Source organism: Pseudophryne corroboree, chromosome 6, assembly GCF_028390025.1.
Source record: "Pseudophryne corroboree isolate aPseCor3 chromosome 6, aPseCor3.hap2, whole genome shotgun sequence".
NCBI classification, from domain to species: Eukaryota; Metazoa; Chordata; class Amphibia; order Anura; family Myobatrachidae; genus Pseudophryne; species Pseudophryne corroboree.
The window spans coordinates 839,804,331-839,876,419 of NC_086449.1; the positions used below are offsets into that span (position 1 = coordinate 839,804,331).

The 72,089-nt window shown below is 52.5% G+C and overlaps 2 protein-coding genes across 2 annotated transcripts in view; both read right to left on the reverse strand.

The window, feature by feature from the left end:
- Positions 1 to 2,926: 2,926 nt before the first annotated feature.
- AEBP2 (AE binding protein 2) lies at positions 2,927 to 30,330 on the reverse strand. Its single transcript, XM_063929426.1, has 10 exons — positions 29,890 to 30,330; positions 16,857 to 17,064; positions 16,451 to 16,558; positions 15,463 to 15,649; positions 15,307 to 15,357; positions 8,234 to 8,358; positions 7,076 to 7,143; positions 6,277 to 6,390; positions 4,490 to 4,556; positions 2,927 to 4,058 (listed from the first exon to the last, which is right to left on the reverse strand). The coding sequence occupies exons 1-9, from the start codon at positions 30,285 to 30,287 to the stop codon at positions 4,502 to 4,504; spliced, it is 1,314 nt and encodes a 437-aa protein (XP_063785496.1). The 5' UTR covers positions 30,288 to 30,330; the 3' UTR covers positions 2,927 to 4,058; positions 4,490 to 4,501.
- Positions 30,331 to 53,348: 23,018 nt separating this feature from the next.
- PLEKHA5 (pleckstrin homology domain containing A5) overlaps positions 53,349 to 72,089 on the reverse strand; it is a 303,743-nt gene continuing 285,002 nt past the window's right edge. Inside the window, exons 22-27 of the mRNA XM_063930091.1 lie at positions 71,986 to 72,089; positions 61,123 to 61,299; positions 60,081 to 60,196; positions 59,700 to 59,839; positions 58,999 to 59,115; positions 53,349 to 53,981 (exon numbers count right to left, since the gene is read on the reverse strand). The exon at positions 71,986 to 72,089 is cut by the window's right edge and continues 106 nt beyond it. Coding sequence (XP_063786161.1) covers positions 59,024 to 59,115; positions 59,700 to 59,839; positions 60,081 to 60,196; positions 61,123 to 61,299; positions 71,986 to 72,089 — 629 coding nt within the window. The 3' untranslated portion in view covers positions 53,349 to 53,981; positions 58,999 to 59,023. The remainder of the gene's footprint in view (positions 53,982 to 58,998; positions 59,116 to 59,699; positions 59,840 to 60,080; positions 60,197 to 61,122; positions 61,300 to 71,985) is intronic.

Consider the following 72,089-nt stretch of genomic DNA (forward strand, 5'->3'; position numbering starts at 1 on the left):
AGTCCGCGGCTGGGCTGTGGTGCAGCGCTGGAAAGTGGGCGGCTAGGGATGCAGTAGTGAAATTAAATTTATAATACACTTAACAGACCCCACTTGGCGGGCGGCAGTGTGAGCTGACCGCCCATCACCCCTCATTACCTGAGAGTAGTGGAGGCTATGACGCAGTTTCTCTTCCAAGCTCTGTCCAGCTCCTTCTGCAGCCCCAGGCTGCAATCAGCTCATCTGAAGTTGGTCTATGGCGGTGCTCCTCTCGAGCGCTGACAAGCCAATAAGCTGCATGCTACCCCCTTCTCTACAGGACCCCTGGTACCAGAAGAATTGGCGATTCAGTGGGTTCTGTGAAAGCGCAGTCTCAGCGTGCAGCCTGCGTGGCGCCTTTGAGCTTCTGGTCCCGCTCTCCGGGAAGCCCCATCCCCTCAATGGCGCGGAGTCCCTAATGGATTATATTGGCTATAATGTCAGGTATGTGTAAAAAGGGAGATTAGAATCCCCCGTTTACTGTGTGCCAGTTTGGGTCTGCGGCAGGCAGCGCAGCTCGAGGACCGATCAACGCCATGCCCTAATGCCGCCTTTGTCACCAGGGACCCGCTAACCGGGACCCCAGTGTCCCAGTGTAGTACTCAGTGCATCGTATCTACTTCAGCATCTGTTAGGGGTGGTGCCATGCTGCAGATGTGGGCTCACACCCTGAGGGGTATGTGAAACATCACCTCAGGAGCTCAGGGTCCTGTCAGCGCAGATATGAACCGGTTTGGTGTCGTCCCCCCCCCCAAGTCCCATGACGCAGGCAGACTTACCAACCAGTGTGCCTGAAAATAATAAAATTCTGAAGAAAACTCTGGAGAGCAACAGAATGCTCCCGGCTCCTTGGGCACATTTTTCTAAGCTAAGTCTGCAGGAGGGGCATAGAGGGGAGGAGCCAGGACACACTGTTAATTTCTTAAAAGTGCCAGGCTCCAATGGACCCGATCTATACCCCTTGGTACTAATGACACCCCAGTATCCACTAGGACGTTAGAGAAATGGCCGCTGAGCTTCTCTGAGGAGCAGCAGCTCAGAGGCAGAAAACCACTGTGGAATTGCACCCTGAGCTGGGGGAGGGGCCGCTGGGACAGAGCTGTGCTGGTATTAACTTCTAGGGGCCACTGGCCTCAGTAAAGCCCAGCACCAGCATTGAAATGCCCTGGTGGACTAATGGATTCCTGGATTAACCGGTGCCCACATCAGCGTCTCCGGTCTCCTCTGCCTGAGCCAATCAGTTTGCTTGGAACCAGAGACATCACTCATACGCTGCTCATGGCTTAATGGGAAAGTTACAAGCTCATTAATATTAGTTCAGCCCCTAGAGTGGCTGCTCCCGCTGCTTGTAGGCGACACATTGTAAGTGCAGACAGCCTCAAACTGCATTAATTCTTCCGTTAACACACAAAGGTCATTGTGACCGGAGACTAACCAGCCACACGTGTAATGGCGGCAGCGGCACTGAAGGGGTTAATCCTCAGCTGCCCGGCACCATTTGGACAAAAGGCGCTTGGCGTCACTGTTAAACGTACTTACGGTGCTAGGTGCGGACTGTTTAAAACTGTGTTTAATTATGTGTTTTAACATGTCATATGTAGTGCTCTGTGCACAATTGTAGGATTACATGATTAACTGTATTTATTTTCAAGATATGGTCACCTGTATTTTAAAGGGGAAAATGCACTTACTATATCAGTCTCTCTGGAAGTAGGAAGTGGCATGCTAATGGCCCTGTCCTAGCAGACAGGTGTGAATGACAAAACCTTTTGATGTGTAAGTTCCTTAGAGAAAGATGCTAATCACGGGGGATCTTCTTATCCCATATATAAAGTCTATGGGCTTGGAACCTGTTTCATGTAGCTGATTTAATTGATGTACGAATCCTGAATGGTAGATGCAGGAAGGAAGAACATTTGTTTGGTAAATCAAATACAAACCATATTTGAAGCTGTGTGTTAAATGTATCAATGGTGAAGTGTAAACTCCCAGGTGGTAGGAATTGGAGTTTAAAGTATACAAAACTTTGTCCGTGTGTGGCAGGAAAAAGGAAATAGCTTTTTTGCACTTACTGACATCCTTGTAAAATGTAATTTATTTATATTTTGTGCGATAACCTGATTGGTTGGAGAAGACAGGGAGGGCTTACCCCCCTGTGGTACTGTGTGAAAAATTTACATAAAAAGGAGGCCTGTGAGCCTCCAGAGGGTATTATACCAACTACTTTCTGCTGGAACATCTTGCTGTATGCTGTTGCCCCTAGCAATAGGGAAGAGTCTTTTTTAAGACTATTATTGAGCAAATAAACATCATCTGCCTCAAGAAGATTGCTTCATCTTGTTACTTACAGGGTTATGCCAAACATAGCCCCGTCCCCCGGCTGTCCAGGTAAGCACCTAACGTCTCCAACTGCCGCCAGCTACCGGTAGAGGCCTAGCAAGTGGCTAGTGGGGATTCGTCAACACCCCACAGGTGTGGTAAGGCAGCATGTCGGCACATACAGAGCAGTACCGTGGTTCCAAACGTCACGGCAGGTTAGGAGTTTGGTGGTGGCAGCATAAACCCGCCCACAGCGCAGTGGGTGGAGTCAGTAACAGGCGGTTACTGGCGGTAAGCGGGAATCTCCTATGTGGTCAGGTCCCGTGTGACCTAACCTTCCATTCTGTGCACTGGGGACGGAACGTGAACGAAAGGCGTCCGGTCACAGTCATAGAGAAGAACAGCACGTACATGGCTACCCTGCAGATGATAATCATTCCCCCCTGGGGAAAACATTCTGCGCTGCACTCACTACTTCCTCTGAGATATGTGGCTTTCTGTGCTTTAGGTGCAATGTATGGGACCATTGTCACCCCTCAGTACAAACACTCTGCTGGATACATCACATTAATACAGCTGGACACCTTACGGAATTCTAATATTTTATTGGAAAAAACACAGAAAAAAAATAAAAAAACGAGAAAGTAAAATGAATATTCCATCAAGGTCTGTTCGTACCATGATAGAAGACCAAATACATAGTAAAAAAATAACTACAACATAATACATTTCATCCTGGTTGTTATTACAGGGTATAGCCAGTGGGGGGCAGAAGTGCTTTATTCTCTGGCTGCAGGCTGCCCCCTGCACCCGCAGTATTTAGAAACTATTCCGGGGATGGTACAGGCTCATCGTCAGCAGGCGGAGCACGAATCGGTATTTACTATAACTATCGGAACCATCCCGCACTGCCGAGGATAAAATGACGGAACAAGACAAGAGACCCATCAGAGTAACTGGCTCCTCCTCCGACGAGGCGTAGCGAGAGGAAATACTTCGGCACGGTGTCTCCGCTCGCAACGCTACGCAACTAGTCTGCGAATGCATTCTTGTAAGAAGGTGCTTCTTGTATAGATAAAAAACTGATAATGTCCTAGCTAATGAAATCCGCGTTTCTTCAACATGATCCCTAGATATTTACAGCAACGTTCATGTGTCTAGAGAAACCAGAGCTACAGTTACATTTCCCAATACAAAAATATATTACAAATCTGCGCTATTTACAGGGGGAGGCGCCGCGGCTCCGACATCAGGACCGGATCAGGAAAGGACAGCAATTATTTCATCTATTTTAGAATAAAGAAAAATATAGTCACTTTCAGCAGAGACTTTGGTGCATAATACATCTGCTTTCTATAGGTCATACAACAGGCGGTAACGGGAAGCTAGACATTTGATTTTCCAATGAATATTGGGGAGAAGGTTCGTCCTCCCCATGGACTGGGCCACGTTTAGAGGGGTGCGTTACTGGGCGGTTCCCTAGTGGCACGATCCAGGACAGGATAGGAGTTATACCTTCATGTGAAAGGTCATTGTCACACAAACGGCAGTCAGCGTGCACAGAGGTCTGTCTCACTAATTATATAGGCAAGAAGCGGACGTTATACCCCACGACACACGTTTACACAGCAAACACTGGCTGAACGAGGGTCACGTGACAGCAGACTTCCTGCTCTCTGGCGCCATCTGCTGCTACCTTCTCTGGCGACGCTTCCATGGCTCTGAAACAGAGGATAGGGGTACAGCACGCTATCACAGCCGCGTGTTACAGAGCACACCACAGACATCTCTCACTCCTGACTCTGGGATAAGAATACCAGTCCCAGAACGCTCTGCCCGTGGATACTTATGTTAATGGGGTCACTAGTCTCCTCCCTGCTCTGTGCACCCCCCACCCTGCTCCTCTTCCCCCACACTGTGCCATCTACGCCTCCCGCCAGATCACCCCTCACATATCCCCTCCACCTATGTCGTCTCTCCCTATTCCTTGGACTAGATTTCGTGGATTGGAATCTGCACATTACCGTCCACACTGAAAGAGCGGGAACGATTCGGGGAGCCCACGTACAGGGGAATCCCCTTATTACAGCCGCAGCCTATGGGGGACTAGTGACCTGTATCTATCAGGATGGTCTGAACAGGGCATACACACCAGACAGTGATCTTAGGAGAAATGATCCTTCAGGGATCCACTGTGTGCAATCCTTTTACTGGAATTCCTGTATAACAAGGTGGGAGGGGAGACAAAAAAAGAGAAAAGAAGGTCAAAGCACCGCCATAACCATATACACCCCAACCTCCTCTACCACATACCACACCCCACTATGGACACACCTCCAACAGACACGCCCCCACCACATACACCCCCACCCTCCTCACTATAAACACGCCCCCACCACATACACCCCCCCTCCTCTACCACATACCACACACCTCCAACAGACACGCCCCCACCACATACACCCCCACCCTCCTCACTATAAACACGCCCCCACCACATACACCCCCCCTCCTCTACCACATACCACACACCTCCAACAGACACGCCCCCACCACATACACCCCCACCCTCCTCACTATAAACACGCCCCCACCACATACACCCCCCCTCCTCTACCACATACCACACACCTCCAACAGACACGCCCCCACCACATACACCCCCACCCTCCTCACTATAAACACGCCCCCACCACATACATCCCCCCTCCTCTACCACATACCACCCCCACTATAAACACACCTCCATCTAACAGACACGCCCCCACCACATACACCCCACCCTCCACACTATAAACACGCCCCCACCACATACACCCCCCCTCTACCACATACCTCCAACAGACACGCCCCCACCATACACCCCCACCCTCCTCACTATACACACGCCCCCACCACATACATCCCCCCTCCTCTACCACATACCACCCCCACTATAAACACACCTCCATCTAACACACATACCCCCCCCACATACACCCCCACCCTCCTCTACCACACCCACTCCCCACTATAGACATGCCCCCACCACATACACCCCACCTCCTCTACCACATACCACACCCACTCCCCACTAGAGACAGACTTCCATCTAACAGACATGCCCCCACCACATACACCCCAACCCTCCTCTACCATACCCACTACCCAATATAGACACACTTCCATCTAACAGACATGCCCCCACCACATACACCCCCACCCTCCTCTACCATACCCACTACCCAATAGACACACTTCCATCTAACAGACACACCCCCACCACATACACCCCCACCCTCCTCTACCACACCCACTATAGACACGCCCCCACCACATAAACCCCCCTCCTCTACCACATCCACTCCCCACTATAGACACACCCCCATCTAACAGACACGGCCCCACCACATACACCCCCACCCTCCTCTACCATACCCACTACCCAATATAGACACACTTCCATCTAACATCCACGCCCCCACCCTCCTCTACCACACCCACTCCCCACTATAGACACGCCCCCACCACATACACCCCCTCCTCTACCACATCCACACCCCACTATAGACACACCTCCATATAACAGACACGCCCTCACCACATACATCCCCTCCTCTACTGCATACCATACCCACTCCCCACTATAGACACACCTCCATCTAACAGACAAGCCTCCACCATATACACCCCCACATACCACACCCACTATAGAGGTACGCGCTCGCCACACACCAACCAGCCCGCCACACAGACACACCTCCGCCACACATCCATCCACTATACAGCTCCCACACCATGCAGACACTTCTCCGTTATACAAACGGACACCACCCACACAGGTGTGACAAGCATGAACGTGTCCCCACACACAAACATAACTGCACCCCCTATACACACACTAACACGTACAAATGCATCGCAAACAGATGTCAGCTCTCAGGGCGAGGATACACCCACCTATAGATGTTGGGGTCCAAGAGCAGGGCTGTGTCTTTCGGGAGCTTGGATAAATGGACCACCTTGGTTTTTAGCTGGTGGCGGTCAGTCTCGTTCACCCATGCATCTGGGAGACTGCGGGAGGAGACGTCAGTCATACACTCATCTCCTATGTACAGTGCATGTAACGTGTATTAAGATGGCTGACACCGGGGGCGGGGCACAAGGTGAGTAGCAATGGGCGGAGACAGTCATACACTCATCTCCTATGTACAGTGCATGTAACGTGTGATAAGATGGCCGACACAGAGGGCGGGGCACAAGGTGAGTAGCAATGGGCGAAGACAGTCATACACTCATCTCCTATGTACAGTGCATGTAACGTGTGATAAGATGGCCGACACCGAGGGCGGGGCACAAGGTGAGAAGCAATGGGAGGAGACGTCAGTCATACACTCATCTCCTATGTACAGTGCATGTAACGTGTATTAAGATGGCTGACACCGGGGGCGGGGCACAAGGTGAGAAGCAATGGGCGGAGACAGTCATACACTCATTTCCTATGTACAGTGCATGTAACGTGCGATAAGATCGCAGACACCGGGGGCGGGGCACAAGGTGAGACGCAATGGGAGGAGACTTCGGCTATTTGTGCACTATAGCGTTCCCCAGCGTGTCCGACTGAAGTGCTAGCAGCAGAAACTCGCAGGCAAATGCTGACAAATGTCCTTCCATGTACAGGATATCGGGATGGCTGACTAGCGCCCCCAGCTGTCAGCATGAATGGAGCAGGGATGCCACACACGGCACACACACTTACATATCTTCCGGAGTCCAATGCAGCAGAAGCTTTATCTTCCCAGAATCCTCCTTTCTCTTTGCGATGACCTAAAGGAAGACCAGGTCAGCCAGGAATTAGCCCCTTCTCACCCCGGTGCTGAGGCCATTTTCTGACAACTTCCAACATCGAGATCACACAAAACTATACCTTGTTACTTACTTAGAAGACACCATGTCCCAAACTGAACACACAGGGGCCCAGCACAGGGCAGGAGGATGGAAACACACACACACACACACACACACACACACACACACACACACACACACACACACACACAGGGGGGCCCAGCACAGGGCAGGAGGAAGGACACACACACACACACACACACACACACACACAGGGGGGCCCAGCACAGGGCAGGAGGAAGGACACACACACACACACACACACACACACACACACACAGGGGGGCCCAGCACAGGGCAGGAGGAAGGACACACACACACACACACACACACACAAGGGGGGCCCAGCACAGAGCAGGAGGAAGGACACACACACACACGGGGGCCCAGCACAGGGCAGGAGGAAGGACACACACACACACACACACGGGGGCCCAGCACAGGGCAGGAGGAAGGACACACACACACACATACACACAGGGGGGCCCAGCACAGGGCAGGAGGAAGGACACACACACACACACACACACACACACACACACGGGGGCCCAGCACAGGGCAGGAGGAAGGACACACACACACACACACAGGGGGGCCCAGCACAGGGCAGGAGGAAGGACACACACACACACACACAGGGGGGCCCAGCACAGGGCAGGAGGAAGGACACACACACACACACACACACACACACACACACACGGGGCCCAGCACAGGGCAGGAGGAAGGACACACACACACACACACACACACACACACACGGGGGCCCAGCACAGGGCAGGAGGAAGGACACACACACACACAGGGGGGCCCAGCACATTGCAGGAGGAAGGACACACACACACAGGCCCAGCACAGTGCAGGAGGAAGGACACACACACACACACACACACACAGACACGCCCAGCGCAGGAGGAAGGACACACACACACACAGGCCCAGCACAGTGCATGAGGAAGGACACGGTGCAGGAAATGACTACAGCTAGATACGGTATTCCTGAACTCACCGTGCTTTGAAAAACGACACTGTGGCCATTACCCAAGGACTCTATTTGGGCAGAAAGATTGAAGCAGATGGCACGATGTCGAATGGCATCCAGGGTCTGTGCGTCAAAGAAATCGTGTGGCCTAGCTGTAAGAGTAGAGAGAAGTCAGACTGGGCACGCTCAGGCAGAGTACAGAGAAGTAACACTGAGTGGTCACTGCGGACCAGAGTGCTGGACAGTCAGTAATGCGGCCATACATCCTCTGATCAGCTGGGGTATAGGGACACACAGCTTGTTAAAACTTCGCCCAATCACAATCCTGACCGTTGTTTGGTCAGAATCTTCAAATTGAGGATTTCTAACACGTGCGATTTTTCAGATCCCCGACCCAGCCATTGGCTGATACTTGGTGTATGGGCCCCATAACTTGTAATACAGACGACGGGAAACACAAAACCTGGAGACAATCAGCAGCACCAGGCTTTATAAAGGCCAACCCGTCTGTAATAATCGCTTACACACAATGAAATGCATTTACATGGAGGCTCAGAAAGAAATGACAAGAGGTGTTTCATGAAATGTATATCTGTATACACAGCGTTGTAGATTTGTAGGAGACCCTGACGAGGCAGGATCACCCGGTGCGCACAGCGGTCCCAGACACGCGCTGAGCGGCCTGCAGTGCGAGTAACTCACAGTTCTGAAGGAGATCTGTATTGGCTCCATCTTTTCATAGGTTGTCAGCGAGACTCATGGATTATACAGCATATAGCTTACACGGCACATAGCTTACACGGCACATAGCTTACACTAAAACTACTCCCACAGATTGCAGGACACTGGGATCCCTCATCTGCACCTTCATCATCAATGACCCAAAGGATCAGTCTGTCCATTCACAATTTAAATGAAATGAGAGAGACAGGCAGTGTATCAGAAAGATAACCGACTGACGTGAAGAACGCAGAGACAGAACGGCAACTAGTTATTAGGTGGAGAGCGCGGGAAGCAGCCGGCGCCAGGTGGGAGAGAGCGCGGGAACCAGCCAGCGCCAGGTGGGGGAGAGTGCAGGAAGCCACGGGCGCCAGGTGAGGGAGAGCGCGGGAAGCAGCCAGCGCCATGTGCAGGATAATGCGGCAATCAGACAGGGTGATTATATTAATAGCAGAATTCGGAACTGAGAGAAGTACATTAATCAGCCCCTACATAACATAGAGGAGGTGTTCTAAGTAACTGGTAATATATAGTAGACACATATATACAGCAATGCGCTCAGCAGCAGCTCAGAGTCTTAGTTGTGCAATAAACATTTTTGGAACAAACGTTGACTTTTCAAAAGCGAAATCTAAGAGAGTAAAGAAATGCAACAAAATTCACATATTTCACTGATAACATTGAGGCAGCAATTATTTCCTGAGCACACGCTATAACAGGGACACTCTGCTCTCGCCCTAACGCGCTTCCTCCGCTGTCCCGAGCATACCCCAGGCGCCTCACAGCGGACGGGAACCTTCCCTGCGCTTCTGCCGATGGTGCCATTAGTATATTCCCTGGTAAAGGCGCCAGCATGTCGTCTTACACTTCCCATGAACACAAAGAAATGTAATGTAGTGCTATGGGCAGGAACACAGTGTACAGGTGCTAGTGCTGCCCGCCAGTGTACAGGGGCTAGTGCTGCCCGCCAGTGTACAGGTGCTAGTGCTGCCCGCCAGTGTACAGGTGCTAGTGCTGCCCGCCAGTGTACAGGTGCTAGTGCTGCCCGCCAGTGTACAGGTGCTAGTGCTGCCCGCCAGTGTACAGGTGCTAGTGCTGCCCGCCAGTGTACAGGGGCTAGTGCTGCCCGCCAGTGTACAGGTGCTAGTGCTGCCCGCCAGTGTACAGGTGCTAGTGCTGCCCGCCAGTGTACAGGTGCTAGTGCTGCCCGCCAGTGTACAGGTGCGAGTGCTGCCCGCCAGTGTACAGGTGCTAGTGCTGCCCGCCAGTGTACAGGTGCGAGTGCTGCCCGCCAGTGTACAGGTGCTAGTGCTGCCCGCCAGTGTACAGGTGCTAGTGCTGCCCGCCAGTGTACAGGTGCTAGTGCTGCCCGCCAGTGTACAGGGGCTAGTGCTGCCCGCCAGTGTACAGGTGCGAGTGCTGCCCGCCAGTGTACAGGTGCTAGTGCTGCCCGCCAGTGTACAGGTGCGAGTGCTGCCCGCCAGTGTACAGGTGCTAGTGCTGCCCGCCAGTGTACAGGTGCTAGTGCTGCCCGCCAGTGTACAGGTGCTAGTGCTGCCCGCCAGTGTACAGGTGCTAGTGCTGCCCGCCAGTGTACAGGTGCTAGTGCTGCCCGCCAGTGTACAGGTGCTAGTGCTGCCCGCCAGTGTACAGGTGCTAGTGCTGCCCGCCAGTGTACAGGGGCGAGAGCTGCCCGCCAGTGTACAGGTGCTAGTGCTGCCCGCCAGTGTACAGGGGCGAGAGCTGCCCGCCAGTGTACAGGTGCTAGTGCTGCCCGCCAGTGTACAGGTGCTAGTGCTGCCCGCCAGTGTACAGGTGCTAGTGCTGCCCGCCAGTGTACAGGTGCGAGTGCTGCCCGCCAGTGTACAGGTGCTAGTGCTGCCCGCCAGTGTACAGGTGCGAGTGCTGCCCGCCAGTGTACAGGTGCTAGTGCTGCCCGCCAGTGTACAGGTGCTAGTGCTGCCCGCCAGTGTACAGGTGCTAGTGCTGCCCGCCAGTGTACAGGTGCTAGTGCTGCCCGCCAGTGTACAGGTGCTAGTGCTGCCCGCCAGTGTACAGGTGCTAGTGCTGCCCGCCAGTGTACAGGTGCTAGTGCTGCCCGCCAGTGTACAGGGGCGAGAGCTGCCCGCCAGTGTACAGGTGCTAGTGCTGCCCGCCAGTGTACAGGGGCGAGAGCTGCCCGCCAGTGTACAGGTGCTAGTGCTGCCCGCCAGTGTACAGGTGCTAGTGCTGCCCGCCAGTGTACAGGTGCGAGTGCTGCCCGCCAGTGTACACGCCAGTTCCGGTGCTTTACTGCAACATATATGGATTAAAGAAAACGGTTTGCAACAGGTATCAGTGATGCCCTCTGTGTACCCACTATACAGGATTCTATGGGTGATACCCGCTGTGTACCCACTATACAGGATTCTATGGGCGATACCCTCCGTGTACCCACTATACAGGATTCTATGGGCGATACCCTCCGTGTCCCCACTATACAGGATTCTATGGGCGATACCCTCCGTGTCCCCACTATACAGGATTCTATGGGCGATACCCTCCGTGTCCCCACTATACAGGATTCTATGGGCGATACCCTCCGTGTCCCCACTATACAGGATTCTATGGGCGATACCCTCCGTGTCCCCACTATACAGGATTCTATGGGCGATACCCTCCGTGTCCCCACTATACAGGATTCTATGGGCGATACCCTCCGTGTCCCCACTATACAGGATTCTATGGGCGATACCCTCCGTGTCCCCACTATACAGGATTCTATGGGCGATACCCTCCGTGTCCCCACTATACAGGATTCTATGGGCGATACCCTCCGTGTCCCCACTATACAGGATTCTATGGGCGATACCCTCCGTGTCCCCACTATACAGGATTCTATGGGCGATACCCTCCGTGTCCCCACTATACAGGATTCTATGGGCGATACCCTCCGTGTCCCCACTATACAGGATTCTATGGGTGATGTCCTCCGTGTCCCCACTATACAGGATTCTATAGGCGATACCCTCCGTGTCCCCACTATACAGGATTCTATGGGTGATGTCCTCCGTGTACCCACTATACAGGATTCTATGGGCGATACCCTCCGTGTCCCCACTATACAGGATTCTATGGGCGATACCCTCCGTGTCCCCACTATACAGGATTCTATGGGCGATACCCTCCGTGTCCCCACTATACAGGATTCTATGGGCGATACCCTCCGTGTACCCACTATACAGGATTCTATGGGCGATACCCTCCGTGTACCCACTATACAGGATTCTATGGGCGATACCCTCCGTGTCCCCACTATACAGGATTCTATGGGCGATGCCCTCCGTGTACCCACTATACAGGATTCTATGGGTGATGTCCTCCGTGTACCCACTATACAGGATTCTATGGGCGATACCCTCCGTGTACCCACTATACAGGATTCTATGGGCGATACCCTCCGTGTCCCCACTATACAGGATTCTATGGGCGATACCCTCCGTGTCCCCACTATACAGGATTCTATGGGCGATACCCTCCGTGTCCCCACTATACAGGATTCTATGGGCGATACCCTCCGTGTCCCCACTATACAGGATTCTATGGGCGATACCCTCCGTGTCCCCACTATACAGGATTCTATGGGCGATACCCTCCGTGTCCCCACTATACAGGATTCTATGGGCGATACCCTCCGTGTCCCCACTATACAGGATTCTATGGGCGATACCCTCCGTGTCCCCACTATACAGGATTCTATGGGCGATGCCCTCCGTGTACCCACTATACAGGATTCTATGGGCGATGTCCTCCGTGTACCCACTATACAGGATTCTATGGGCGATACCCTCCGTGTCCCCACTATACAGGATTCTATGGGCGATACCCTCCGTGTCCCCACTATACAGGATTCTATGGGCGATACCCTCCGTGTCCCCACTATACAGGATTCTATGGGCGATACCCTCCGTGTCCCCACTATACAGGATTCTATGGGCGATACCCTCCGTGTCCCCACTATACAGGATTCTATGGGCGATACCCTCCGTGTACCCACTATACAGGATTCTATGGGCGATACCCTCCGTGTCCCCACTATACAGGATTCTATGGGCGATACCCTCCGTGTCCCCACTATACAGGATTCTATGGGTGATGTCCTCCGTGTACCCACTATACAGGATTCTATGGGCGATACCCTCCGTGTACCCACTATACAGGATTCTATGGGCGATACCCTCCGTGTACCCACTATACAGGATTCTATGGGCGATACCCTCCGTGTACCCACTATACAGGATTCTATGGGCGATACCCTCCGTGTACCCACTATACAGGATTCTATGGGCGATACCCTCCGTGTCCCCACTATACAGGATTCTATGGGCGATACCCTCCGTGTCCCCACTATACAGGATTCTATGGGCGATACCCTCCGTGTCCCCACTATACAGGATTCTATGGGCGATACCCTCCGTGTCCCCACTATACAGGATTCTATGGGTGATGTCCTCCGTGTCCCCACTATACAGGATTCTATGGGTGATGTCCTCCGTATACCCAGTATACAGGATTCTATGGGTGATGCCCTCCGTGTACCCACTATACAGGATTCTATGGGTGATGCCCTCCGTATACCCAGTATACAGGATTCTATGGGTGATGCCCTCCGTATACCCACTATACAGGATTCTATGGGTGATGCCCTCCGTATACCCAGTATACAGGATTCTATGGGTGATGCCCTCCGTGTACCCACTATACAGGATTCTATGGGTGATGCCCGCCGTGTACCCGGTATACAGGATTCTATGGGTGATGCCCTCCGTGTACCCACTATACAGGATTCTATGGGTGATGTCCTCCGTGTCCCCACTATACAGGATTCTATGGGTGATGTCCTCCGTATACCCAGTATACAGGATTCTATGGGTGATGCCCTCCGTGTACCCACTATACAGGATTCTATGGGCGATGCCCGCCGTGTACCCGGTATACAGGATTCTATGGGTGATGTCCTCCGTGTACCCACTATACAGGATTCTATGGGTGATGTCCTCCGTGTACCCACTATACAGGATTCTATGGGTGATGCCCGCCGTGTACCCGGTATACAGGATTCTATGGGTGATGTCCTCCGTGTACCCACTATACAGGATTCTATGGGTGATGTCCTCCGTGTACCCACTATACAGGATTCTATGGGTGATGCCCGCCGTGTACCCCCGGTATATATATGGGGGGAGTAAGCGTGCATACCGGCATAATGCCCGATTGTAGAACATGATAGGTCACAGACCCTCCCTGCATACACTGTGGTGACCCAACTACAGAAGCAGCGATTCCGCAGAGACTGGAAATGCGCGGTACACACTGGGCAATATACTGTTTCTTACACGACAAACGTTATATTAGGAATACATTGGCGAGTTGCGAATGATGGAACTCGCATGGCATATTGCATTGGCGCTGCAGCACAGCCGTTGTTCATACATTACATCGGTCAATCTAGAGGTGTGTACGGCCGACCTGCTGGATGACCCCGCTAAGCGGCTGCAGGAACGGCTGACCATGACATCACAAATGGTGGGCATATATACATGACGCACATCTGTGGTGCCTGGCCAGACATACTGAGCTTTACCAATCGGCCGCTCAGTTGGCAGATCTGTTGTGTAAGTGTGTACCAGCGTATCGCTAACGCGCTGCCGATAGAATCTGTCCGTGACACCATCAGCCTCCAACCAACCCAGTAAGTGACATCGCTTGGGGATCATTGCTGGTATGTGTCATTCAGCGCCCAGTGCAGAGGCGTGCAGATTCAGCAGAGGCACGAGGCGCTGAGCGGTGACATTAGCGGAGGGGTCTCGCACACTGTGTCAGATCCCCAATACTCAGCAGATTAATAAGGACACCTCCACAGGCTGCAAGCAGACCTCAGCTACAGAGACACGCAGGTAATAAGCCCCTCAGAATCTTCATCTCGTCTCAAAGCTAGCAAGCCAATTCCACCCGCCATGTTTCTACTACAGTCTAGCCGCTATGGTAACTACCCCCGATACGGCGAGTTGCCCACATGCTAGCTATTACTACCACCCAGCTCAGGGCACTAAATCACTTGGAAGCTTCATGCCGATGACCCCGCAATGCTTGATGTAAGACCACTGAAGTCCTTTCAACCCCTCCCCATTTTCGTAATTGGTATAAATCATTGGGGTAAATGTAATAGGGTGCTAGAATCCGGAGGGGCGAGAACACCCTTATTTTTAAATTGACAATCATTTACAAGGCGAAACCAGGTTGGCACAAACGCCTGCACCCTATTACACTGACCCCCACTTACATTTCATGGGATTACACAACACACACATTAGTTACACACAGGAGGACGCTGTATCTACCTTTCAGCTGTACTGGGGTGGTAGAATAAGGAGAGCTTCCCAGTGCAGCCGCTGATGATCAGAAAGACAGAGAAAGACGCACCAGTTATCGTCCAGGAGTGACAAGATGACCACACCACCTCCGCTGCCTTATAACCCACAGCTGGAGCCACTTACGCTGTGAGCGCTTGCGTTTGTTCTTCAGCTTCCGGCGCTTGTTCAGTCCGGCTTTGGATGGAGAATCATCTTTGGACTTGGGGTGGCCGGACACTTTAGAAGAGTTCTGTTGACTGAAGTGAGTGGGCACATGACGGGCGAGACCTCCTTGAGACGCGAAGCTGGCGGTGCAGCCTCCAACAACACACTGCAAAGACACGGGCGTCAGATAGTGACTGAGTACCACTAAAGAGAGGAGGGGTGAGGCACAACATCTGGGGAGGTACGCGGGGATGAATGACAGGTGTAAGAGAAACTGGGCATCAGAGCAGGGGTGAGGCACGAGGGGCTGCATCACGGGTGTGTGAGAAGCTGGACATCAGAGAGGAGGGGTGAGGCACATCAGGGGGACAGGGGAGTTACGAGGGGCTGCATAACGGGTGTGGGAGACATTGGGCATTAGAGAGGAGGGGTGAGGCACAACATCTGGGGACAGGAGAGGTACGAGGGGCTGCATAATGGGCGTGGGAGACATTGGGCATTACAGAGGAGGGGTGAGGCACATCTGGGGACAGGTGAGGTACGAGGAGCTGCATAATGGGTGTGGGAGATGTTGGGCATTAGAGAGGAGGGGTGAGGCACAACATCTGGGGACAGGGGAGGTACGAGGGGCTGCATAATGGGTGTGGGAGAAGCTGGGCATCAGAGAGGATTGGTGAGGCACAACATCTAGGGGCAGGGGTGGTACGAGGGGCTGCATAATGGGTGTGGGAGATGTTGGGCATTAGAGAGGAGGGGTGAGGCACAACATCTGGGGACAGGGGAGGTACGAGGGGCTGCATAATGGGTGTGGGAGAAGCTGGGCATCAGAGAGGATTGGTGAGGTACAACATCTAGGGGCAGGGGTGGTACGAGGGGCTGCATAATCGGGTGTGTCACAGGACCTCATTTGGAGGGTTGAACGAGACCCCCCAGCTGCAGAAGAAATGAGGCCCACCCGCGATGTTACCTTGAAGGGCTTGTCTCCACTGTGTGTCAGCATATGTCGCTGTAGCCAGCTCTGACTTGTAGACGGCGTGTTATAGACCTTGCATCCCTTCCAAAAGCAGACGAAAACCTACACAACACGGGAGAGAAAGAGGAGGATCAATCACATCAGAGACGCCAGGAACCTGTCTTATCAGTATGAGAATACAGGCTGAGCAGGGTTACCATTAGCGGAGGATCAGCACACAAGTCAGATAAGGTTACAGCAGAGGATTCTGGGACACTGTCCCCCAGGTTCTCATACAGACTGCCTGTATCCAGGGCTTTGTATGGCCATTCTACAGGTGAGTTTCTTATAGGGAGACACTGACTGACCCTTGTTACCGTGTGCATGTGTAACTAGTTATAGGACAAGTAAAAGACGTTACCCCTCCGCGCTGGCCATCCACGTGGAGGGAGCGGATGTGATCGGCAAGGTCAGGACTGGAGGAGAAGCAGGTCTGGCACTCATCCCAGCAGCAGTTGTAAGAAACGCTTTTGCTTGATGATGTTGGTAATCCATGGCCGTTCATCATGGCCGGAGTAGAGCGCCCGCTAGAAACCGTACTGTCCACATCCATCAGTGTACTGCTGATACTGTAAATACAGAGCCAGAGCCATTATTCCGCTGCCCACGAGCCGAGTACCGCCACCTACTGTCCACACCCATCAGTGTACTGCTGATACTGTAAATACAGAGCAGAGTACCGCCACCTACTGTCCACACCCATCAGTGTACTGCTGATACTGTAAATAGAGCCAGAGCCATTATTCCGCTGCCCCCGAGCAGAGTACCGCCACCTACTGTCCACACCCATCAGTGTACTGCTGATACTGTAAATACAGAGCCGAGTACCGCCACCTACTGTCCACACCCATCAGTGTACTGCTGATACTGTAAATACAGAGCCAGAGCCATTATTCCGCTGCCCCCGAGCAGAGTACCACCACCTACTGTCCACACCCATCAGTGTACTGCTGATACTGTAAATACAGAGCCGAGTACTGCCACCTACTGTCCACACCCATCAGTGTACTGCTGATACTGTAAATACAGAGCCGAGTACTGCCACCTACTGTCCACACCCATCAGTGTACTGCTGATACTGTAAATACAGAGCCGAGTACCGCCACCTACTGTCCACACCCATCAGTGTACTGCTGATACTGTAAATACAGAGCCGAGTACTGCCACCTACTGTCCACACCCATCAGTGTACTGCTGATACTGTAAATACAGAGCTGAGTACCGCCACCTACTGTCCACACCCATCAGTGTTCTGCTGATACTGTAAATACAGAGCCGAGTACCGCCACCTACTGTCCACACCGATCAGTGTACTGCTGATACTGTAAATACAGAGCCGAGTACCGCCACCTACTGTCCACACCCATCAGTGTACTGCTGATACTGTAAATACAGAGCCGAGTACCGCCACCTACTGTCCACACCCATCAGTGTACTGCTGATACTGTAAATACAGAGCCGAGTACCGCCACCTACTGTCCACACCCATCAGTGTACTGCTGATACTGTAAATACAGAGCCGAGTACCGCCACCTACTGTCCACACCCATCAGTGTACTGCTGATACTGTAAATACAGAGCCGAGTACTGCCACCTACTGTCCACACCCATCAGTGTACTGCGGATACTGTAAATACAGAGCCGAGTACCGCCACCTACTGTCCACACCCATCAGTGTACTGCTGATACTGTAAATACAGAGCCAGAGCCATTATTCCGCTGCCCACGAGCCGAGTACCGCCACCTACTGTCCACACCCATCAGTGTACTGCTGATACTGTAAATACAGAGCCGAGTACTGCCACCTACTGTCCACACCCATCAGTGTACTGCGGATACTGTAAATACAGAGCCGAGTACCGCCACCTACTGTCCACACCCATCAGTGTACTGCGGATACTGTAAATACAGAGCCGAGTACCGCCACCTACTGTCCACACCCATCAGTGTACTGCTGATACTGTAAATACAGAGCCGAGTACCGCCACCTACTGTCCACACCCATCAGTGTACTGTTGATACTGTAAATACAGAGCCGAGTACCGCCACCTACTGTCCACACCCATCAGTGTACTGCTGATACTGTAAATACAGAGCAGAGTACCGCCACCTACTGTCCACACCCATCAGTGTACTGCTGATACTGTAAATACAGAGCCGAGTACCGCCACCTACTGTCCACACTCATGTGCTGCAGGCCTGGACACAGCAATTCTGTAAGGATGCAGCATACCACCATACACTGTCCGGAACGTAACTCTGTTATGTTTTAGAACATTCTACCGGCAGATCCCTGCGGGGCACTCTCCTGTGCGTATACTACTTATAGGGACGGAGGAGGAGATAGGGATATTGGGGGGGAAGGGGGCGTTGTTGGGCCATGGGGTTGGACTTGACAGCTGTACAATAGAAAAGCATGCGCCTCTGCAGCATTCTGAGACTTGTAGTCCCAAAACTGCAGGCGACCTGACACAGTCATACTGGACACATCACACCAACAAAAGCATTATCAGCTTTCTATAATGAATGTGCAATGAGGCGGTGTACATATATTTCCTACAGTAAAAGGCGACTTCTGACGTGTGACCGTCATTATACTGGCACTCGCTGTTCTAACAATCAGATGGGGCAAGGACACAGTATAGGGGGCCCTGATCCGGCCCCCCCCCCCTCTTCCACTGAATCACCCTTGTACCTCACCCAAGATGAAGGGCAACAGAAAGCTAAATATGAAGTGATGTGTTGATACTCCAGGGTTCCAGGTGGCTGCAGAGAGGTAGATACAAGGTGGGAGACGGAAGGCCCTGTTCGCTGGAGCTTACAGTCTACAGACGTGGGTTCCGGGAATCAGTCTTATGTAAATAGAAGTCGTTCATGCAGATCCTGGAACGCAGGTAGCGCGCTAAGTGACAGATCTGACCTTGCAGTTCCCCGCTGGATTGTAAGCTCCCATGACTCAGGCTCTCCCAAATCTGTAATTTCACACTTATATTTAGTCTGCCTTGTATGTTACCATTGTACAGTGTAATACTATCACAATTCAGTATATATCAGAGAGAAGAGCGCTGGGTGACTTATCAGTAAATAAAGGTCTAATCTGCTTACCTAGTTACCCTCCCCCTGCATCTCCCCCCCATGGTGTGCCCTCATCATTCATCCCACCACTAATGATCATATGCAGGACAGATGGGAGTACCTATTCTCTATCCCCGGGCTTATTACCAACATACTGCACATTACACCCAGATGAACAGTATGAAAGGTACTTACCCTGTACAGTACAGCTTGTACTTACCAAGCCACAGCAAGGGGAGTCTATATCCCTCTACCATTCTACCCCGCTCCTGTTTACCTAATTAAGCCATCACCGCCATTAATAATGAAAGGCTGAACCAGATTGTGCAAATTGGGGTCCTGGAATACAGCCCAGGAGCAGTCCGTCTTCACTGCAGCACAGCCCACGACTAAACTGTCCCTACAACACGGAAAGAGAGGCTGCATCCTTCACTGCAGCACAGCCCACTACTAACTGTCCCCGCAGCACGAAAAGAGAGGCTGCATCCTTCACTGCAGCACAGCCCACGACTAAACTGTCCCCGCAGCACGGAAAGAGAGGCTGCATCCTTCACTGCAGCACAGCCCACGACTAACTGTCCCCGCAGCACGGAAAGAGAGGCTGCATCCTTCACTGCAGCACAGCCCACGACTAAACTGTCCCCGCAGCACGGAAAGAGAGGCTGCATCCTTCACTGCAGCACAGCCCACGACTAAACTGTCCCCGCAGCACGGAAAGAGAGGCTGCATCCTTCACTGCAGCACAGCCCACGACTAACTGTCCCCGCAGCACGGAAAGAGGCTGCATCCTTCACTGCAGCACAGCCCACTACTAAACTGTCCCCGCAGCACGGAAGGAGAGGCTGCATCCTTCACTGCAGCACAGCCCACGACTAAACTGTCCCCGCAGCACGGAAAGAGGCTGCATCCTTCACTGCAGCACAGCCCACTACTAAACTGTCCCCGCAGCACGGAAAGAGAGGCTGCATCCTTCACTGCAGCACAGCCCACGACTAAACTGTCCCCGCAGCACGGAAAGAGGGGCTGCATCCTTCACTGCAGCACAGCCCACGACTAACTGTCCCTGCAGCACGGAAAGAGAGGCTGCATCCTTCACTGCAGCACAGCCCACGACTAAACTGTCCCCGCAGCACGGAAAGAGAGGCTGCATCCTTCACTGCAGCACAGCCCACAACTAAACTGTCCCCGCAGCACGGAAAGAGGCTGCATCCTTCACTGCAGCACAGCCCACAACTAAACTGTCCCCGCAGCACGGAAAGAGGCTGCATCCTTCACTGCAGCACAGCCCACGACTAACTGTCCCCGCAGCACGGAAAGAGAGGCTGCATCCTTCACTGCAGCACAGCCCACGACTAAACTGTCCCCGCAGCACGGAAAGAGAGGCTGCATCCTTCACTGCAGCACAGCCCACGACTAAACTGTCCCCGCAGCACGGAAAGAGAAGCTGCATCCTTCACTGCAGCACAGCCCACTACTAAACTGTCCCCGCAGCACGGAAAGAGAGGCTGCATCCTTCACTGCAGCACAGCCCACTACTAACTGTCCCCGCAGCACGAAAAGAGGCTGCATCCTTCACTGCAGCACAGCCCACTACTAAACTGTCCCCGCAGCACGGAAAGAGAGGCTGCATCCTTCACTGCAGCACAGCCCACGACTAAACTGTCCCCGCAGCACAGAAAGAGAGGCTGCATCCTTCACTGCAGCACAGCCCACGACTAAACTGTCCCTACAACACGGAAAGAGAGGCTGCATCCTTCACTGCAGCACAGCCCACTACTAACTGTCCCCGCAGGCCGAAAAGAGGCTGCATCCTTCACTGCAGCACAGCCCACTACTAAACTGTCCCCGCAGCACGGAAAGAGAGGCTGCATCCTTCACTGCAGCACAGCCCACGACTAAACTGTCCCTGCAGCACGGAAAGAGAGGCTGCATCCTTCACTGCAGCACAGCCCACGACTAAACTGTCCCCGCAGCACGGAAAGAGAGGCTGCATCCTTCACTGCAGCACAGCCCACGACTAAACTGTCCCCGCAGCACGGAAAGAGAAGCTGCATCCTTCACTGCAGCACAGCCCACGACTAAACTGTCCCTACAACACGGAAAGAGAGGCTGCATCCTTCACTGCAGCACAGCCCACGACTAAACTGTCCCTACAACACGGAAAGAGAGGCTGCATCCTTCACTGCAGCACAGCCCACTACTAAACTGTCCCCGCAGCACGGAAAGAGAGGCTGCATCCTTCACTGCAGCACAGCCCACTACTAAACTGTCCCCGCAGCACGGAAAGAGAGGCTGCATCCTTCACTGCAGCACAGCCCACGACTAAACTGTCCCCGCAGCACGGAAAGAGAGGCTGCATCCTTCACTGCAGCACAGCCCACTACTAACTGTCCCCGCAGCACAGAAAGAGAGGCTGCATCCTTCACTGCAGCACAGCCCACGACTAAACTGTCCCCGCAGCACGGAAGGAGAGGCTGCATCCTTCACTGCAGCACAGCCCACGACTAAACTGTCCCCGCAGCACGGAAAGAGAGGCTGCATCCTTCACTGCAGCACAGCCCACGACTAAACTGTCCCCGCAGTACGGAAAGAGAGGCTGCATCCTTCACTGCAGCACAGCCCACGACTAAACTGTCCCCGCAGCACAGAAAGAGAGGCTGCATCCTTCACTGCAGCACAGCCCACGACTAAACTGTCCCTACAACACGGAAAGAGAGGCTGCATCCTTCACTGCAGCACAGCCCACGACTAAACTGTCCCTACAACACGGAAAGAGAGGCTGCATCCTTCACTGCAGCACAGCCCACTACTAAACTGTCCCCGCAGCACAGAAAGAGAGGCTGCATCCTTCACTGCAGCACAGCCCACGACTAACTGTCCCCGCAGCACGGAAAGAGAGGCTGCATCCTTCACTGCAGCACAGTCCACGACTAAACTGTCCCCGCAGCACGGAAAGAGGCTGCATCCTTCACTGCAGCACAGCCCACGACTAAACTGTCCCCGCAGCACGGAAAGAGGCTGCATCCTTCACTGCAGCACAGCCCACGACTAACTGTCCCCGCAGCACGGAAAGAGAGGCTGCATCCTTCACTGCAGCACAGTCCACGACTAAACTGTCCCTGCAGCACGGAAAGAGGCTGCATCCTTCACTGCAGCACAGCCCACGACTAACTGTCCCCGCAGCACGGAAAGAGAGGCTGCATCCTTCACTGCAGCACAGCCCACGACTAAACTGTCCCCGCAGCACGGAAAGAGGCTGCATCCTTCACTGCAGCACAGCCCACGACTAACTGTCCCTGCAGCACGGAAAGAGAGGCTGCATCCTTCACTGCAGCACAGCCCACTACTAAACTGTCCCCGCAGCACGGAAAGAGAGGCTGCATCCTTCACTGCAGCACAGCCCACTACTAAACTGTCCCCGCAGCACGGAAAGAGAGGCTGCATCCTTCACTGTAGCACATGGGAGCAGGTAAGAGTGGCTGGGGCAGGGGACGTCTGTCAGTGGTGCACCTGGGACCAGCTATACCCCAACCAGAACAAAAGCGGGGCTCAGCAGATATTGCCGCAGTCAATGCGTTTGGAAGAGCGCAGGGTCAGCCGCAAACACTGACAGGAGGGGACCGCAGAGCACTAAGCCCAGCTCTCAGGTAATCTATACACGGGACCTGCAGGCTGATAGACACTAGGGTATGCCTGCATGTGCCCTCCCACAGTCCAGACACACTACTCACTTCACATCAGTGCATGCGAGGCTTAGAGTGTGGTCAGCGACCGATGTGCAGGATTACACATTGTCATGTGATCAGCCATCATCACTGGCAGAGTCCTCTACTTTCTCCCTATGGCTCTGCGGGCTGCCCATACCTGGCCTTTATCTAGGCACTGCTCCTCTTCCTACTGGCTCCAAGTCTCCTGCCTACACCACTTCCAGGACATTGCATCTGGGAGCCTGTCTAATACTGCAGCTACCTGGGCTGTACAGGACCTAATGCCCCTCTATGGCGACATAATCCTATTCCACCATTACATTACTCATAGGGAGAGACTGATCAAATCTTAAAAAGCAATGGGGGAAAGTACCAACTAATTATCTTCTGTCATTTTACTGAAGCCGAGCGGTAGGCTCTCTCTCTCCAAGATTTGCTAAATCTCCCCCAGAGAAATGACACAGTCCTCACAGCACGTGCAGGCAGCAGAGGGATCCCCCACAACAGATTCCTTATAAGGGGGTCATTCAGAGTTGATCGCAGCAGCAGTTAGACAAAATCATGGGGTCATTCTGAGTTGATCGTTCGCTGCCGATTTGTCTGAAAAAACGCAGGCGTGTCTGGGCGGTCGCAGGGCGGGTGTATCAAGTCAAATCCGGACACGAATAGGCTGAAGTGATCACAAGCGCTGAGTAGGTTCAGAGCTACTCAGAAACTGCACAAACTGTTTTTGCAGAGCTCGGCTGCACAGGCGTTCACACTTCTGCTAAGCTAAAATACACTCCCCAGTGGACAGCGACATAGCGTTTGCATGGCTACTAAAAACTGCTAGCAAGCGATCAACTCGGAATGACCCTCCTTGTGCAGTGCAAGTGGGGTAGATGTAACATGTGCAGAGAGTTAGATTTGGGTGGGGTGTGTTCAAACTGAAATCTAAATAGCAGTATAAAAATAAAGCAGCCAGTATTTACCCTGCACAGAAACAAAATAACCCACCCAAATCTAACTCTCTCTGCACATGTTACATCTGCCCCACCTGCGGTGCACATGGTTTTACCCAACTGCTAACAAATGTGCTGCTGCAATCAACTGTGAATTACCCCCAGTGTACTGAAGGTAATCTGCCATGGTCTCCCTTTATGACCCTGTGTGGCAGCCTCGCGGCTTTCTGTGCGTGTATGTGGCTGTGCTGCTCACTGAGGACCAGTAAGAGGACACACGTGGAGCAGGGACTCACCTGTGGGGGCTACCATTACATAAAGCTGCCAAACTCCAGTATTATACGTCATAAAGGATAAAGAAAACATCCGCAACACGCGCAGGGTCCTCGGCCGCACACTAGTTGCATCACTCTTACACCAACCCCACAAGACCAATTAGTGAGCAGGTTACTCGTTATGTGTAAGGGAATAATGAATGCAATCAGTCTGACACATCAACACACGAGCAAATTAGTTATATCTTTGTCAGAGAGCGTCTGATCCATGTATTAATCCTATACTATCAGTGTGCAATACAGCACCCCAATACTGTACGGCCAGGCTAGCACTCTAATCTCTCTCTCCCACTGCACTGTATAACATGCACACCACTGTATAATACCACCGAACTGCTGCACCCCACTGTGCCGTATAATACCCCCCAATTGCTGCACCCACTGCGCGGTATAATACCCCCCAATTGCTGCACCCACTGCGCCGTATAATACCCCCCAATTGCTGCACCCCACCATGACGTATAATACCCAGTTGCTGCACCCACTGCGACGCATAATACCCCCCAATTGCTGCACCCACTGCGACGTATAATACCCCCCAATTGCTGCACCCACTGCGACGTATAATACCCCCCAATTGCTGCACCCCCTGCAACGTATAATACCCCCCAATTGCTGCACCCACTGCGACGTATAATACCCCCCCAATTGCTGTACGCACTGCGATAATACCCCCCAATTGCTGCACCCCACTGCGACGTATAATACCCCCCAATTGCTGCACCCCACTGCGACGTATAATACCCCCCAATTGCTGCACCCACTTGCGCCGTATAATACCCCCCAATTGCTGCACCCCACCATGACGTATAATACCCCCCAATTGCTGCACCCACTGCGATGCATAATACCCCCCAATTGCTGCACCCACTGCGACGTATAATACCCCCCAATTGCTGCACCCACTGCGACGTATAATACCCCCAATTGCTGCACCCCCTGCAACGTATAATACCCCCCAATTGCTGCACCCACTGCGACGTATAATACCCCCCCAATTGCTGCACCCACTGCGATAATACCCCCCAATTGCTGCACCCCACTGCGACGTATAATACCCCCCAATTGCTGCACCCCACTGCGATGTATAATATCCCAAATGCTGCACCCCACTGCGACGTATAATATCCAATTGCTGCAATGCGACGTATAATACCCCCAATTGCTGCACCCCACTGCAACGTATAATACCCCCCAATTGCTGCACCCCACTGTGACGTATAATATCCAATTGCTGCACTGTGACGTATAATACCCCCAATTGCTGCACCCCACTGCGACGTACAATACCCCCAATTGCTGCACCCCACTGCGACGTATAATATACAATTGCTGCACTGCGACGTTTAATACCCCCAATTGCTGCACCCCACTGCGACATATAATACCCCCCAATTGCTGCACCCCACTGCGACATATAATACCCCCCAATTGCTGCACCCCACTGCGACATATAATACCCCCCAATTGCTGCACCCCACTGCGACGTATAAACCCCCAATTGCTGCACCCCACTGCGACATATCCTCTAATTGCTGCACCCCACTGCGACGTATACCCCCCAATTGCTGCACCCCACTGACGTACAATATCCCCTAATTGCTGCACCCCACTGCGACATATAATATCCTCCAATTGCTGCACGCCACTGTGACGTATAATACCCCCCAATTGCTGCACGCCACTGTGACGTATAATACCCCCCAATTACTGGACGCCACTGCGACGTATAATACCCCCAATTGCTGCACGCCACTGCGACGTATAATACCCCCAATTGCTGCACCCAACTGTGACGTATAATACCCCCCAATTACTGGACGCCACTGCGACGTATAATACCCCCAATTGCTGCACGCCACTGCGACGTATAATACCCCCAATTGCTGCACCCAACTGTGACGTATAATACCCCCCAATTGCTGCACCCCACTGCGACGTATAATACCCCCAATTGCTGCACCCCACTGCGACGTATAATACCCCCAAATTGCTGCACCCCACTGTGACGTATAATATCCAATTGCTGCACTGTGACGTATAATACCCCCAATTGCTGCACCCCACTGCGACGTACAATACCCCCAATTGCTGCACCCCACTGCGACGTACAATACCCCCAATTGCTGCACCCCACTGCGACATATCCTCTAATTGCTGCACCCCACTGCGACGTATATCCTCCAATTGCTGCACCCCACTATGACGTATATCATCCTTCAATTGCTGCACCCCACTGCGACGTATAATATCCCCCAATTGCTGCACCCCACTACGACGTACAATATCCCCTAATTGCTGCACCCCACTGCAACATAATATCCTCCAACTGCTGCACCCCACTGCGACATATCATCCCCTAATTGCTGCACCCCACTGCGACGTATATCCCCCAATTGCTGCACCCCACTGACATACAATATCCCCTAATTGCTGCACCCCACTGCGACATATAATATCCCCCAATTGCTGCACCCCACTTCGACGTATAATATCCACGAATTGCTGCACCCCACTGTGACCTATAATAACCACCAACTGATACACCCCACTGCAACGTATATCATCCTCCAATTACTGCACCTCACTGTGACACATTATACCCCCCAATTGCTTCACCCCGTTGCGACATATAATACCCCCCAATTACTGCATCCCACCTTGACGTATAATATCCCCCAATTGCTGCACCCCACTGTGACGTATAATATCCCTGAATCACTGCAACCCGCCATGAAGTATATTATCCCCCAGTTGCTGCACCCCACTGTGATATAATACCCCCCAATAACTGCACCCCACTGTGACATAATATCCCCCAATAACTGCACCCCACTTTGACGTATAATATCCCTCAATTGCTGCACCTCACTGTGACGTATAATATCCCTGAATCACTGCACCCCACTGTCATGTATAATATCTCCCAACTGCTGCACCACACTGCGCTATATAATACCCCTAATTACTGTATAATATGCACCCCAGTGTGATGTATAATACCGCCAATCAATGCAACCCACTGTGATATATAATCTCCCTTAATTACTGTATAATCTGCAACCCCCCACAGTAATATATAATCTCCCAAATACTGTATAATCTACACCCCCTCCCCACAGTAACGTATAATCTACACCCCCCCTCCCCACAGGTCTCGCCAACACTGTATAATCTACACCCCCTCAACACACTAAGGTATAATCTCCCCCAACACTGTATAATCTATAACCCCTCCCCACAGTAACGTATAATCCCAATACCGTATAATATATAGCCCCCTCCCCACAGTAACATACAATACACCCAATACCGTATAATCTACACCCCCCTCCCCACAGTAACCCATAATCTCCCCAATACCGTATAATCTACACCCCCCTCCACACAGTAACGTACAATCTACACCCCCCAACCCACAGTAACCCATAATCTCCCAATACCGTATAATATACACCCGCCTCCCCACAGTAACCCATAATCTCCCCAATACCGTATAATCTACCCCCCCCCCACAGTTACGTACAATCTTCATCCCCCCTCTCCACAATAACGTATAATCTCCCCAATACTTTATAATCTACACCCCACAGTAACGTACAATCTACATCCCCTCCCCACAGTAACGTATAATCTACACCCCCCTCCCCTCCCGGGTGACACTATGCCCTCCCCACAGTAACCCATAATATCCCCAATACCGTATAATCTACACCCCCCCTCCCCACAGTAACCCATAATTTCCCCAATACCGTATAATCTACACCCCTCCCCACAGTTAAGTATAATCTCCCCAATACTGTATAATACACCGCCCCCTCCCCACAGTAATGTACAATTCCCCCAATACCATATAATCTACACCCCCCTCCCCACAGTAACATATAATCTCCCAATACCGTATAATCTACACCTCCCTCCCCACAGTAACCCATAATCTCCCCAATACCGTATAATCTACACCTCCCTCCCCACAGTAACCCATAATCTCCCCAATACCGTAAAATCTACACCTCCCTCCCCACAGTAACCCATAATCTCCCCAATACCGTATAATCTACACCTCCCTCCCCACAGTAACCCATAATCTCCCCAATACCGTATAATTTACACCCCCCCTCCCCACAGTAACCCATAATCTCCCCAATACCGTATAATTTACACCCCCCCTCCCCACAGTAACCCATAATCTCCCCAATACCGTATAATTTACACCCCCCTCCCCACAGTAACCCATAATCTCCCCAATACCGTATAATTTACACCCCCCTCCCCACAGTAACCCATAATCTCCCCAATACCGTATAATCTACACCCCCCTCCCCACAGTAACCCATAATCTCCCCAATACCGTATAATCTACACCCCCCTCCACACAGTAACCCATAATTTCCCCAATACCGTATAATCTACACCACCTCCCCACAGTAATGTACAATCCCCCCAATACCGTATAATCTACACCCCTTCCCCACAGTAACGTATAATCTCCCCAATACTGTATAATACACACCCCCCTCCCCACAGTAAAGTATAATCCCCCCATTACTGTATAATCTACACCCCCTCCCCACAGTAACGTACAATCCCCCCAATAACGTATAATCTACACCCCCTCCCCATAGTAACGTATAATCTCCCCAACACTGTATAATCTACACCCACATCCCACAGTAAAGTATAATCTCCCCAATACTGTATAATCTACACCCTCCCCCCCACAGTAACATATATAAAACTCCCCAAATACCATATAATCTATACCCCCCTCCCGACAGTAAAGTATAAATCCACCCAAATAGCGTATAATCCACACCCCACAGTAACGTATAATCTCCCCCAATACCGTATAATCCACACCCCACAGTAACGTATAATCTCCCCCAATACCGTATAATCCACACCCCCCTCCCCACAGTAACATATAATCTACACCCTCTCCCCACAGTAACATAATCTACACCCCCCTCCCCACTGAAATGTATAAATCCCCCCAAATACCATATAATTTGTACCCCCCTCCCCACAGTAACGTATAATCTACTACACCCCCTCCTCTACCGGGTGACACTATGCCCTCCCCCAGCACCGCACCACCCCCGGCTCTCGCTCTCCCCCTCCCCGTAGTGCCCCCCCGGCTCCACCCCTAGTAACCCCCTCTCGGCTCTCGCTCCCCCCCCTTGTGGCTCCCTCGGATCTCACTCCCCCCCTAGTAACACCACGGCTCTGGCTCCCCCCCTAGTGACCCCCACCAAGTGACATCACGGCTTTCGCTCCCCCCACTTGTAGCTCCCTCGGCTGTCGCTCCCCCCCTAGTGCCCCCCCGGCCCCCTCACCTGTCCTCGGAGTCCATGCGGCTGAGCGGTTCCCCCTCAGAGGACCCCTCCAGGCTGGTTCTGCGGCCGGACTTGCTGGAGCTGCAGTAGCCGTCATCCCCCGCCGAGCTCCCGGCAGAGCTCCCCGCCGTGCTGCTGTCCGTGCCGCTCCCCGGCCTGGAGCCGTCCTCCTGCCGGCTCTTCCCCCCGTCCCCGTCCAGGCTGCTCCCGGCCGGGCTGTCCGAGCGCTCCGACACCCCGCTGCTCTCCTCATCCTCCTCCTCATCGTCCGCTTCCTCCTCCTCCTCCTCCATCTCCACTCTCCCGGCAACCGGCTCCTCGGCGCGGGGCTCCGGGGCGGCGGCCTGAGCGGGGCTGGGACTCCCGGCGGGCTGAGGCTCGGTGCTAGCGGCGGCCATGTCTGTCTGTCTGAGGCGGGTGTGACGTCAGCGGGAGAGGAGGCGGGGCAGACACTGCGGAGAGGGCGGGCCCAGAGGCGGGTGACGTCAGCGGGAGAGAGGAGGCGGGACAGACACTGCGGAGAGGGCGTGGCCATGGGTGGGGAAAAGGCTGCGGAGTGGGCGGTCCCAGAGGCGGGTGACGTCAGCGTAGAGAGACGGCGGGCCAGAAGCAGCGGAGAGGGCGGGGCCGCAGGCGGGAACAGGAGCGACGGTAGGCGTGGCTCATGGGCTACACTACATAGCAGTGGGGCGGGCTATCAGTGTCAGGGCGGGGCATAAGGGGCTCTCCGGGGGCTGCAGTGCTGAGACCCCTGATCTCTCTCTCTCTCTCTCTCTCTCTATATATAAATGCTGCTGCAGGACCCTGCACCCGAGTAATGCTCTGCAGAGAGTACACCATAGTCCTGCGCAGTGTATAACAGGGATGCCGGAATCCTGACACACGCTGGATATTATTTTACTCCACCAACCGACAGGGCCGGCAACAGAAATCTTGGGGCCCGGTACACTGACATCTCTGTGGCCCCCGGCCCAACCCCGCTTGCCCCCAAACATGCCAACACCGATATGCCTGGGCCGCCTGCCGGCATTCTGGCAGCCAGGATCCTATCTACGTCCACTACCACAGCACAGACATTCTGCTCTCATCTGACATGCACATGCATGCAGATGAATCCATATGTGCAGAATGCAAATGCATGCAGAATGTGCACAAGGGCCCTCATTCCGAGTCGTTCACTCGGTAATTTTCATCGCATCGCAGTGAAAATCCGCTTAGTACGCATGCGCAATATTCGCACTGCGACTGCGCCAAGTAATTTTACAATGAAGATAGTATTTTTACTCACGGCTTTTTCTTCGCTCCTGTGATCGTAGTGTGATTGACAGGAAATGGGTGTTACTGGGCGGAAACACGGCGTTTTAGGGGCGTGTGGATAAAAACGCTACCGTTTCCGGAAAAAACGCAGGAGTGGCCGAAGAAACGGAGGAGTGTCTGGGCGAACGCTGGGTGTGTTTGTGACGTCAAACCAGGAACGACAAGCACTGAACTGATCGCACAGGCAGAGTAAGTGTGAAGCTACTCAGAAACTGCTAAGAAGTTTGTAATCGCAATATTGCGAATACATCGGTCGCAATTTTAAGATGCTAAGATACACTCCCAGTAGGCGTAGGCTTAGCGTGTGTAACTCTGCTAAAATCGCCTTGCGAGCGATCAACTCGGAATGAGGGCCAATGTGCATAATGTGCCCGGAATGCAGGCGGGCACATAATGTGCCCGCCTGCATTCCGCCCCAAACCAATCCTAAAGCCCTATACATGATGCATGAAGTGATAAAATCCTTACCAGCAGGCTGCACTGAGGAGTGAACACAGGACTCGGGAGGGGTGGGGGGGCGCGCGCGTGCTGAATTAAAAAAAACAAACGCAACCACACAGCGGGCGGCCAGCGGCTGCCACGATGCTGGGAGAAATATATAATTATTGACACTAATGATGAAATGCAGCTGCCGCTGCCTGGACCTTGGGGCCCCTCACGACGACGGGGCCCGGGACGGGTGTCCCCTTTGACCCCCCTGTCGCCGGGCCTGCCAACCGAGTGGGAATAGAACCTGTGGGGAGCCCCCAGACCTGATGCGTGGCGAGCCCCCGGACCTGATGCGTGCCCCCAGACCTGATGCGTGGCGAGCCCCCGGACCTGATGCGTGCCCCCAGACCTGATGCGTGGCGAGCTCCCGGGCCTGATGCGTGGCGAGCCCCCGGACCTGATGCGTGGCGATCCCCCGAACCTGATGCGTGGCGATCCCCCGGACCTTATGCGTGGCGAGCCCCCGGACCTGATGCGTGGCGAGCCCCCGGACCTGATGCGTGGCGAGCCCCCGGACCTGATGCGTGGCGAGCCCCTGGACCTGATGCGTGGCGAGCCCCCGGACCTGATGCGTGCCCCCAGACCTGCTGCGTGGCGAGCCCCCGGACCTGATGCGTGCCCCCAGACCTGATGCGTGACGAGCCCCCGGACCTGATGCGTGGCGAGCCCCCGGACCTGATGCGTGGCGAGCCCCCGGACCTGATGCGTGGCGAGCCCCCGGACCTGATGCGTGCCCCCAGACCTGCTGCGTGGCGAGCCCCCGGACCTGATGCGTGGCGAGCCCCCGGACCTGATGCGTGGCGAGCCCCCGGACCTGATGCGTGGCGATCCCCCGAACCTGATGCGTGGCGATCCCCCGGACCTTATGCGTGGGGTCCCCCCGGTCCTGATGCGTGGCGAGCCCCCGGACCTGATGCGTGGCGAGCCCCCGGACCTGATGCGTGGCGAGCCCCTGGACCTGATGCGTGGCGAGCCCCCGGACCTGATGCGTGCCCCCAGACCTGCTGCGTGGCGAGCCCCCGGACCTGATGCGTGCCCCCAGACCTGATGCGTGACGAGCCCCCGGACCTGATGCGTGGCGAGCCCCCGGACCTGATGCGTGGCGAGCCCCCGGACCTGATGCGTGGCGAGCCCCCGGACCTGATGCGTGCCCCCGGACCTGATGCGTGGCGAGCCCCCGGACCTGATGCGTGGCGAGCCCCCGGACCTGATGCGTGGCGAGCCCCCGGACCTGATGCGTGGCGAGCCCCCGGACCTGATGCAGGGCGAGCCCCCGGGCCTGATGCGTGGCGAGCCACCCGGACCTGATGCGTGGCGAGCCCCCGGACCTGATGCGTGGCGATCCCCAGGACCTTATGCGTGGGGAGCCCCCGGATCTGATGCGTGGCGAGCCCCCGGACCTGATGCGTGGCGAGCCCCCGGACCTGATGCGTGGCGAGCCCCTGGACCTGATGCGTGCCCCCAGACCTGCTGCATGGCGAGCCCCCGGACCTGATGCGTGGCGAGCCCACGGACCTGATGCGTGGCGAGCCCCGGTCCTGATGCGTGGCGAGCCCCCGGACCTGATGCGTGGCGTGCCCCCGGGCCTGATGCAGGGCGAGCCCTCGGGCCTGATGCGTGGCGAGCCCCCGGACCTGATGCGTGGCGAGCCCCCGGACCTGATGCGTGGCGAGCCCCCGGACCTGATGCGTGCCCCCAGACCTGATGCGTGGCGAGCCCCCGGACCTGATGCGTGGCGAGCCCCCGGACCTGATGCGTGGCGAGCCCCCGGACCTGATGCGTGCCCCTAGACCTGATGCGTGGCGAGCCCCCGGACCTGATGCGTGGCGAGCCCCCGGACCTGATGCGTGGCGAGCCCCCGGACCTGATGCGTGGCGAGCCCCCGGACCTGATGCGTGGCGAGCCCCCGGCTCTGATGCATGCCCCCAGACCTGATGCGAGCCCCCAGACCTGATGCGTGGCGAGCCCCCGGACCTGATGCGTGCCCCCGGACCTGATGCGTGGCGAGCCCCGGTCCTGATGCGTGGCGAGCCCCGGTCCTGATGCGTGGCGAGCCCCCGGAACCTGATGCGTGGCGAGCCCCCGGACCTGATGCGTGGCGTGCCCCCGGACCTGATGCGTGGCGTGCCCCCGGGCCTGATGCAGGGCGAGCCCCCAGACCTGATGCGTGGGGAGCCCCCAGACCTGATGCGTGGCGAGCCCCCGGTCCTGATGCGTGGCGAGCCCCCGGGCCTGATGCGTGCCCCCAGACCTGATGCGTGGCGAGCCCCCGGACCTGATGCGTGGCGTGCCCCCGATCCTGATGCGTGGCGAGCCCTCGGACCTGATGCGTGCCCCCAGACCTGATGCATGGCGAGCCCCCGGGCCTGATGCGTGGCGATCCCCCGGGGACCTCATGCGTGGCGAGCCCCCGGACCTCATGCGTGGCGAGCCCCCGGACCTCATGCGCGGCGAGCCCCGGTCCTGATGCGTGGCGAGCCCCCGGACCTGATGCGTGCCCCCAGACCTGATGCGTGGCGAGCCCCCGGGCCTGATGCGTGGCGATCCCCCGGGGACCTCATGCGTGGCGAGCCCCCGGACCTCATGCGCGGTGAGCCCCCGGACCTCATGCGCGGTGAGCCCCCGGACCTGATGCGTGCCCCTGGGCCTGATGCGTGGCGAGCCCCCGGGCCTGATGCGTGGCGAGCCCCCGAGCCTGATGCGTGGCGAGCCCCCGGGCCTGATGCGTGGCGAGCCCCCGGGCCTGATGCGTGGCGAGCCCCCGGGCCTGATGCGTGGCGAGCCCCCGGACCTCATGCGTGGCGTGCCCCCGGGCCTGATGCAGGGCGAGCCCTCGGGCCTGATGCGTGGCGAGCCCCCGGACCTGATGCGTGGCGAGCCCCCGGACCTGATGCGTGGCGAGCCCCCGGACCTGATGCGTGGCGAGCCGCCGTGCCTGATGCGTGGCGAGCCCCCGGACCTGATGCGTGGCGAGCCCCCGGACCTGATGCGTGGCGAGCCCACGGACCTGATGCGTGGCGAGCCCCCGGGCCTGATGCAGGGCGAGCCCCCGGGCCTGATGCAGGGCGAGCCCCCGGGCCTGATGCAGGGCGAGCCCCCGGGCCTGATGCAGGGCGAGCCCCCGGGCCTGATGCAGGGCGAGCCCCCGGGCCTGATGCGTGGCGAGCCCCCGGGCCTGATGCGTGGCGAGCCCCCGGGCCTGATGCGTGGCGAGCCCCCGGACCTGATGCGTGGCGAGCCCCCGGACCTGATGCGTGGCGAGCCCCCGGACCTGATGCGTGGCGAGCCCCCGGACCTGATGCGTGGCGAGCCCCCGGACCTGATGCGTGGCGAGCCCCCGGACCTGATGCGTGGCGAGCCCCCGGACCTGATGCGTGGCGAGCCCCCGGACCTGATGCATGCCCCCAGACCTGATGCGTGGCGAGCCCCCAAACCTGATGCGTGCCCCCAGACCTGATGCGTGGCGAGCCGCCGTGCCTGATGCGTGGCGAGCCCCCGGACCTGATGCGTGGCGAGCCCCCGGGCCTGATGCGTAGTAACCGCACACCTTCAGCACCAGCGCTCCCCACCTCTGTAAGAGGGTCAGTGGCGGTGCAGTTGCCGGCTCCCTCATAGTAACCGCACACCCTCAGCACCAGTGCTCCCGCATCTGTAAGAGGGTCAGTGGCGGTGCAGTTGCCGGCTCCCTCACAGTAACCACACGCCCTCAGCACCAGCGCTCCCCACCTCTGTAAGAGGGTCAGTAGCGGTGCAGTTGCCGGCTCTCTCATAGTAACCGCACACCCTCAGCACCAGCGCTCCCCACCTCTGTAAGAGGGTCAGTGGCGGTGCAGTTGCCGACTCCCTCATAGTAACCGCACACCCTCAGCACCAGCGCTCCCCACATCTGTAAGAGTGTCAGTGGCGGTGCAGTTGCCGGCTCCCTCATAGTAACCGCACACCCTCAGCACCAGCGCTCCCCACCTCTGTAAGAGGGTCAGTGGCGGTGCAGTTGCCGGCTCCCTCATAGTAACCGCACACCCTCAGCACCAGCACCAGCGCTCCCCACCTCTGTAAGAGGGTCAGTGGCGGTGCAGTTGCCGGCTCCCTCATAGTAACCGCACACCCTCAGCACCAGCGCTCCCCACATCTGTAAGAGGGTCAGTGGCGGTGCAGTTGCCGACTCCCTCATAGTAACCGCACACCCTCAGCACCAGCGCTCCCCACCTCTGTAAGAGGGTCAGTGGCGGTGCAGTTGGCGGCTCTCTCATAGTAACCGCACACCCTCAGCACCAGCGCTCCCCACCTCTGTAAGAGGGTCAGTGGCGGTGCAGTTTCCGGCTCCCTCATAGTAACCGCACACCCTCAGCACCAGCGCTCCCCACATCTGTAAGAGGGTCAGTGGCGGTGCAGTTGCCGGCTCCCTCATAGTAACCGCACACCCTCAGCACCAGCGCTCCCCACCTCTGTAAGAGGGTCAGTGGCGGTGCAGTTGGCGGCTCTCTCATAGTAACCGCACACCCTCAGCACCAGCGCTCCCCACCTCTGTAAGAGGATCAGTGGCGGTGCAGTTGGCGGCTCTCTCATAGTAACCGCACACCCTCAGCACCAGCGCTCCCCACCTCTGTAAGAGGATCAGTGGCGGTGCAGTTTCCGGCTCCCTGATAGTAACCGCACACCCTCAGCACCAGCGCTCCCCGCCTCTGTAAGAGGGTCAGTGGCGGTGCAGTTGCCGGCTCTCTCATAGTAACCGCACACCCTCAGCACCAGCGCTCCCCACCTCTGTAAGAGGGTCAGTGGCGGTGCAGTTGCCGGCTCTCTCATAGTAACCGCACACCCTCAGCACCAGCGCTCCCGCCTCTGTAAGAGGGTCAGTGGCTGCGCAGTTTCCGGCTCCCTGATAGTAACCGCACACCCTCAGCACCAGCGCTCCCCACCTCTGTAAGAGGGTCAGTGGCGGTGCAGTTGCCGGCTCTCTCATAGTAACCGCACACCCTCAGCACCAGCGCTCCCGCCTCTGTAAGAGGGTCAGTGGCGGTGCAGTTGCCGGCTCTCTCATAGTAACCGCACACCCTCAGCACCAGCGCTCCCGCCTCTGTAAGAGGGTCAGTGGCTGCGCAGTTTCCGGCTCCCTGATAGTAACCGCACACCCTCAGCACCAGCGCTCCCCGCCTCTGTAAGAGGGTCAGTGGCGGTGCAGTTGCCGGCTCCCTGATAGTAACCGCACACCCTCAGCACCAGCGCTCCCCGCCTCTGTAAGAGGGTCAGTGGCGGTGCAGTTGCCGGCTCTCTCATAGTAACCGCACACCCTCAGCACCAGCGCTCCCGCCTCTGTAAGAGGGTCAGTGGCTGCGCAGTTTCCGGCTCCCTGATAGTAACCGCACACCCTCAGCACCAGCGCTCCCCATGTCTGTAAGAGGGTCAGTGGCGGTGCAGTTGCCGGCTCTCTCATAGTAACCGCACACCCTCAGCACCAGCGCTCCCCACATCTGTAAGAGGGTCAGTGGCGGTGCAGTTGCCGGCTCCCTCACAGTAACCACACGCCCTCAGCACCAGCGCTCCCCACCTCTGTAAGAGGGTCAGTGGCGGTGCAGTTGGCGGCTCTCTCATAGTAACCGCACACCCTCAGCACCAGCGCTCCCCACCTCTGTAAGAGGGTCAGTGGCGGTGCAGTTGGCGGCTCTCTCATAGTAACCGCACACCCTCAGCACCAGCGCTCCCCGCCTCTGTAAGAGGGTCAGTGGCGGTGCAGTTGCCGGCTCTCTCATAGTAACCGCACACCCTCAGCACCAGCGCTCCCCACCTCTGTAAGAGGGTCAGTGGCGGTGCAGTTGCCGGCTCTCTCATAGTAACCGCACACCCTCAGCACCAGCGCTCCCGCCTCTGTAAGAGGGTCAGTGGCTGCGCAGTTTCCGGCTCCCTGATAGTAACCGCACACCCTCAGCACCAGCGCTCCCCACCTCTGTAAGAGGGTCAGTGGCGGTGCAGTTGCCGGCTCTCTCATAGTAACCGCACACCCTCAGCACCAGCGCTCCCGCCTCTGTAAGAGGGTCAGTGGCTGCGCAGTTTCCGGCTCCCTGATAGTAACCGCACACCCTCAGCACCAGCGCTCCCCATGTCTGTAAGAGGGTCAGTGGCGGTGCAGTTGCCGGCTCTCTCATAGTAACCGCACACCCTCAGCACCAGCGCTCCCCACATCTGTAAGAGGGTCAGTGGCGGTGCAGTTGCCGGCTCCCTCACAGTAACCACACGCCCTCAGCACCAGCGCTCCCCACCTCTGTAAGAGGGTCAGTGGCGGTGCAGTTGGCGGCTCTCTCATAGTAACCGCACACCCTCAGCACCAGCGCTCCCCACCTCTGTAAGAGGGTCAGTGGCGGTGCAGTTGGCGGCTCTCTCATAGTAACCGCACACCCTCAGCACCAGCGCTCCCCGCCTCTGTAAGAGGGTCAGTGGCGGTGCAGTTGCCGGCTCTCTCATAGTAACCGCACACCCTCAGCACCAGCGCTCCCCACCTCTGTAAGAGGGTCAGTGGCGGTGCAGTTGCCGGCTCTCTCATAGTAACCGCACACCCTCAGCACCAGCGCTCCCGCCTCTGTAAGAGGGTCAGTGGCTGCGCAGTTTCCGGCTCCCTGATAGTAACCGCACACCCTCAGCACCAGCGCTCCCCACCTCTGTAAGAGGGTCAGTGGCGGTGCAGTTGCCGGCTCTCTCATAGTAACCGCACACCCTCAGCACCAGCGCTCCCGCCTCTGTAAGAGGGTCAGTGGCGGTGCAGTTGCCGGCTCTCTCATAGTAACCGCACACCCTCAGCACCAGCGCTCCCGCCTCTGTAAGAGGGTCAGTGGCTGCGCAGTTTCCGGCTCCCTGATAGTAACCGCACACCCTCAGCACCAGCGCTCCCCGCCTCTGTAAGAGGGTCAGTGGCGGTGCAGTTGCCGGCTCCCTGATAGTAACCGCACACCCTCAGCACCAGCGCTCCCCGCCTCTGTAAGAGGGTCAGTGGCGGTGCAGTTGCCGGCTCTCTCATAGTAACCGCACACCCTCAGCACCAGCGCTCCCGCCTCTGTAAGAGGGTCAGTGGCTGCGCAGTTTCCGGCTCCCTGATAGTAACCGCACACCCTCAGCACCAGCGCTCCCCATGTCTGTAAGAGGGTCAGTGGCGGTGCAGTTGCCGGCTCTCTCATAGTAACCGCACACCCTCAGCACCAGCGCTCTCCACATCTGTAAGAGGGTCAGTGGCGGTGCAGTTGCCGGCTCCCTCACAGTAACCACACGCCCTCAGCACCAGCGCTCCCCACCTCTGTAAGAGGGTCAGTGGCGGTGCAGTTGGCGGCTCTCTCATAGTAACCGCACACCCTCAGCACCAGCGCTCCCCACCTCTGTAAGAGGGTCAGTGGCGGTGCAGTTGGCGGCTCTCTCATAGTAACCGCACACCCTCAGCACCAGCGCTCCCCACCTCTGTAAGAGGATCAGTGGCGGTGCAGTTTCCGGCTCCCTGATAGTAACCGCACACCCTCAGCACCAGCGCTCCCCATGTCTGTACGCTCTTGTCCTCTTATTTATATGAATGATGATCAGTATAATCAGGGCAATTAGCAGATGTGGGGTGTGAGCCTGCGCCTCTCTACCCTTCCTTGGAGAGGGACTTATGCATCCTTGGATGTGACGGGATGTTAATGCCAGCTGAGAGGCCACAATGGAGTTCACGGGGCCACAAATCTTTGATTTTTGTTGTAGGAATCGTGGCCCTGCTCTATAACACTCTGCCCAGCGCCGCTCTCTACGGCCCTGCATAGAAGGCGGACTTTTTAGTATTAAATGCTGTCTGGATGTATTACCCGGTTTCTGGTTATTACACATTATTAATAGGGAACATATCCCTTCTATAGAATAGGATTTTAATACCTACCTGTAAATCCTTTTCTCTTAGTCCGTAGAGGATGCTGGGGACACTTCAAGAACCATGGGGTATAGACGGGATCCGCAGGAGACATGGGCACTTTAAGACTTTGAATGGGTGTGAACTGGCTCCTCCCTCTATGCCCCTCCTCCAGACTCCAGTTATAGGAACTGTGCCCAGGGAGACGGACATTTAGAGGAAAAGGATTTATTGTTAAACTAAGGTGAGATACATACCAGCTCACACCACAAGCAAGCCGTACAACATGGCATTTAACAGAAACTCCAGTCAACGGCATGAACCATGTCAGCAACAGGCTGACTATCACAGAAACACAACCTGTGTGTAAACATATTTAATATCTAATAACTGCAGATAGAATCTGCACTGGGACAGGCATCCAGCATCCTCTACGGATTAAGAGAAAAGGATTTACCGGTAGGTATGAAAATCCTATTTTCTCATGCGTCCTAGACGATGCTGGGGATGCTTCAAGAACCATGGGGTTTATACCAAAGCTCTAGAACAGGCGGGAGAGTGCGGATGACTCTGCAGCACCGATTGACCAAACATGAGGTCCTCATCAGCCAGGGTATCAAACTTATAAAATTTCGCAAAAGTGTTTGAACCCGACCAAGTAGCTGCTCGGCAGAGTTGTAATGCCGAGACTCCAGGGGCAGCCGCCCAGGATGAGTCCACTTTCCTGGTAGAGTGGGCCTTCACTGATTTCGGTAACGGCAATCCAGCCGTAGAATGAGCATGCTGAATCGTATTGCAGATCCAGCACGCAATAGTCTGCTTTGAAGCAGGCGTTCCAATCTTGTTGACAGCATACAGGATAAACAGAGTTTCCGTTTTCCTAAGTTGAGCCGGTCTGGCGACATAAATCTTCAAGGTCCTGACAACCTCGAGAGATTTTGATTCTGCGAAGGCGTCAGTAGCCACTGGTACCACAATAGGCTGGTTCATGTGGAACGATGAAACCACATTCGGCAGAAATTGTTGACGAGTCCTCAACTCCGCTCTATCCACATGGAAGATTAAATAAGGGCTCGTGAGACAAAGCCGCTAACTCAGACACCCGCCTTGTGGATGCTAAGGCCAATAGCATATCCACTTTCCAAGTGAGAAATTTCAACTCAACCTTCTGTAAAGGTTCAAACCAATGTGACTGAAGAAAATGCAACACCACGTTAAGATCCCATGGTGCCACTGGGGGCACAAATGGAGGTTGGATGTGCAAAACTCCTTTCACGAAAGTCTGAACTTCTGGAAGGAATGCCAATTGTTTTTGAAAGAAAACCGATAGGCTCGACTAAAGTACAAATTTCGGCCTTAACTTTAGGCCCGCATCCACACCTGCTTGCAGGAAATGGAGAAAATTCTTCCGTAGGAGCCTTCTTGGATTCACACCAAGAAATATATTTTCTCCAAATACGGTGATAATGGTTAGACGTTACTCCTTTTCTAGCCTGAAGAAATCAGGATTTTGGTACTTACCGATAAATCCCTTTCTCCGATTCCACAGGGGCCACTGGAGTGTAGTTACAATGGGGAGATAGTAGGTGGTATTGGTAGCTGGCACTTTAAAAATTCTCACACTGTGGCTAGCTCCTCCCCTACTATCTCCCCTCCAAGCCAGTCTACGTTAAACTGTGCCCGAGGAGAGCTGTAATAAACAAACCGTAAGGTAGAGGAGGTTAGCGACGCCCTGTAAACCAGGCGAACACAAACTAAACCTGGAACAGAACCTGACAAAAAACCAGGCTAGCCTGAACCCAACAAGCAGTCATATGGTGATCTGCAATCGTTAATCAAACAAAAATCAGGAGAAACAGCGCTGGGCGGGCGTCCAGTGGCCCCTGTGGAATCGGAGAAAGGGATTTATCGGTAAGTACCAAAATCCTGATTTCTCCTTCATCCACTAGGGGCCACTGGAGTGTAGTTACAATGGGGACGTCCCAGAGCTCCCAAAAAACGGGTGGGAAAGCGCTGAGAGTCCTGTAAAAACTGCTCGGCCAAACAGTGATGCAGAGGCCGTAAAAGTGTCAAACTTGTAGAATTTGACAAAACGAATGTCGGTTTTGACCAAGTAGCCGCCCGACAAAATATTCATGGAGACCCCGCGGGCGGCTGCCCACGAAGGTCTTACAATGCGCGTAAAGCGCGCTGAAATGGAAAACGGAGGCTCCCTAGTAACCGCCAAGAAGACTGTCTGATGATCAGATGTATCCAACTGTCCAGCATATGCTGGGACCCCGGCTATTTAGTACGGGAGCATCGTCCAGAGCAAAGAAGAAAAAACACTTCATCGAATAGCCTGAGACCTCTGTAGAGAGAGTTGACAAGCCCTGACAACATTCAGAGAGGATTGAAAACCACTAGTGTCAGATTTATATGAAAAATGGACCTCCCCTCTGGAAGAAACGACCGCTGAGGCCGAAGCCGAGCCCGGGGAGTTGCCAATAGAGTACTCCCTGAACAAGAGGCCGAACTTACGGCCGCTAGGCTAATCTCATTTGGAAGAAAAGCGAAAAAGGCGGATACCTAAAATTCCGGTCAGTGTGGTTTGAAGCGCAGCGGAGCAAAAAACCTCCCAGAGAAACCAAAGATGAATGGTAACTGGAAGAAGGGGGAAAAAACCCTTTTATCTTCATTATGTCCCATAAAGTTTTCCCAAAGTGGCAAAAGCGAGAAGAGGTAATAGACTTCTGAAATCGGAGCCCAGTAGGCCTAACCGAACTAGGGAACTCCTCCCTTCTGAGGTCTCGTGAACAGTCACACGGGTAACCGAAACCAGTGTAAAATTGAACAAGGAGAAAAAAAGGAGCCTGTTGAAGTAGACAGTCCAGTCGAGGTAGGAGCCAAGGCTCCTCTACTGACAACAGGCGTATCTGTATCTTCAAGTCATGCGTGGCCCAACCAGCGCCACCGAGAGGACTAGCACGCATAATCCCCTCCTGTGTTACTGAACATGAAGTAGAAATAGAAAGGGAGGCAGGATAGAATAACCAGAAAACTCCCCGGAGCCTTGAGGGCCTCCACGGCTACTGCCGTCCGAGAGTAATAAAGGGTTAAAGAGTCAGTCAGAACGCCCTGAGGTCGATCCGAAATCTCCGCCCACAGCGGACCAGCTGACAAAACTCCGGGGCATGTTCCCTCACCCAGGAGTCTGACCTGGTGGCTTGATCTGGAAACAAGATTGTTGTCCCCCGCTCCGAGAGGAATGGAGGCGACCACTCATTACGTCGCAACTTGACTGAAGAAATAGAGTCTCTGGTGCCGAGGAATGAAAAAACCTCTGACGGACCGTGTTGAGAAACGTCTATGCGGAGCATAAATTGGATCTGTGTCGAATCAGAAGCTCGTGGATCCTCCGGATATTCAGAAGCCACCTAATGTACAGAGTGGGATAGTAGCAGTAAATTGTCCCATTAGGGAACCAACGTCACCCACTGCCCTTGAAAAAGAGTTATTCTGTTATCTTCCTAAACTCTGTGGGAGCGGAAGAGAGAAGAGTAAAGGACTTACAGTGAAAATGAGAATCCTGTTAAGGGGGAATCTGAGAAAAGCCTGTCCAACGGAAATCAGTAAACAGGCATCTCTGAAGACAAGGGACACGTAAAACTCCCTTTCTTGTTTAAACTAGCAATCACAGACTAAATGGATTGTAAGGCCAGAATAGGCCTGTCCGAGCCACTTGGCTTCGGAACGTGAAAAGAAAACAAAGGCCTGAGAACTGTCCTAATTCAAATGATATGTGAAAAATAGGGATCAACACCCTTTGCGGTTAGAAACCTATGGAGCGCAGCCTGCAGTATGACTCTCTTGTCATCGTAAATCAGCCGACCCATGCCGAGGGACTCCTGAGACGGTTGTAACCGCCCAAGCCTTCTCCCATCGACCTGCGCCTACCCTGGGACCCTGCAGGTGTAATGGGTGTATAGGATGACATAAAATCAGACTGGACTGAGGATGTTGAACCTCTGCTTCAGCCTTTTTACCCTGAGAACCCCTGGCGACGAAGATATCACCCGTGTGGAGTCAAAAACCTGAAAGGGCACGGAAAAATCTAAAGGGAAGACCAGTAAAGGTCTGTCTTGGAGCTGGGGCAGTAGTAGGAGAAATCAAAGTGGACCTACCTCCATTGGTTCAAGAAATCCTGCAGAAAGTTCCTTCCCCAGAACCATCTGCCCCGTAGGATTTCATGTTTACTTGTCACTGTCGCAGCCCCAGAGGTCGTCGGGTTAAGACAGCCCAAGCGAAGATGCAGGGTCCGAGTCTGTAGACCTCCAAGGAACATAAAGCAGAATCGTGATTCTGACCTGTATCAAAGTATCAATTGATCCTGATGCGAAGCATCCTGTAACCTAGAGGACAATTGTTCCCCAACCTACCTGCTCCGGACACGGTAGAACCATGCTGCCGCATATGTCGATGGATCCCTGAGCAAGGTTGCCTCAGGAAAACGGCAGCTTGATGGACCGGCGATACACCGAGGTGTATACCCTAGAGAGGTTCTGATACCATCTCCTGCCATCTGCGGGGAAAAGATAGGAAAACAAACCTTGTTTGATACCTGATATTGTGTATTCGGGTGTCTGTCGGCCGCCTACCGGAGCCTGCCCAGCTCATCCGAAACTGAACCAGTCGCTGTCATTTTCGTCAATGGCGTGGAACCCTGATGGACTTGACGTGTCCTCCTCCTTTACCTGCAGTATCAGATGAACTGCTGTATTATGTACCTGTATATTCTGAGACACTGGTTCAGATCCACAGAAAACAGACATCAGTAATGCATGGAATGTTAGCAAAGTTTCTTTTTGGAAAGGTGTGTTTGGTCCCGCTGTGATTTGATCCTGTGACCTTGGAAACCATGAGCTATTGTCTGGTTAATAGTGACATTACCTGCATCATTGATCAAACAGGGGTGTGCAGGTGCGTGGAGGGCTAAGCAGATGGCTCCGCCGCATACCTCACACCTCAGAGGGAATTCTTCGACTATCCCAGGAGAGACAAACGAAAGGAGAAAAGGTGGGTTAAATAAACAGAGCCCTACGTAAGGTCTGCACTATAATGTGTAGTGACCGATACGATTAAAATAAACTTTCTGGAGCAGCGGAGACCTGAACCAGTAACGCTGCGCTGTGGGACAGGAGTCTTAGCCCTAGGCTATAGGAGTTCTCCTTAAAGTTTTGTTTGGATTCAAACCCCTGTTTAGATACCCGCTACTAGCGTACTGAGCCGCAGCGCTATTTGTCTGATGCCTTACACGCATTCCACAATTACAAATAGCATTAGTAACTAGTGACACCAAGGAATAATAAAGGGAAGGCAACACCCCGCCCTGTATTTAGTGTACCGCTAATTAAGGTGCACCAGATGTTTCTCGGAGGTTCCGCTGGCTTTTCAAAATGGTGACCAGCCTGTGAGAAAGATGGGGGAAAATGTTATGTGCAAGATGTTATTAGAAAACATTGCGGAAGTTTTGTTTTATCCCCTATATCTGGTATTTTATGGATTTATCTATATACATACCTACACGCACTTAAATATATATATCTATATATATATACATGCACAAACATAACTATATATGTATATATACACACACACCGTAGGTAAATAAATACTGCACAGTAGATTCTTTTAATTATTATTGAGCTGAGTCCCAGCTACTGTAATAGAGCAGGTTCCCTGATTTGCAAGTAGGGAAATGCTGGGTAGAGGACTCTACTGCAGGAGGAATGTATCTATATTTCAGCAGCCTGAAGTATCGAAAAGTTACAAATCCCAGAGACAGGGTCTGTTGCCTAGCGACGGGGAGACCTGGGAGCCCGCTGAGTAAAGCGGGTTAACTGTTAATATACCTGGGACTTTATTTGTATTTGTCTCTGAGTATGCAAGATTAGCCCACTGGGCTATAGGAGACACTGCAAATATGAAGCCAGGTCTGTGCAGGGAGGAAATGGCCGCCAGAGTGAAACTCCTCTGGGCTATGCGATAAAATCTATATAGTGGATAACTGGATTAGTGCTGAGCCACTCTGACTATATCACATTCTCCCCAGCACCATGTGCATTAAACTCACATAAATGCCTATTACACTATAACAGTGGCCGGGGAGCGGAGAATGCTGAGCCCGCTGTACAGAGCGGGAGTTAGCTCTGCCCCCCGGCTATTGCGCCTTATTGCAAAACTAAGCGGGAAGCGAGCTGTACCCTCCGCTGGGCCTGCGAGTCACCGCCGGGGAGCGCTGAGTGCTGAGCCCGCTATACAGCGCTAGTAGAGCCCTGTATCTGCTAGCCGCCGGGGAGTGTTGCGCTGAACAGAGCGCGAGTCGCCGCCGGGGAGCAGGGAGCGCTGAGCCCGCTCTACAGAGCGGGACTTAGCTCCGCCCCCTCCGTACAAGGCGCCAAATTTAAACATTGCTTTGCGCTCGAGCGGGATCCCTGTGCCGGCTCTGTGAGTCGCGCTGAGTGGGGATCTGTGCGGGGAGCTGGGGGAGCGGAGGGTTATCAGAATGACACACACCCGTTTTTCAGTCAGGGTTGTATAAACACATACTCAGCCTCCCCCAATCATCCTGTCTGTTTCTCCATGAGGAGGACAGGTAAGGATACAATAAAGTACATTACAGCCCCAGAGAGCCCTTCTGGAGTGGGTTGTACAACAATAAACAGTGCATTGCTCTAAAAACATACATAGCCACCACAAATACAGTACACTTCACTCACCACTGTGTTCTTGGTGGATCGGCCCCGACACACGCCGCACGCAGCGGCGTCCGGACGGAATCTTCTGTGGTGGGGTGGTCCCGACACACGCCGCACGCAGCGGTGTCCGACCATTTTTGATACTCACCGCTGCCATGCTGCCGGAATCTTCTGCTGGATGGAGTGGCCGCGACACGCGCCGCACGCAGCGGTGTCCGCCAACTCAGGAGAGCTCAGTGTCTCCCTCAGCCGGGGCCCATCCCAAGCCGCACGCAGCTGCGATGGGACCCCGCCGGCAGCTCCCACGGTGCAGACTGGCAGTGGCAGAGCTGCCAGTCTGTGAGTGTGTGTAAGAAAAATAAAATAATAAAGAAAAAAGAAGAAAATTCTTCAGCTAAACCCAAGTGAACCAGCTACCTCGGGCACTTAACTAAGACTGGCTTGGAGGGGAGATAGTAGGGGAGGAGCTAGCCACAGTGTGAGAATTTTTAAAGTGCCAGCTACCAATACCACCTACTATCTCCCCATTGTAACTACACTCCAGTGGCCCCTAGTGGATGAAGGAGAAATGTGGGAATGACTTCACTGGGAATACCCTTTCAGGCTAGGATCCGGCGTTCAACCGCCAAGCCGTCAAACGTAGCCGCGGTAAGTCGTTATATACGCACGGCCCCTGCTGCAACAGATCCTCTCGTAGAGGAAGAGGCCAGGGATCTCTTATGAGTAATTCCTGAAGATCTGGATACCAAGCCCTCCTTAGCCAGTCTGGAACTATGAGGATCGTCTGAACCTCTGTTCTTCTTATGATCTTTAGCACCTTTGGAATGAGTGGAAGCGGAGGGAACCCGTACACCGAATGAAACACCCATGGTGTTACCAGCGCATCCACTACTATTGCTTGAGGGTACCTCGACCTGGAACAATATCTCAGAAGTTTCTTGTTGAGGCGAGACGCTATCATGTCTATTTGAGGAATTCCCCAAAGACTTTTCACTTCTGTGAAGACCTCTTGATGAAGACCCCACTCTCCTGGATGGAGATTGTGTCTGCTGAGGAAGTCTGCTTCCCAGTTGTCCACTCCTGGAATGAAGATTGCCGACAGAGCGCTTGTATGTCTTTCCGCCCAGCGGAGAACTTTTGTGGCCTCTGCCATTGCCGCCCTGCTCTTCGTTCCGCCCTGGCGGTTTATGTGCGCTACTGCTGTTATGTTGTCCGACTGTATTAGGACGGGCAGGTTGCGAAGAAGCCGTTCCGCTTGAAGAAAGCCGTTGTAAATGGCCCTTAACTCTTGAACGTTTGTGTAAACAAACTTCCTGGCTTGACCATTTTCCATGGAAGGTGGTTTCCCCCTGGGTGACTGCTCCCCAGCCTCGGAGACTAGCTTCCGTGGTTACTAGGATCTAGTCCTGGATCCCGAACCTGCATCCCTCTAGGAGGTGAGAGCTGTGCAGCCACCACAGGAGTGAGATTCTGGTCTTGGAGGACAGGATTATCTTCCGGTGCATGTGCAGATGGGATCCGGACCACCTGTCCAATAGATCCCACTAAAACACTCTGGCATGGAATCTGCCAAATTGAATGGCCTCGTGGGCCGCCACCATCTTCCCCAGCAATCGAGTGCATTGATCGACTGATACTCTCGCTGGTTTCAGAATTTGTTTGACCAAACCCTGAATTTCCAGAGCCATCTCTTCTGGAAGAAAAACTCTCTGTAATTCCGTGTCCAGAATCATTCACAAAAATGACAGCCATTTCGTTGGATTCAACTGTGACTTCGGGAAGTTTAGGATCCAACCATATTGCTGCAGAACTGTCAGGAAGAGCGCAATGTCCTGCTCCAGCTTGTCTTTGGATCTCGCCTTTATCAGGAGATCGTCCAAGTAAGGGATAATTGTGAGTCCTTGTTTGTGAAGGAGAACCATCATTTCCGCCATTACCTTGGTAAAAATCCTCGGAGCTGTGGACAGACCAAACGGCAACGTCTGAAATGGGTAATGACAATCCTGAATAGCAAACCTCAGGTAAGCCTGATGCGGAGGATATATGGGGACGTGTAAGTAGGCATCCTTTATGTCGACCGACACCATGAAATCCCTTCCTCCAGACTGGAGATCACTGCTCGGAGAGACTCCATTTTGAATTTGAATTTTCTTAGGTAAAGATTGAGGGACTTTAGGTTCAGAATTGGTCTGACCGAGCCATTCGGTTTCGGGACCACAAACAGGCTTGAATAAAAGCTTTCTCCCTGTTGTGACGGGGGAACCCTGATAATGACTTGACTTAGACACAACTTCTGTATTGTATCGCATACAACTTCCCTGTCTGGAAGAGAAACTGCTAAGGCAGATTTGAAAAATCGGTGAGGGGGAACGTCTTGAAACTCCAGTTTGTACCCCTGGGGCACTATTTCTAAAACCCATGGGTCCAGGGCCGAACGAGCCCAGAATTGACTTTAGAACTTGAGACGTGCCCCCACCAGTGCGGACTCCCGCAGAGGAGCCCCAGCGTCATGCGGTGGATTTGGCAGAAGCCGGGGAGGACATCTGCTCCTGGGAACCTGACCCGGCCGGAGATCTTTTACCTTTTTCCCTTCCTCTATTGGCAAGGAAGGAATAACTTTGGCCTTTTTTGTATTTATTTTTCCGAAAGTGGTGAGCTTTCTTTTGTTGTGGAGGAACATAAGGCAAAAATGACGACTTACCCGCGGTAGCAATAGATACCAAATCAGTGAGACCCTCGCCAAACAAGACACTACCTTTATATGGAAGAGACTCCATAGCTTTCTTAAAGTCAGCATCAGCATTCCAATGATGAATCCACAATGCTCGTCTAGCTGAGATTGCCAAGGCACTGGCTCTTGATCCCAAAATGCCAATATCTCTCGCCGCCTCCTTTAGGTAGGCCGCAGCGTCCCTGATCTAACCCAGAGTTAACAGGATGCTATTCCTATCTAGGGTAACTATATCAGATGACAAGTTATCCGACCATTTTTCAATAGCAGTACTCACCCACGCCGATGCAATGGTTGGTCTGAGCAGCGTACCTGTGGCGACGTAAATGGACTTTAACATATTCTCCTGTCTACGATCTGCAGGATCCTTAAGGGCTGCAGTGCCAGGAGACGGTAAAGCCACTTTTTTAGACAACCGTGATAGGGCCTTGTCCACAGTGGGGGATTATTCCCACTTATCTCTATCACCAGAGGGAAACGGATACGCCACCTGAATCCTTTTGGGAATCAGAAACTTTTTGTCATGATTTTCCCACATTTTTTCAAAAAAGGTATTCAGTTCATGTGAGGGCGGAAATGTTACCTCAGGTTTCTTTCCTTTATACATACAGACCCTAGTATCAGGAACAGCCGGGTCCTCAGTGATATGTAACACGTCTTTTATTGCCACAATCATGTACTGAATGCTCTTAGCCAGTTTTGGGTCTAATCTGGCATCACTATAGTCGACACTGGAGTCCGTGTCTACCAACTGAGCAAATGAACGTTTGTGACCCCGAGGGGGTCTAAACCTGTGATAACACATCCTCCACAGATTTCTTCCGTGCCTGGTTCTGAGACTCAGATTTATCTAATCTCTTATTAATAAGAGCCACATTAGCATTCAACACACTTACCCAATCAGGAGTCGGCAGTGACGACAGGGTCACTCCCACAGCCGTTTCTGTTCCCAACAGTCTCCTCCTGGGAAAAGCACTCAGCAACATGCTGACACACGTGTACCGACACCCACAGACACACTGGCCAAATAGGGGACAGACCCACAGTAAAGGCTGTCAGAGAAATACACAGGGAGTTTGCCAGCTCACAACCCAGCGCCTATCCCGGTTCTGAAACTCTAATATAAAGCCCCAGACCAGTAGTGCTTTTATATTTGCATCAAATTATGTGACCCCCCGTTTTGCACCCTGTTACTTGTTACAGCAGTGCGGAGGAAGGACCAGCGTCTCTGCAGCTTCTGTGAAGAGAAAATGTCGCAGATGAGAGCTGTGAGGGCTAAGCCCCGCCCCCTTAATGGCGCGCTTCAGCCCGCTATTTTCTTAATATAATATACTGGCGGGGGTTCGGATTTTGTGCCCAGGTACTATATTCCACTTTTGCCAGCCTGAAAATGAGGATTTTATGTTGCCCAGGGCGCCCCCCCCGTGCCCTGTAGTGCCGCTGTGTGTGTGGGAGCATGGCGCGCAGCGCGATCGCTGTGCGGTACCTCACAGAGCAGTCACTGAAGTCTTCATTTCTTCTTCTGCTCACCTGCCTTCTGGCTCTGCAAGGGGGGTGACGGCGGGCTCTGGGAGTGAACCCCTAGGCGTACTAGTGTTCCAAACCCTCTGGTGTCCTGTAGCCAAGAAGCAGAGCCTTTAAACTCACTAGAAGTAGGTCTGCTTCTCTCCCCTAAGTCCCACGATGCAGGGATTCTGTTGCCAGCAGTGCTCCCTGAAAATAAAAAACCTAACAAAAGTCTTTTCAGAGAAACTCAGTAGAGCTCCCCCTAGTGTGTGACCAGTCTCACTGGGCACAGATTCTAAACTAGAGTCTGGAGGCGGGGCCTAGAGGGAGGAGCCAGTTCACACCCCTTCAAAGTCTTAAAGTGCTCATGTCTCCGGCGGATCTAGTCTATACCCCATGGTTCTTGAAGTGTCCCCAGCATCCTCTAGGACGTATGAGAAATAATGGTGTGGATACGTGTTACAGCGCTGACAGAAAAGGATCCATCAACAAGGTGTGAAGCGTCAGCGGGCCGTATACACGTATGCCGCGGCCCACAGGTATGTGTGTTCTGTGTATCACTTCATTGTCTCCTCTCCTCATCATTCATAGTGGTCCCTAATGCTGGCCATACACTATATCATTACCTGCGGATCGCCCAAATAACGGTACAGTGTGTGCGCGTGACAGATCCCAAAATCCTGATTGGTCTGAGCTGCCGGATTATCTGTCACACGCAATATATTATACCCGGAAATCGGGCGGCGTGTGCCTGTTCAATCCAGCGGAGGAACGCAGCTTATCGTGTCCATACACAGATATATCACATGTATGATCTCTGATGGCGTCAGTGTGATGTGTATGACAACACACACACCGTACCTACCCGCTCATCTGCGTCAGGCAGTCCCTTGCCCCTCCCATATACACGGATTAAGGAGGGCAGGCCTAGACGTATCTATAATAGTCATATCCTGTGATGTAGACATATGCATCAGTTCCTCAATTCTCACACCAGCTATAGAACGCTCACCCCAACACGGAATAACCTGAAACACAAGCATTAGAACGGGGAAAGCACTACAAGCGCCAGACTAACCACAAATATACCGCAAAAGCCAGACCTTTCTAGTGCCACCAAATTTATTTCCCTAATATTGTGGAGGCAATCTGTTATCACAGACCTACAGGGTATGATCACATTGTGTACTGAGAGGCAGATATTTATTATACAGGTCCCTGCCCCAGTGGGAGTAGACATGGCAGGGCACCGCGCTATACTGGCTTTACTCCCCCCCACAAGAGAATCCTAACAAATATATAAATGTCCTCCTAGACCCGTTGATCCCTTCCTCTACATACGGCTTTCTAGTAAGTATTCTTCCTTCTTGCTAATTAAATGTATGAAAAAAAAACCCATTAAACAAATGTATAAATATATAAGTAAATAATAAAAGTGACTCGATACATGATCTAGAGGCAGCAAAAGCCGGACATTATACACAAACCTTACATTATCATACTGTAGTACTGCAGTGACTCTACACATGTATGACGGATCTCTGAACACGGGTGTTGTACGTTACAGTAACTGCATGGCGCTGCGAGGGCGGTCTGTGCTCCCTACGTCTACACCAGGGTACTTTATATTATCACAGAGGAGACTGGCGTTCTCAGTATACTGTACAAGACTGCTATATAATCCCTGGAAGCTGCCACTAGCAACCCAATTCATAGGCAGCGGTAGATCCTTGTGTATACATGCCTATTTCCCTACAGAGCAGGGTCCTCCTACCTCCGTGACTGGTATTACCCAGTTGTGTTTAATCACAGTTATTCCAATTGTAAAGTGAAATGGAATATGTTGCACTATATAAGAACCTGCTAATAAAGGACAGTTATAAGCGGATTGGCTCCTTTACCACTCTTCAAGGCTTGATAAATCTTGCTGTCATATCTTGATAGATCATGATATCTAAACAAACATCCCACTTTCATTTTGCTGTACGAGGTTGATAGGGATCACTGTTATTCCAGCTGACAAATCCGAAGATCATATAGCTTTGCCGTAGGACGGGGCTCCCGAGCTCATAGCTTAGTGCATAGGTTCTCAAACTCGGTCCTCAGGACCCCACACAGTGCGTTTTGCAGGTCTCATCACAGACTGACAAGTGATATAATTAGCTCCACCTGTGGACCTTTTAAAATGTGTCAGTGAGTAATTAATACACCTGTGCACCTGCCGGGTACCTGCAAAACATGCACTGTGTGGGGTAATGAGGACCGAGTTTGAGAACCTCTGGTTTAGTGCAAACCTGGTCCCCATTACCTTCCCTTTACACTGCCGGCAACACAGAGTTCTGCTCTGACATCATCAATGTATTCGCTGTTAGAGAACCTATCCCAGCAACGAGTCATCGGAACAGTACTCCGTGTTTATTTTATGTATATTAGGCCGTAAGAGGGAAACATCTCCTCCTAAATCTGATATATGATACGTCGTACATTATAACATTTGTACGTGGAAGTCCAGTAGCTGATTGGACTGTTTGCTTAGTCTCGGCTGTTCCCAATGACCTTAGTGTGCTCATTGCTGCAACAGTTTTCTGCGGCAACTCAGGTCCAAAGATGGCGACAGCCGCTGACATCGCAGCTTGTGGATGAGGGAACAGGATGGAAGTATCCGGGATAGAAAGGCGCTCACACAGCAGGAGAAATCCGGACTACATCGCTGCACTGTTCTGTGGTGTCATGTGACCGGCACCCGTCTCAGTGGGGTCTGCGGGAATTGGGGGAACGTGGTCGGCACAGGATCCCTGCAGTAACACTGTCCACACGCAGATTAAACAACATCAACATTTATTTGGCATGTTATAAAAGAAATGAGCTATGAACATTTGCATGTAATCTCTGGGGTGTGTCCTACTTACATATGGGGGGAATGGATAATGACTATACAATGAATAATTACATTTTTACACTCTCGTACCAGAATTAAGAGCCTCGTTATTGCTGGACAGATCCGCTCCTGGAAGAAACGCAAGATCTATTGTTTTATAAAATGCAGAAATGGAAATTCACAAGATGAGGCGGCAGTGACTGCGGACGTCGCAAAGTAAGCAGGAAATGAGGAAAATACAACAATAAAATGGCACGTATTAAATATAAATATATATTCTTTTTACAAATAATGTGTAAAATAACATATTGTAGTGATTCGAAACTTTGGTGAGGGATGAAAATCCTGGATAATGTGATCAACAAAAAAGGAGAGAAAATGAAGGTTCTGATGAGAAGACCGCTCATCCGTCACCAGGCAGAACCATCTCCCGTTCTGGCTCTTAAATCTTCATGTGCAAGAACGACGTAGCAGCAAGCAGGAATCTGAGGTCACTTTGCAGCAAGATTCCGAATTTGGTTAGAAACTGTACAGTAACAATTAGAGCATGGAACGTCCATCATTGCAGGGTCCGGACTGTAACAGGAAAGCAGAGAATTCACACAGGGTCTCGCGGGAAACCCCCCCCCTACAGAAACTGCTCACCCCCGGCTTATGTTCTACTCCCAACCTCAGTGTAACATCACAGGGTGTATAGATACAGGTGTGACACACCCAACCCCTCTGTCACCTCAGTGTAACATCACATATACATACAGGTGTGACACACCCACCCCCTGTGTCACCTCCATGTAACATCACATATACATACAGGTGTGACACACCCACCCCCTCTGTCACCTCAGTGCAACATCACATATACATACAGGTGTAACACACCTACCCTAAGCTCCACCCCCTGTCACCTCAGTGTAACATCACATATACATACAGGTGTGACACACCCACCCCCTCTCTGTCACCTCAGTGTAACATCACATATACATACAGGTGTGACACACCCACCCCCTCTGTCACCTCCATGTAACATCACATACAGGTGTGACACAACCACCCCCTCTGTCACCTCCATGTAACATCACATATACATACAGGTGTGACACACCCACCCCCTCTGTCACCTCAGTGTAACATCACATATACATATATAGTTGTGACACACCCACCCCCTCTGTCAACTCCGTGTAACATCACATATACATACAGGTGTGACACACTCACCCCCTCTGTCACCTCAGTGTAACATCACATATACATACAGGTGCGACACACCCACCCCCTCTGTCACCTCAGTGTAACATCACATATACATATATAGTTGTGACACAACCACCCCCTCTGTCACCTCCATGTAACATCACATATACATACAGGTGTGACACACCCACCCCCTCTGTCACCTCAGTGTAACATCACATATACATACAGGTGTGTGACACACCCACCCCCTCTGTCACCTCAGTGTAACATCACATATACATACAGGTGCGACACACCCACCCCCTCTGTCACCTCAGTGTAACATCACATATACATACATACAGGTGTGACACACTCACCCCCTCTGTCACCTCAGTGTAACATCACATATACATACAGGTGTGACACACCCACCCCCTCTGTCACCTCAGTGTAACATCACATATACATACATACAGGTGTGACACACAAACCCCCTCTGTCACCTCCATGTAACATCACATATACATACAGTTGTGACACACCCACCCCCTCTATCACCTCCATGTAACATCACATATACATACATACAGGTGTGACACACCCACCCCCTCTATCACCTCAGTGTAACATCACATATACATACACACATACATACATACATACATACAGGTGTGACACACCCACCCTCTCTGTCACCTCAGTGTAACATCACATATACATACAGTTGTGACACACCCACCCCCTCTGTCACCTCCGTGTAACATCACATATACATACATACATACATACATACATACATACAGGTGTGAGACACCCACCCCCTCTGTCACCTCAGTGTAACATCACATATACATACATACAGGTGTGACACACCCACCCCCTCTATCACCTCAGTGTAACATCACACATACATACATACATACATACATACATACATACATACATACAGGTGTGACACACCCACCCTCTCTGTCACCTCCATGTAACATCACATATACATACAGTTGTGACACACCCACCCCCTCTATCACCTCAGTGTAACATCACATATACATACAGGTGTGACACACCCACACCCTCTCTGTCACCTCAGTGTAACATCACATATACATACAGGTGTGACACACCCACCCTCTCTGTCACCTCAGTGTAACATCACACATACATACAGGTGTGACACACCCACCCCCTCTCTGTCACCTCAGTGTAACATCACATATACATACATACAGGTGTGACACACCCACACCCTCTGTCACCTCAGTGTAACATCACACATACATACAGGTGTGACACACCCACCCCCTCTCTGTCACCTCAGTGTAACATCACATATACATACATACAGGTGTGACACACCCACCCCCTCTCTGTCACCTCAGTGTAACATCACATATACATACATACAGGTGTGACACACCCACACCCTCTGTCACCTCAGTGTAACATCACACATACATACAGGTGTGACACACCCACCCCCTCTCTGTCACCTCAGTGTAACATCACATATACATACATACAGGTGTGACACACCCACCCCCTCTCTGTCACCTCAGTGTAACATCACACATACATACATACAGGTGTGACACACCCACCCCCTCTCTGTCACCTCAGTGTAACATCACATATACATACAGGTGTGACACACCCACCCTCTCTGTCACCTCAGTGTAACATCACACATACATACAGGTGTGACACACCCACCCCCTCTCTGTCACCTCAGTGTAACATCACATATACATACATACAGGTGTGACACACCCACCCTCTCTGTCACCTCAGTGTAACATCACATATACATACATACAGGTGTGACACACCCACCCCCTCTGTCACCTCCATGTAACATCACATATACATACAGGTGTGAGACACCTACCCTAAGCCCCACCCCCCGGTCACCTCTGTGTAACATCACATAAAGGTGTGACACACCCACCCCCTCTGTCACCTCAGTGTAACATCACATATACATACAGGTGTGACACACCCACCCTCTCTCTGTCACCTCAGTGTAACATCACATATACATACATACAGGTGTGACACACCCACACCCTCTGTCACCTCAGTGTAACATCACACATACATACAGGTGTGACACACCCACCCCCTCTCTGTCACCTCAGTGTAACATCACATATACATACATACAGGTGTGACACACCCACCCCCTCTCTGTCACCTCAGTGTAACATCACATATACATACATACATACAGGTGTGACACACCCACACCCTCTGTCACCTCAGTGTAACATCACACATACATACAGGTGTGACACACCCACCCCCTCTCTGTCACCTCAGTGTAACATCACATATACATACATACAGGTGTGACACACCCACCCTCTCTGTCACCTCAGTGTAACATCACATATACATACATACATACAGGTGTGACACACCCACCCCCTCTGTCACCTCCATGTAACATCACATATACATACAGGTGTGAGACACCTACCCTAAGCCCCACCCCCCGGTCACCTCTGTGTAACATCACATAAAGGTGTGACACACCCACCCCCTCTGTCACCTCAGTGTAACATCACATATACATACAGGTGTGACACACCCACCCCCTCTGTCACCTCAGTGTAACATCACATAAACATACAGGTGTGACACACCCACCCCCTCTCTGTCACCTCAGTGTAACATCACACATACATACAGGTGTAAAAGCCCCACACCCTCTGTCACCTCAGTGTAACATCACATATACATACAGGTGCGACACACCCACCCCCTCTGTCACCTCAGTGTAACATCACATATACATACAGGTGTGACACACCCACCCCCTGTCACCTCAGTGATACATCACATATACATACAGGTGTGAGAGCCCCGCCCTAAGCCCCACCTCCTGTCACCTCGGTGCAACATCACATATACATACAGGTTTGACACACCCACCCTTAGCCCCACCCCGTCACCCACCCACTGTCACCTCGGTGTAATATCACATTAACATACAGGTGTAAAAGCCCCACACCCTCTGTCACCTCAGTGTAACATCACATATACATACATACATACATACAGGTGTGACACACCCACCCCCTGTCACCCCAGTGATACATCACATATACATACATACATACAGGTGTGACACACCCACCCCCTCTGTTACCTTGCTGTAACATCACATATACATACAGACATCACATATACATACAGGTGTAAAAGCCCCACCCCCTTTGTCACCTCAGTGTAACATACAGGTGTGACACACCCACCTTAAGCTACACCCCGTCACCTCAGTGTAACTTCACATATACATACATACATACATACGTGACACACCCACCCTAAACCCCACCCTGTCACACATCCTATGCCCACCCCCCGTCACCTCAATGTAACACATATACATACAGGTGTGAGAGCCCCGCCCTAAGCCCCACCTCCTGTCACCTCGGTGCAACATCACATATACATACAGGTTTGACACACCCACCCTTAGCCCCACCCCGTCACCCACCCACTGTCACCTCGGTGTAATATCACATTAACATACAGGTGTAAAAGCCCCACACCCTCTGTCACCTCAGTGTAACATCACATATACATACAGGTGTGAGAGCCCCACCCTAAGCCACACCCTCTGTCACCTCAGTGTAACATCACATATACATACAGGTGTGAGAGCCCCACCCTAAGCCACACCCTCTGTCACCTCAGTGCAACATCACATATACATACAGGTGTGAGAGCCCCGCCCTAAGCCACACCCTCTGTCACCTCAGTGTATCATCACATATACATAGAGGTGTGAGAGCCCCGCCCTAAGCCACACCCTCTGTCACCTCAGTGTAACATCACATATACATACAGGTGTGAGAGCTCCGCCCTAAGCCACACCCTCTGTCACCTCAGTGCAACATCACATATACATACAGGTGTGAGAGCTCCGCCCTAAGCCACACCCTCTGTCACCTCAGTGTATCATCACATATACATACAGGTGTGAGAGCCCCGCCCTAAGCCACACCCTCTGTCACCTCAGTGTATCATCACATATACATACAGGTGTGAGAGCCCCGCCCTAAGCCACACCCTCTGTCACCTCAGTGTAACATCACATATACATACAGGTGTGAGAGCTCCGCCCTAAGCCACACCCTCTGTCACCTCAGTGCAACATCACATATACATACAGGTGTGAGAGCTCCGCCCTAAGCCACACCCTCTGTCACCTCAGTGTATCATCACATATACATACAGGTGTGAGAGCCCCGCCCTAAGCCACACCCTCTGTCACCTCAGTGTATCATCACATATACATAGAGGTGTGAGAGCCCCGCCCTAAGCCACACCCTCTGTCACCTCAGTGTAACATGATACATGGGATAAGGAACTGGGCCACAGGCAAGTTGTTCTGAATACTTACATGATAAGAAAGACGTGTTTCCCCGTCACACACACATGAAGTGAGACCCTTCTGTCAACTGTGTTTGTGCGGCGGGAGCTGGTAATGGGGTTTCCTGCAGAGGTGGCCGGTTCCCAGCTGGAACCACAGAAGGAAAGGTAAGTTATAAGACTGAACATAGCACTGATTATACCTTATTGTTACAGGGACAGCCGTCACTGCTGGGACGTCATGTGGGATCACGGCTGCCTATGATACTTACAGAGGGGATCCGCTGAGCAATCCCTGCGTCAGTGGCTGAGCAGGTGCCGGCTGTCCCATACAAGGACATGCTTACACACTGTAACTAAACAGGAACCCCCTATGCACACAGACACATAAGCCGTCACAGGAAGACCCCCATGCCGTGCGAGGCTAAAGGGTATGGCTTGTGACGTAGTAAGCGCGGTGCGGTTCTGGTGTTCGTATCTAACCCTAACGCTCCTTACACCCCTGACCCTTCCCCTACAAAGCCCTGGAGGCTGAAGACTAAGCAGCGTTCTAGTAATTGAGACCCTTGCGGCTAGAATAATACCAGTGACTGCCATGGGTCACTGGGGTCACTTCAATTCGCCGGCACCATATACGGTATTACAGGCGTTGCGGTAAAATGACAGACACTTGTGTGCACCTCTATGGAATTGCGTTCTGGAAGGTGACTCTGACCCCTATGAGTGTCCCACCTTCTAATGCGTTCTGCCTTCTAAGAGTATCGGCCGAGAAGTCGTAGAAGAGAATCCCGCTCCGTTCCGCCTCTCTCGTCTTCTCATCGCTCTGCCCACCCTCAGATTTATGCTTCGGAACAGAGGTCACAACCTGCAAGCTGGAACACAAAGAGTATAAGCCAAAGAAAAGAGCATACGTGTGGTGAGGAAGCTACACGCTTACAGACATGTAACAAGATGCAACAAGATGTGTCCCTCACGGAGCTTTCACCACAACATTAACAGGTCACAACGAGTATCTACTAAACTCATGTATTCTAGTTTTAGGTTTTATGCCCCTATCCATATACAATGGCTCAGAAGACCAGATAGATTTTGCCCTGCCTGCTTGTAACCAACCAGTTTCCATGAGGCTCTGGCACACGGTCTGTATCACTGGACTGTGGGTCTCGGTCTTCTGTTCCAACATCTTTGGCTATAGGTGCAGAATTCACAAAAATGTCCGTATCTCCCGGCTGTAGATGAAAGAGCAAGGCCATAGAGTAATTATTCACCAATGCCAACCCACCATTCTTACTGGGGATTCTTCCACTAGTCCCACCTCTTTTTGCACTGAACTTCGGAGTTTGCAAAACCCCCCCATCCATTATGTAAGATTCCACTACTCCGTACCAATGACCAACACTCACCACAACTTTATCAAATGATCACTTGATATTTCATCACCACCTCCCCCCACCCTCCCGATCCTTTACATTGATCACCGGAGATTACCCCGTCAACTAATCACTGGAGATTCCTCCACCACCCATCTTCCTATCACTGGAGATTCCTCTACTACCCACCTTATCATCACTGGAGATTCCTCTACTACCCACCTTCTTATCACTGGAGATTCCTCCACTACCCACCTTCTTATCACTGGAGATTCCTCCACTACCCACCTTCTTATCACTGGAGATTCCTCTACTACCCATCTTCTTATCACTGGAGATTCCTCCACTACCCACCTTATCATCACTGGAGATTCCTCTACTACCCACCTTATCATCACTAGAGATTCCTCTACTACCCATCTTCTTATCACTGGAGATTCCTCCACTACCCACCTTATCATCACTGGAGATTCCTCTACTACCCACCTTATCATCACTGGAGATTCCTCCACTACCCACCTTATCATCACTGGAGATTCCTCCACTACCCGCCTTCTCATCACTGGAGATTCCTCCACTACCCACCTTCTCATCACTGGAGATTCCGCCATTACCCACCTTCTCATCACTGGAGATTCCTCCACTACCCACCTTCTCATCACTGGAGATTCCTCCACCACCTTATCACTGATGACTGAAGACTCATCTACTACCTACCACCTTACAACTGGAGATTCCCCCACCACCTTACCACTGATCACAGGAGATTCCTCCACACTACCCACCTCCATAGTACCGATCACTGAAGTCTCCTCCTTATCACAGACTATAGGAGATTCCTCCCCTCCGACCACATCCTTCACTATAAAGGACTCTGGAGATGGTGATTCAGTGTTGCCTTCATGCACAGCATTCTCAATGTCTTCAAAGTTATCTAATGCTTTTTCCTCCTTTTTCCGAAGCTAAAAATAAGAGACATTATGTCACATCCACTATCAAAGCATTTGTGCAAGTAGTGTTTGGGAGGAAGAAGTGTGAGTGGCAGAGGAGGTTGGACAGTGCAACTAGTATTCTGGAAGAACAGGTGTGTGACAGGCGGTCTAATGCCTGGGTACACACTGGCCGATGTATCAGCCGTTCTACCGATATATCGCTGGCCCGTTGGCCAGTGTGTACCACAGCACATAATTCACAGACATATCGCGTTGGCCGTGCAGCACACACGATGACCAATATATCTACAGATATCTACAGATATGTTGGTGCAGCGTTGTGAGTGCATGGATAGTCAGCCGACCGCCCGTACACATGCTGCGGCAGCCAGCGGTGATTGACGGCTGAACTGGGCGGGCACATGTAAATGCCCGCCAAGTTTGTGATGTCAGTCAAGACGGATCGGGCAGTGTGTGTGCCCAACACACTGCCTGATCCGGCTACAGATATATCTACCAGTGTGTACCCAGCGTTAGGCAGGGACACAAACCAGACAACCACTCCTGACTAGCAGATTACGGATTTCCCGTAGGGTATGATAAACAACAACTTTACTCTACAGTGTTGTTAACTTAGTGTGAAAAATCAGCTCCAAAGAGTCATTTAGCCAGGACACACAATATAAGTGTTTGTGCCAGTGCTTGCCGATCACACACTCCAATACACTCCTGCCACAATGCGGGCTCAGCTGCAAATGTCTTACTGTTATTATTATTCATCTCCCCGAATTCCGGCCTAACACTTCCATACTCGGCATAGAACAGAATACTCCTGAGAGGGGACATTTACACTGTGTTACACCTGGCAGATGTCTGCATATGAATGGGGTCATTATATTGCCGAGAGTGTGCTGGGAAGGTGTGATAGGTGCATTATGGAAATAATATTTTTGGGGAAGGGGAGGGGGGCTGTTGAGGCTTGTGCCTCTATCGTATAATGTTTCATTCCTGCAGCATATTAAATTTAGGAATTTCCCAGATAGCTCCAAAAGTACAACAGCAGGTGTTTTACCTCCAGTGCTGGAACAGGGACCTCAATACAGAGGGGAATAGGTGAAATGAAGGGCACCAATTACTAATACTACTTTCCTTCTACAGTACATTACTGTCCCTCTCCCCCTACAGTACATTACTGTCCCTCTCCCCCTACAGTACATTATAGTACCTCTCCCCCCACAGTACATTACTGTCCCTCTCCCCCCCACAGTACATTACTGTACCTCTCCCCCCTACAGTACATTACTGTCCCTCTCCCCCCACAGTACATTACTGTACCTCTCCCCCCTACAGTACATTACTGTCCCTCTCCCCCCCTACAGTACATTACTGTCCCTCTCCCCCCTACAGTACATTACTGTACCTTTCTCCCCTACAGTACATTACTGTCCCTCTCCCCCCTACAGTACATTACTGTCCCTCTCCCCCCTACAGTACATTACTGTCCCTCTCCCCCCTACAGTACATTACTGTCCCTCTCCCCCCTACAGTACATTACTGTCCCTCTCCCCCCTACAGTACATTACTGTCCCTCTCCCCTTACAGTACATTACTGTCCCTCTCCCCCTACAGTACATTACTGTCCCTCTCCCCCTACAGTACATTACTGTCCCTCTCCCCCCTACAGTACATTACAGTACCTCTCCCCCCTACAGTACATTACTGTCCCTCTCCCCCCTACAGTGCATTACTGTCCCTCTCCCCCTACAGTGCATTACTGTCCCTCTCCCCCTACAGTACATTACTGTCCCTCTCCCCCTACAGTACATTACTGTCCCTCTCCCCCCTACAGTACATTACTGTACCTCTCCCCCTACAGTACATTACTGTCCCTCTCCCCCTACAGTACATTATAGTACCTCTCCCCCCACAGTACATTACTGTCCCTCTCCCCCCTACAGTACATTACTGTACCTCTCCCCCTACAGTACATTACTGTACCTCTCCCCCCACAGTACATTACTGTACCTCTCCCCCCTACAGTACATTACTGTCCCTCTCCCCCCCTACAGTACATAACTGTCCCTCTCCCCCCTACAGTACATAACTGTCCCTCTCCCCCCTACAGTACATTACTGTACCTCTCCCCCTACAGTACATTACTGTACCTCTCCCCCCTACAGTGCATTACTGTTCCTCTCCCCCTACAGTACATTACTGTCCCTCTCCCCCTACAGTACATTACTGTCCCTCTCCCCCCTACAGTACATTACTGTCCCTCTCCCCCCACAGTACATTACTGTACCTCTCCCCCCTACAGTACATTACTGTCCCTCTCCCCCGCTACAGTACATAACTGTCCCTCTCCCCCCTACAGTACATTACTGTACCTTTCTCCCCTACAGTACATTACTGTCCCTCTCCCCCCTACAGTACATTACTGTCCCTCTCCCCCCTACAGTACATTACTGTCCCTCTCCCCCCTACAGTACATTACTGTACCTCTCCCCCCTACAGTACATTACTGTCCCTCTCCCCCCTACAGTACATTACTGTCCCTCTCCCCCCTACAGTACATTACTGTCCCTCTCCCCTTACAGTACATTACTGTCCCTCTCCCCCTACAGTACATTACTGTCCCTCTCCCCCTACAGTACATTACTGTCCCTCTCCCCCCTACAGTACATTACAGTACCTCTCCCCCCTACAGTACATTACTGTCCCTCTCCCCCCTACAGTGCATTACTGTCCCTCTCCCCCTACAGTGCATTACTGTCCCTCTCCCCCTACAGTACATTACTGTCCCTCTCCCCCTACAGTACATTACTGTCCCTCTCCCCCTACAGTACATTACTGTCCCTCTCCCCCCACAGTACATTACTGTCCCTCTCCCCTTACAGTGCATTACTGTCCCTCTCCCCCCTACAGTGCATTACTGTCCCTCTCCCCCTACAGTACATTACTGTCCCTCTCCCCCCTACAGTACATTACTGTACCTCTCCCCCCTACAGTGCATTACTGTACCTCTCCCCCCTACAGTGCATTACTGTACCTCTCCCCCCTACAGTGCATTACTGTACCTCTCCCCCCTACAGTGCATTACTGTACCTCTCCCCCCTACAGTGCATTACTGTACCTCTCCCCCTACAGTACATTACTGTCCCTCTCCCCATACAGTACATTACTGTACCTCTCCCCCCTACAGTACATTACTGTACCTCTCCCCCCTACAGTACATTACTGTACCTCTCCCCCCTACAGTACATTACAGTACCTCCCCCTACAGTACATTACTGTCCCTCTCCCCCTACAGTACATTACTGTACCTCTCCCCCCTACAATACATTACTGTACCTCTCCCCCCTACAGTACATTACAGTACCTCCCCCTACAGTACATTACTGTAGCTCTCCCCCCTACAGTACATTACTGTACCTCTCCCCCTACAGTACATTACAGTACCTCCCCCTACAGTACATTACAGTACCTCCCCCTACAGTACATTACTGTACCTCTCCCCCCACAGTACATTACTGTACCTCTCCCCCTACAGTACAGTACCTCTCCCCCCTACAGTACAGTACCTCTCCCCCCTACAGTACAGTACCTCTCCCCCCTACAGTACCTCTCCCCCCTACAGTACATTACTGTCCCTCTCACCCCTACAGTACATTACTGTCCCTCTCCCCCTACAGTACATTACTGTACCTCTCCCCCCTACAGTACATTACTGTACCTCTCCCCCTACAGTACATTACAGTACCTCCCCCTACAGTACATTACTGTACCTCTCCCCCCACAGTACATTACTGTACCTCTCCCCCTACAGTACATTACTGTACCTCTCCCCCTACAGTACAGTACCTCTCCCCCCTACAGTACAGTACCTCTCCCCCCTACAGTACAGTACCTCTCCCCCCTACAGTACATTACTGTCCCTCTCCCCCCTACAGTACATTACTGTCCCTCTCCCCCTACAGTACATTACTGTACCTCTCCCCCTACAGTACAGTACCTCTCCCCCTACAGTACAGTACCTCTCCCCCTTCAGTACAGTACCTCTCCCCGCTACAGTACAGTACCTCTCCCCGCTACAGTACATTACTGTCCCTCTCCCGCCTACAGTACATTACTGTCCCTCTCCCCCTACAGTACATTACTGTACCTCTCCCCCTACAGTACATTACTGTACCTCTCCCCCCACAGTACAGTACTGTACCTCTCCCCCCACAGTACATTACTGTACCTCTCCCCCCTACAGTACATTATAGTACCTCTCCCCCCTACAGTACATTATAGTACCTCTCCCCCCTACAGTACATTACTGTCCCTCTCCCCCCTACAGTACATTACTGTCCCTCTCCCCCCTACAGTACATTACTGTCCCTCTCCCCCTACAGTACATTACTGTACCTCTCCCCCCTACAGTACATTACTGTACCTCTCCCCCTACAGTACATTACTGTACCTCTCCCCCCTACAGTACATTACTGTACCTCTCCCCCTACAGTACATTACAGTACCTCCCCCTACAGTACATTACTGTACCTCTCCCCCCTACAGTACATTACAGTACCTCCCCCTACAGTACATTACTGTACCTCTCCCCCCACAGTACATTACTGTACCTCTCCCCCCTACAGTACAGTACCTCTCCCCCCTACAGTACAGTACCTCTCCCCCCTACAGTACAGTACCTCTCCCCCCTACAGTACATTACTGTCCCTCTCCCCCTACAGTACATTACTGTACCTCTCCCCCTACAGTACAGTACCTCTCCCCCTACAGTACAGTACCTCTCCCCCCTACAGTACATTACTGTCCCTCTCCCCCCTACAGTACATTACTGTCCCTCTCCCCCCTACAGTACATTACTGTACCTCTCCCGCCTACAGTACATTACTGTCCCTCTCCCCCTACAGTACATTACTGTACCTCTCCCCCTACAGTACATTACTGTACCTCTCCCCCCACAGTACAGTACCTCTCCCCCCTACAGTACATTATAGTACCTCTCCCCCCTACAGTACATTACTGTACCTCTCCCCCCTACAGTACATTACTGTACCTCCCCGTACAGTACATTACTGTACCTCTCCCCCTACAGTACCTCTCCCCCTACATTACAATACTGTACCTCTCCCCCCCACAGTACATTACTGTACCTCTCCCCCCCACAGTACATTACTGTCCCTCTCCCCCTACAGTACAGTACCTCTCCCCCTACAGTACCTCTCCCCTTGCAGTACATTACAGTACCTCTCCCCCCTGCAGTACATTACTGTACCTCTTCCCCACAGTACTGTACCTCTCCCCCCTACAGTACTGTACCTCTCCCCCCCTACAGTACAGTACCTCTCCCCCTACAGTACAGTACTGTACCTCTCCCCCCTACAGTGCATTACTGTACCTCTCCCCCCTACAGTGCATTACTGTACCTCTCCCCCCTACAGTGCATTACTGTACCTCTCCCCCCTACAGTGCATTACTGTCCCTCTCCCCCCTACAGTACATTACTGTACCCCCCCCACAGTACATTACTGTCCCTCTCCCCCTACAGTACAGTACCTCTCCCCCTACAGTACATTACTGTACCTCTCCCCCTACAGTACCTTTCCCCCTACAGTACATTACTGTACCTTTCCCCCCTACAGTACATTACTGTACCTTTCCCCCCTACAGTACATTACAGTACCTTTCCCCCCTACAGTACATTACAGTACCTCTCCCCCTACTGTACTATACTATACATCTACCCTACAGTACAGTACACCCCCACTACAGTACAGTACTACACATCTCCCCCTACAGTACAGTACTATACATCTCCCCCCTACAGTACAGTAGTACACATCTCCTCCTACAGTACATTACTACACATCTCCCCCTACAGTACTATACACCCCCACTACAGTACACATCACCTCCTACAGTACAGTACTACACATCACCCCCTACAGTACAGTACTACACATCTCCCCCTTACAGTACATTATTGTACCTCTCCCCCCTACAGTACATTACTGTACCTCTCCCCCTACAGTACATTACTGTACCTCTCCCCCTACAGTACCTCTCCCCCTACAGTACCTCTCCCCCTACATTACAATACTGTACCTCTCCCCCCCACAGTACATTACTGTACCTCTCCCCCCCACAGTACATTACTGTCCCTCTCCCCCTACAGTACAGTACCTCTCCCCCTACAGTACAGTACCTCTCCCCCTACAGTACAGTACCTCTCCCCCTACAGTACCTCTCCCCTTGCAGTACATTACAGTACCTCTCCCCCCTGCAGTACATTACTGTACCTCTTCCCCCACAGTACTGTACCTCTCCCCCCTACAGTACTGTACCTCTCCCCCTACAGTACAGTACTGTACCTCTCCCCCCTACAGTGCATTACTGTACCTCTCCCCCTACAGTACATTACTGTACCTCTCCCCCCTACAGTACATTACTGTACCCCCCCCCCCCCACAGTACATTACTGTCCCTCTCCCCCTACAGTACAGTACCTCTCCCCCTACAGTACATTACTGTACCTCTCCCCCTACAGTACAGTACCTTTCCCCCTACAGTACAGTACCTTTCCCCCTACAGTACATTACTGTACCTTTCCCCCCTACAGTACATTACTGTACCTCTCCCCCTACAGCACATTACAGTACCTTTCCCCCCTACAGTACATTACAGTACCTTTCCCCCTACTGTACTATACTATACATCTACCCTACAGTACAGTACACCCCCACTACAGTACTACACATCTCCCCCTACAGTACAGTACTATACATCTCCCCCCTACAGTACAGTAGTACACATCTCCTCCTACAGTACATTACTACACATCTCCCCCTACAGTACATTACTACACATCTCCCCCTACAGTACTATACACCCCCACTACAGTACACATCACCTCCTACAGTACAGTACTACACATCACCCCCTACAGTACAGTACTACACATCTCCCCCTACAGTACACTACTACACATCTCCCCCTACAGTACACTACTACACATCTCCTCCTACAGTACACTACTACACATCTCCTCCTACAGTACTACACATCGCCCCCTACAGTACAGTACTACACATTGCCCCCTACAGTACAGTACTACACATCGCCCCCTACAGTACTACACATCGCCCCCTACAGTACAGTACTACACATCGCTCCCTACAGTACAGTACTACACATCTCTCCCTACAGTACAGTACTACACATCTCCCCCTACAGTACAGTACATCTCCCCCTACAGTACAGTAGTACACATCTCCTCCTACAGTACACTACTATACATCCCCCCTAGAGTGCAGTACTATACATCTCTCCCTACAGTATAGTACTATACATCTCCTCCTACAGTACTATACATCTCCTCCTACAGTACTACACATCGCCCCCTAAAGTACAGTACTACACATCGCCCCCTACAGTACAGTACTATACATCGCCCCCTACAGTACAGTACTATACATCGCCCCCTACAGTACAATACTATACATCCCGCCCTAGAGTGCAGTACTATACATCTCTCCCTACAGTACAGTACTATACATCTCCTCCTACAGTACAGTACTATACATCTCGTCATACAGTACAGTACTATGCATCTCGTCCTACAGTACAGTACTATGCATCCCCCCCTAAAGTGCAGTACTATAAATCTCTCCCTACAGTACAGTACTATACATCTCCTCCTACAGTACAGTACTATACATCCCCCCTAAAGTGCAGTACTATAAATCTCTCCCTACAGTACAGTACTATACATCTCCTCCTACAGTACAGTACTATACATCCCCCCCTAGAGTGCAGTACTATACATCTCTCCCTACAGTACAGTACTATACATCTCCTCCTAGAGTACAGTACTATACATCTCGTCCTACAGTACTACACATCGCCCCCTAAAGTACAGTACTACACATCGCCCCCTACAGTACAGTACTATACATCGCCCCCTACAGTACTACACATCGCTCCCTACAGTACTATACATTGCCCCCTACAGTACAATACTACACATCTCCCCCTACAGTACAGTACTACACATCTCCCCCTATAGTACAGTACTACACATCTCCCCCTACAGTACAGTACTACACATCTCCCCCTACAGTACAGTACTATACATCTCCCCCTACAGTACAGTACTACACATCTCCCCCTACAGTACAGTACTACACATCGCCCCCTACAGTACTACTCATCTCCCCCTACAGTACAGTACAGTACTATACATCACCCCCTACAGTACAGTACTATACATCGCCCCCTATAGTACAGTACTATACATCGCCCCCTACAGTACTATACATCGCCCCCTACAGTACAGTACACATCTCCCCCTACAGTACTACACATCGCCCCCTACAGTACAGTACTACACATCGCCCCCTACAGTACAGTACTACACATCGCCCCCTACAGTACAGTACTACACATCGCTCCCTACAGTACAGTACTACACATCGCCCCCTACAGTACAGTACTACACATCGCCCCCTACAGTACAGTACTACACATCTCCCACTACAGTACAGTACTATACATCTCCCCCTACAGTACAGTACTACACATCTCCCCTACAGTACAGTACTACACATCGCCCCCTACAGTACTACTCATCTCCCCCTACAGTACAGTACTATACATCGCCCCCCTACAGTACAGTACTATACATCGCCCCCTACAGTACTATACATCGCCCCCTACAGTACAGTACTACACATCTCCCCCTACAGTACTACACATCGCCCCCTACAGTACAGTACTACACATCGCCCCCTACAGTACAGTACTACACATCGCCCCCTACAGTACAGTACTACACATCGCTCCCTACAGTACAGTACTACACATCGCCCCCTACAGTACAGTACTACACATCGCCCCCTACAGTACAGTACTACACATCTCCCACTACAGTACAGTACTATACATCTCCCCCTACAGTACAGTACTACACATCTCCCCTACAGTACAGTACTACACATCGCCCCCTACAGTACTACTCATCTCCCCCTACAGTACAGTACTATACATCGCCCCCTACAGTACAGTACTATACATCGCCCCCTACAGTACAGTACTACACATCTCCCACTACAGTACAGTACTATACATCTCCCCCTACAGTACAGTACTACACATCTCCCCTACAGTACAGTACTACACATCGCCCCCTACAGTACTACTCATCTCCCCCTACAGTACAGTACTATACATCGCCCCCTATAGTACAGTACTATACATCGCCCCCTACAGTACTATACATCGCCCCCTACAGTACAGTACTACACATCTCCCCCTACAGTACTACACATCGCCCCCTACAGTACAGTACTACACATCGCCCCCTACAGTACAGTACTACACATCGCCCCCTACAGTACAGTACTACACATCGCTCCCTACAGTACAGTACTACACATCGCCCCCTACAGTACAGTACTACACATCGCCCCCTACAGTACAGTACTACACATCTCCCACTACAGTACAGTACTATACATCTCCCCCTACAGTACAGTACTACACATCTCCCCTACAGTACAGTACTACACATCGCCCCCTACAGTACTACTCATCTCCCCCTACAGTACAGTACTATACATCGCCCCCTACAGTACAGTACTATACATCGCCCCCTACAGTACTATACATCGCCCCCTACAGTACAGTACTACACATCTCCCCCTACAGTACTACACATCGCCCCCTACAGTACAGTACTACACATCGCCCCCTACAGTACAGTACTACACATCGCCCCCTACAGTACAGTACTACACATCGTCCCCTACAGTACAGTACTACACATCGCCCCCTACAGTACAGTACTACATATCGCCCCCTACAGTACAGTACTACACATCGCCCCCTACAGTACAGTACTACACATCTCCCCCTACAGTACAGTACTACACATCTCCCCCTACAGTACAGTACTATACATCTCCCCCTACAGTACAGTACTATACATCGCCCCCTACAGTACAGTACTATACATCGCCCCCTACAGTACTATACATCGCCCCCTACAGTACAGTACTACACATCTCCCCCTACAGTACTACACATCGCCCCCTACAGTACAGTACTACACATCGCCCCCTACAGTACAGTACTACACATCGCCCCCTACAGTACTACACATCGCCCCCTACAGTACAGTACTACACATCGCCCCCTACAGTACAGTACTACACATCGCCCCCTACAGTACAGTACTACACATCTCCCCCTACAGTACAGTACTACACATCTCCCCCTACAGTACAGTACTATACATCTCCCCCTACAGTACAGTACTATACATCGCCCCCTACAGTACAGTACTATACATCGCCCCCTACAGTACTATACATCGCCCCCTACAGTACAGTACTACACATCTCCCCCTACAGTACTACACATCGCCCCCTACAGTACAGTACTACACATCGCCCCCTACAGTACAGTCCTACACATCGCCCCCTACAGTACTACACATCGCCCCCTACAGTACAGTACTACACATCGCCCCCTACAGTACAGTACTACACATCGCCCCCTACAGTACAGTACTACACATCGCCCCCTACAGTACAGTACTACACATCGCCCCCTACAGTACAGTACTACACATCGCCCCCTACAGTACAGTACTATACATTGCCCCCTACAGTACAGTACTATACATTGCCCCCTACAGTACAGTACATACCTGTGTTTTTTGTACAGAGTTTTCCCTAGAAAGGGAAGGGCTCTGTGATGTAGACGGGTCGGAAAACACCGGTATACTGAACACCTTCTTCTTCTCTTTGAGAC

Bases quoted from the DNA above. Each gene is read 5' to 3' on its own strand.
- AEBP2 (XM_063929426.1), bottom strand. From the start codon at position 30,287: ATGGCCGCCGCTAGCACCGAGCCTCAGCCCGCCGGGAGTCCCAGCCCC. The intron at 15,358-15,462 runs GTAAGTGGCTCC...TCTGATCATCAG, and splicing joins CAAACGCAAGCGCTCACAGC to CGGCTGCACTGGGAAGCTCT. The intron at 4,557-6,276 runs GTGGGTGTATCC...CTTGTTATACAG, and splicing joins TTGGACCCCAACATCTATAG to GAATTCCAGTAAAAGGATTG.